Genomic DNA, 72089 nt, shown 5'->3' with positions numbered 1-72089 from the left:
TACTTAATTTTTCCATATGCCTCGTTTTCACTTGACTGCACATAATATTAAGCTGAATATTTACATAAAATGTGAGAATGATATATAACGCTAGGATTGACTGCATTACTTGTTTAAATGGAGTCGTTAGAGGGAAGGAATCATCACATTACCAGTGCACGATATGAAATGTGTTGTTGCCACGTGGATCCAAGTAGACAGAGAAAATTTTAACATCATAAGCAGACGAATGCGGGTTCTCTTGGCAAAGGTAATGTAGTGACTAGGCAGCCATGTATAGACTAGGCAGCCATGTATAGGGGACTACAAACAATCTCGGTCATTGCATAAAGGGCCGTAATTTGCAACGTTTTTATAATATTAAAAAATTATAACATTACCAAAGCGATTTTGTTTTTATGTTGTTGGATGAGAGAGTGGTTGAGTATCATAAATGCTCAGACATGGACAAAGTATGAGTAGCGCAAGTCGTCACGCGGTTCTAAACTGATCAGAGATAAAACTAGCTTCGTTTCAAGTAGACCAAATAATACGACCGAGAATTTACTCCCCCTCCTCCCTCTAACCATGACTTTGAAAGACAAACATATCACGTAGTAACGTAGCTGAATATGTGTGCAAGGCGTTGCTTAAGATAAGAACGTGTAACAGTCACATGCAGCAAGTATGAAACAGCATGCTGGAAACTGCAACCACATTTACATCCGACCCTTACAAAATTTATCCCCAGAGTTCCCTCCGCTTCTCGCCGCGCTATGAGCAAACAAAAAATTCATGGCAACCTGCCTGATCGGCTCACATTAGTGTAAGTGCCTGACGCGTGAAAGGTGAGTCATGTGTGCATCGTCCGGAGAATGCGACAAGCTGACAGAGAATGACAGCACGTCTGTAACTGCTTCTTTGGAACAAACGACGGAGCGACAAGTTATACACTCTTGAAATGGGTCGATAAGAATAGCAGATGCATTTCAGGTTTACATTTGTGCATCGTTTTGTCCGCAGATGCTGCTCACAATCCAAAGAGCTAAACGACACAGCGAGTTTCAGTTCGTTATACGTCACTGAAGCACAATCCGAGCTACGAACCGCAGCGAGTGACAGGTCATAGCCTCCGGGCCTACTGGTTCACGCGCAACCCAGAAGGCAGCCCTTGCAGCCTTATATGAAAGTTCGAGGATTACATCCGAATCAAATACGTCATTTTCCAGAACCTCTTGCATAATCTGTCAGCTCTCCAATCCGACACAAAATTCCGCCGAATAGGAACGCCAGCTTGGATTAAATCGCCGCGACCCGAAGTTGAAAGCCATGCCTACCGATCCGCAATCCCATAGCAAACCTACTTTAGTAATACTTTCTATGTTTGTGCTAAAATAAAGTTGCTCTACGAAACACCCCGCAACAGACCTGCTGCAACTGGCATATATGGTGTCTAGGAATCCTGGTAACTAGGTTCGCTAGACGAACATTCAAACAAATCATATCAATGATTTCCATTACAAAAAGAAAAGAGACAATACTTAACTTTGACAACTGCACAAGCAAAGAGCAAAATGCTAAATAGCCAGTCTTCTGTAATATATACAATTCCAAGTCTGTGCTATATAGAGTGTACAGGCAAAGTGTCTTGAGTTGATGCTGCTATTGAACTGGGGCGTCACCAGTCGGTTCCGGCGCTTACGTCCTCTTCACATAGGGGTTGCTGCTTTCACGTTGTCGTCCTGGAGGGAGATCCGGTCAGTGTACCGTTGGCTGATCCCATCTCACAGGCATCTCTTCTCAGTCTTTCCCGACTGCCGTGCCGGCACTTGACATTACACCGTAACACCGTATGCTGTCTGTGAGCACCCACGAACGACTCTCCAATTTCAGACATGATCGAAAGAACAGAGAGCACACATGTAAAATATATCCACTTTGACGGCAATTAATTATCATTCGGTGTGGTTGCGCTCTTCGTCCGAAGCCTTGAGGGAATCGGCGTGAGGATATGAACAATGAAGGTACTGTGCGACAAGTTAGGTTCAAAATGGCTCTGAGCACTATGGGACCTAACATCTGAGGTCATCAGTCCCCTATAACTTGGAGCTACTTAAACCTAACTAACCTAAGGACATCACACACATGCATGCCCGAGGCAGAATTCGAACCTGCGTCCGTAGCAGTAGCGCGGTCCCGGACTGAAGCGCCTAGAACCGCTCGGCCACCGCGGCCGGCGACAAGTTAGGAATTTAGGTTGTAGGGCAAGCGTACTCGGACGGCGGAAACGGTTAAGGTGACCGCTCGCGTAAAGCGGGAAATCCGGGTTTGAGTCCCGGCCCACCGCAGATTTTCACTTGTCCCCAATGAAATTATTTCAGTTCCCGATTGTGGCTGAGGTCGTAATTTCAGTTTCGTCACATAAGTCTCTGAAGTTGTCAAACAGTTTTTTTTTTTTTCAAGTCAGGGTTGCAAATGGACTTGTTTTCATCCACTGGTATTTACATCCGTTCATCCTACTCTCAGCCTTATGGGACTATGATACTCGGATTAAAATTTGGCACGATAACGACTGGAAACATTTCTGTGATGTTAAGTGAAACCCTTTCAGTTCTCCGTGCAATTAATCCACTCCTGAGTGACATAGGGCGATCAAATCTGAGTGAACTTCCTCTTCCCCCCCACACACACATATCACTTCTCCATCCCATCACAGTCATTTGAACTCAACATCTAACATGTACGCTTTCGACATTGAACACACATAAAACAAGTGGAAGATACATATAGATGTGAACAAGTAAAACCATTTTAATTAGGCTGCTGAACGTAACTCTTAGCGACTCCCAGTCAACAATGGCATAATACTTTGCTTTTACTTCTTAGCGTTTGAAACCTACAGTTTCTCCCATAAAATCATTTCACGTGTTGCGTCCATTGTTAAAGTTGTGAGTGACAATACAAGAAGACACCTTATAATATATAAAAAAAGAAATAGTTCTCGTATTACATCCCACCGCAGTGTCCCCTCATAGTAACTATGTCATGGTTACGGCGGAAATGTTATTGATTGTGCGCCTTTGTCGGCTGGACGTAATGTAGCAGCAAAAGAGCTACACTAAGTGAATTAACGCACCATGAAACGCTTTTATTACGATTCATTAGTAGTTAAATTGCCAAGCCAGAACTAAATTACCGGATAGGCATGCCAATTTATTGACGCTCTCTGATAGAAGACGCTTTGACTACCAATTACTGGTACTTAATCATTAGAAATCATTCCGCGAATGTGGCTCTGAATGGCTGGCGTTATTGTCCTGTGAAGCTAAAGATGGCTCGTATCCAAAGGATTCAAGTTTATTACTAGCTGCAAAATATATCACTGTTGCTACACACTTCTTTCCGTCTCTGCCTGTTGCTGCCGGCATGGGGTTTGTAGTTTCGTGACTCCTGATGAACGACCATGATAGTGCCACGAGGTGTAGCATTTAAAAACTGAAGAAGGGTATATGTGACTAAAATGAACTTCGTGTGTCCACCTTACGTCCTCATGATAGCTTCAGCTCTGCTTTGGACAACTTCAGTGATGTGTCTGAATGTCTGTGGAGGTAGCCCATTGTTCCTCTGGAGGCGAAGAGATGACGCTTGGGTCTGCAACGAAGTCGACGTTTTCACTCAGTACAAAGGTGTCCCATAGGGTTCCGTTAAGCGCAGTAGAGGGATCAAATCCTAATGGCGAGAAATGCCCTCACACCGTAACACCACCTCCTCTGTACTTCAGTACTGGCACTACGCACTGTGGCAAGTAGCGTTCTCTTGGCATTCGTCAAAACCAAAAGCTTCCATCGGGTTGGCACAGGTCTATAGCGTGATCCATTACCGCAAATCATAAATGGTTCAAATGGCTCTGAACACTATGGGACTTAACTTCTAAGGTCATCAGCCACCTAGAACTTAGAACTAATTGAATCTAACTAACCTAAGGACAGCACACACATCCATGCCCGAGGCAGGATTCGAACTTGCGACCGTAGCAGTCGCGCGGTTCCAGACTGTATCGCCTGGAACCGCTCGGCCACCCCAGCCGGCTCTCATGGGTGATTGCGAATCAGACACAACATTAAAAAGACTTCAATAGCTGGAGGACAAAAGGTTGAACATGGTCCGCCAAACTGTCTTTTCTTTAGCCACAGTGGCGCCAGTTATTTGTGTAACAATACAGCATGACAAACGTTAGTAAATCACTATAACACAGATTCCACAAAAGTACTGTTCGTATACATACAAAAATTAGAAAGTAGTCATCCCATGATTTGAGTAGCAGATGTGTCATTCACTTGCTTTAAGAACAATAACTGCAAAAAACTTACATATCTTTGATAGCGTCATAATGCAAAACAACATAAAATCGTAGTGTGTACCGACCATTGCCACTATTTCAGTTAGCATTACGACTGTAATCAGAGGTCTGCAGGCCATGCCTAGGTGAGCTTGTATATGGGTGGAATACTGATTTCTTCTGTCGTTTTCGCTGGTCGAGAAGTCAGGCTTTTCTATGTTTTTCTTAGAGGAGGATCTTTCCCCTTTTGTCCTGTGGTACTCAGATTTCTGCGTTTCCTTATCTGTTTGTTTAACTGGCCCTTAACCAGCACCCGTAACTGAGATCGCTAAGACATGCCTGTGTAGTCATGCTCGATTCAGAGCTGGCAAGGGGAGGAGAGGTGGTGGTGTAGTAAAGTTCCTGTGATCAACAGTCATTGCGCCAATGTCCTGGATTAAATTCCAAACCTCTCCGCAGTGTCGTATGAAGTGAGGGCATGTGGTACTCCAGCCGTCTGTCTGTCGGTTGAATACGTTGAACTCGGCTGTCAATATTGGTTATACTCGAGAGGAACGAGCTATGTGCCGATACCAGCTTTCACGTTCTCCCTTCCCTTCAGCCTTAAATACACGAACCTAACACTATAAGCACCCATCACAGTCATCAACACGATATACACTGGTGTCCAAAATTAAAGCAACAAACCGCTGTTTCCATGTCCTGTGTATAATTCACGATATAATCATACTGTCACTAGGTATCGGTACGATCGTGTTTGCACGGTAGATGGCATTTCGGTCAACGGAAAACCACGCCAACGATGACGTCAGGGCAGCTATCAAACGGAATAGTGTTTGAAAGGTAGTCCCACATCCACAATTGCTGTGTACATAGTCACAGACAGTGTCGTATGGCACAGAGAAGACACATACCAGATTCTCTGCTGTGGAGGGCCATAGGACGAATGGAAGCAAGACAGTCGCAAACTCATGTGGCCCGATGGCTTAACGTGAATCGTTCTACTGTTTCTCGGATGTGGCGACAGTGTATAGAGACCGAAACTGTATCACGAAGACCAGTTTAGACCACGTGTGACATCAGAAAGAGAGGCCCGTTATTTGGCTATGGGGGACAACGTACCGCCTTAGTATTGAGCAGTAACTGGCATCTGTCCTCGCAGCATCCACTGGAGGTGTTGTGACGAGAGCAAACGGCATAGAGAAGGCTTCGATCGAGTACCTGGGACGGTTGCTTCGAAGTGCTGTGCACCCAGACTTCGTATTGATGGACGATAATTTCCTTGAAAACTGAAACTACTACACTCATGTACCCATCGCTTGGCCTTCTTGTTCTTCCGATATGAATCCCATAGAGCATGTCTGAGGTGCACTGGGAAGACGGATTGCATCATGTCAGCTTCCATCAACCACTCTCCAAGACATGGGAGCCGCTCCGCACGAAGAATGGGCGTTGTTGCCTCAAAACGACACTGACGACATGCTCCGTTTTAGCCAGGCCTGTATTGCTGCCAGAGGTGGTCACACCCCATAGTGAGCACATTAATCAGTTGTCAGAATGTGTGTGCAAAAATCTGTTAAGTTGGAAAAAAGGAAGATTTTCGTCTACTGTTATGTATGTTGCAATTGTTACATGTTCTGCATTCTTGACATTGTTTCTAATTCGTACCACCTGTTTGCACTGTTTGTGGCAAAATAAACGCAACCTTGAAAAATTTCCGGTTTTTGCTTAAATTTTTGACACCAGCCCAAATACACACTTGCCTCTTACTAATGTGGGGGGAGAAGGCAACAGCAAACAACCTCCACAAGGAAGGCCATGCAGGATTCTTGCATCGCCTCCCCTACGCGCATTCACTGAGTATGTGACTACTTTGACCGGAATTAGCCTTTGGCGCTAGCCACTTAACTAGAGAAGTAAGTATAAATTGTTATTCAGTATGATTTATATATTAACTAGACAAATACGATTTTTTGTCCGCCTGCATGGCTGCCGGTGGAGGACCTGAGTTCGATTCCCGACACTGTCAAGGATTTTTCCTTGCTGGAAGGTAGGGTTGTTGACAGATTATCAATATATCGAAGGAGCTATGTTCTTCTAAAACTTGTCGATACGTGTCTAAGACATTCCCTCTCAGCACGTATCGCTACACCGATGTCGAAATGGCTATGCCGATTGCCGGTATTTTTATATTATATTATATTTTTTTAGCAATTTCCTGTAAATATTTGAAATTGTTCTTGTGAAATTATAGTAGAACATAATTTTACTTTCACTATGTGACGGAGTCTTACTGCTATTTCAGCTTTTATCAGGTCCAGTTTTTCTCTTTGACTGTATGAAGCAAGTACAGATGGCACAAAGAAGAATTCCGATTGCACTGGAGGGTGGCGGGGTAACTGGCATAACAAATCTCTGATTCGAAGAAATAGTACACTTGTTTAGTGTGCCATTCCTTCACATCGGCATTTTTTAAAAACAGTTGCTGAAAACGATGAACAAAAATTAAACGACAACTTCAGTCTTTGCAGAGGGCGGAAACGTGTGATGGTAAATCTGACGTAATCGCTACTCGGCGCTACCAACAGAAACTGCAACTTTTACTTCACCACGTAATTTTGACACTACAAGTTCTATGTCGCTGGCGTCTGCAGAAATTAAAAAAACAGGGAAGTCGACATGAAATGGTCCGGGCAACTCCTATATGTGACGAAACCGAACGACGGACCCATCGGACATCTTTTATTGTGCCAGTTACATGCAAAAATGGTTCAAACGGCTCTGAGCATGAGGTCATCAGTCCCCTAGAACTTAAAACTACTTAACCCCAACTAACCTAATGACATCAAACACATCCATGACCCAGGCAGGGTTCCCACCTGCGACCGTAGCTGTCGCGTGGTTCCAGACCGAAGCACGTAGAAACGCTCGGCCACAGCGGCCGGCAATTACAGGCAGTTACCATTGGTAGCAAACTGATTATCGCCAAACGTGAACATGCATCTTTTCCTTTCAGTTCTTGCTCTAAGTGGGATAAGCAGGCTAATAATAAATCGATACTTAAATATACAGCTCTAAAACTGGCAGTACATTTACAAATTGCAGCCGATATCTACACAGTCTAGTATGTCGATATTTTTCTGTAAACATATCGCTACCTTTCTTCTATATATCGATTGTGGACGATGATATATCTTTAAATATAGATATATCGGATAACCGATATTTTTAAAAGTATCAAGAGCCCTATTGGGAGAACTGGTATGTGGTGCACTGAGCCTCACGATGCCAACATAGGAGCTACTTGACCAGGCATACAGCCGTAACAGTGACGAATGAATGTTCACAGGGTCTGAAGACGGCCCACATAGTCAATATCTTGAACGTGTGAAGTCCCATGGACGCTGCAGGAATGGGTGGCTACTCATTCCACGAAACTTCCTGTGGTTGTGCCGGTCCCACCTGTGTACTAACGAATCTTGTTGGATTTGCTGCTGAAAATAGGTACAGTGAGCTTGTTCCTATTCCTGGCTGGAATGTTAGGTGACAGGCTGGGAACCCATCCACACAGGGCAGCACTCACCAAGCAGCTGAAAAAACGTATCCTTTGAGAAACATGTCTTGCATGTTCTAGAACTGTTTCACATTTTCGGGAATCTTAGGTTCCATTCTACAGCATTCTCTGAATGTTAGTGGAGAAACATGGAAATTTATTTGTGTAAAAATATAACAGTTTATATTATAAATTTTGGGGAGAGGGGTCATGACTCAACGATGTCCCTTTGAACACGTGCCTGTGGCTCGCGTAACACATGACCAGGTCGATGTTAACATCAGGGGGACTGTACTGGGTTGCACGGAAGCAGGAGTGAGTTTTACAGAAATGTTGGACAAGAATTCGACTCGCGGGCCGTGCCCTAGCACGATTGCCGTAGTGCTCAGCCAGGCTGGCACATTTCTCACACTGCCCCGTCACGCGGTCTGAGCATGAGCATGGGTGCCGCTAAGACTTCTTAAGTAATAGAACACAGTAAGTCGTCCTCGACAGCGAGTGCTAATCGGAGACAAAGGTATCGTCAGGAGTGCCCCAGGGAGTGTGACAGGACCACTGTTGTTCTCTATATACTTATACACTCCTGGAAATTGAAATAAGAACACCGTGAATTCATTGTCCCAGGAAGGGGAAACTTTATTGACACATTCCTGTGGTCAGATACATCACATGATCACACTGACAGAACCACAGGCACATAGATACAAGCAACAGAGCATGCACAATGTCGGCACTAGTACAGTGGATATCCACCTTTCGCAGCAATGCAGGCTGCTATTCTCCCATGGAGACGATCGTAGAGATGCTGGATGTAGTCCTGTGGAACGGCTTGCCATGCCATTTCCACCTGGCGCCTCAGTTGGACCAGCGTTAGTGCTGGACGTGCAGACTGCGTGAGACGACGCTTCATCCAGTCCCAAACATGCTCAATGGGGGACAGATCCGGAGATCTTGCTGGCCAGGGTAGTTGACTTACACCTTCTAGAGCACGTTGGGTGGCACGGGATACATGCGGACGTGCATTGTCCTGTTGGAATAGCAAGTTTCCTTGCCGGCCTAGGAATGATAGAACGATGGGTTCGATGACGGTTTGGATGTACCGTGCACTATTCAGTGTCCCCTCGACGATCACCAGAGGTGTACGGCCAGTGTAGGAGATCGCTCCCCACACCATGATGCCGGGTGTTGGCCCTGTGTGAATCGCTCGTATGCAGTCCTGATTGTGGCGCTCACCTGCACGGCGCCAAACACGCACACGACCATCATTGGCACCAAGGCAGAAGCGACTCTCATCGCTGAAGACGACACGTCTCCATTCGTCCCTCCATTCACGCCTGTCGCGACACCACTGGAGGCGGGCTGCACGATGTTGGGGTGTGAGCGGAAGACGGCCTAACTGTGTGCGGGACCGTAGCCCAGCTTCATGGAGACGGTTGCGAATGGTCCTCGCCGATACTCCAGGGGCAACAGTGTCCCTAATTTGCTGGGAAGTGGCGGTGCGGTCCCCTACGGCACTGCGTAGGATCCTACGGTCTTGGCGTGCATCCGTGCGTCGCTGCGGTCCGGTCCCAGGTCGACGGGCACGTGCACCTTCCGCCGACCACTGGCGACAACATCGATGTACTGTGGAGACCTCACGCCCCACGTGTTGAGCAATTCGGCGGTACGTCCACCCGGCCTCCCGCATGCCCACTATACGACCTCGCTCAAGGTCCGTCAGCTGCACATACGGTTCACGTCCACGCTGTCGCGGCATGCTACCAGTGTTAAAGACTGCAATGGAACTCCGTATGCCACGGCAAACTGGCTGACACTGACGGCGGCGGTGCACAAATGCTGCGCAGCTAGCGCCATTCGACGGCCAACACCGCGGTTCCTGGTGTGTCCGCTGTGCCGTGCGTGTGATCATTGCTTGTTCAGCCCTCTCGCAGTGTTCGGAGCGAGTATGGTGGATCTGACACACCGATGTCAATGTGTTCTTTTTTCCATTTCCAGGAGTGTATAAATGATTTGGCTGACAGTGTGGGTAGCAATCTGCGGTTGTTTGCTGATGATGCCATGGTGTACGGTAAGGTGTCGAAGTTTAGTGATTGCAGGAAGATACAAGAGGACTTAGATAAAATTTTTTGGAAAAACGTTAAGTTAATGTGGATGAGTAGGAAGATCAAGCCTGTAATGTTCGGATACAGAATTATTAGTGTCCTGCTTGACCCAGTGAATTCGATTAAATATCTGTCCGTAACGTTGCAAAGCGATCTGGGATCTAACGAGCATTTGGGAAGTGCGGTAAGGAACTTTGGTTTACTGGAAGAGGCTTAGGAAAGAGGGTTTCATCTTTAAAGGAGACCGCATATAGGACGCTGGTGCGACCTATTCTTGAGTACTGTTCGAGTGTTTACGACCCGTACACGGTCGCATTTGAAGGAAGACATAGAAGGAATTCAGTGGCGGGCTGCTAAATTTGTTATCGGTAGGTTAGAACAACACATAAGTGTTACGAAGATGCTTCGGGAACTCAAATGAGAATCCTTGGAAGGAATGCGCTGCTCTTTTCGAGAAACACTGTTGAGAAATTTGGAGAATCGGCATTTGAAACAGACTGCCGAACTATTCTACTACCATCAACATACATTATCCGTAAGGACAACCAAGATAATATACTAGTAACCAGCCCCCCCTCCCCCCATGTACAATGCAGCTTGCCGTTGGTGGGGAGGCTTGCGTGCCTCAACGACACATATAGCCGTACCGTAGGTGCAACCACAACGGAAGGGTATCTGTTGAGAGGCCAGACAAACGTGTGGTTCCTGAAGAGGGGCAGCAGACTTTTCAGTAGTTGCAGGGACAACAGTCTGGATGATTGATTGATCTGGCCTTGCAACATTAACCAAAACTGCCTTGCTGTTCTGGGACTGCGAACGGCTAAAAGCAAGGGGAAACTACACCCGTAATTTTTCCCGAGAGCATGCAGCGTTACTGTATGATTAAGTGATGATGGAGTCCTCTTGGGTAAAGTATTCCTGGGGTAAGATAGTCCCCCATTTGGATCTTCGGGGGGGGGGGGGGGGGGGGCTACTCAAGAGTACGTTGTTATCAGGAAAAACTGGCGTTCTACGGATCGGAGCGTGGAATGTCAGATCCCTTAATCGGGCAGGTAGGTAAGAAAATTTAAAAAGGGAAATGGATAGGTTAAAGTTAGATATAGTGGGATTTAGTGAAGTTCTGTGGCAGGAGGAACAAGACTTCTGGTCAGGTGAATACAGGGTTATAAATACAAATAGGGGTAATGCAGGAGTACGTTTAATAATGAATAAAAAAATAGGTGTACTGGTAAGCTACTACAAACAGCATAGTGAACGCATTATTGTGGCCAAGATAGACACGAAGCCCACGCCTGCTACTGTAGTACAAGTTTATATGCCAACTTGATCTGCAGATGACGAAGAAATTGATGAAATGTATGATGAGATAAAAGAAATTATTCAGGTAGTGAAGGGAGACGAAAATTTAATAGTCATGGGTGACTGGAATTCGAGAGTAGGAAAAGGAGACATAGTGGGTGAATATGGATTGGGGGAGAGAAATGAAAGAGGAAGCCGTCTGGTAGAATTTTGCACAGAGCATAACTTAATCATAGCTAACACTTGGTTCAAGAACCGTAAATGAAGGTTGTATACATGGAAGTATGCTGTAGATACTAGAAGGTATCAGATAGATTATATAATGGTAAGACAGAGATTTAGGAATCAGTTTTTAAATTGTAAGACATTTCCAGGGGTAGATGTGGACTCTGACCACAATCTATTGGTTATGACCTGTAGATTAAAACTGAAGAAACTGCAAAAAGGTGGGAATTTGAGGAGATGGGACCTAGATAAACTGAAAAAACCAGAGATTGTACAGAGTTTCAGGAAGAGCATAAGGGAACAATTGACAGGAGTGGGGGAAAGAAATACAGTAGAAGAAGAATGTGTAGGTTTGAGGGATGAAATAGTGAAGGCAGCAGAGGATAAAATAGGTAAAAAGACGAGGGCTAGTAGAAACCAGTGGGTAACAGAAGAAATATTGAATTTAACTGATGAAAGGAGAAAGTATAAAAATGCAGTAAATGAAGCAGGCAAAAAGGAATACAAACGTCTCAAAAATGAGATCGACAGGAAGTGCAAAATGGCTAAGCAGGGATGGCTAGAGGACAAATGTAAGGATGTAGAGGCTTATCTCACTAGGGGTAAGATAGATACTGCCTATAGGAAAATTAAAGAGACCTTTGGGGAAAGAAGAACCACTTGCATGAATATCAAGTGCTTTGATGTAAACCCAGTTCTAAGCAAAGAAGGGAAAGCAGAAAGGTGGAAGGAGTATATAGAGGGCCAATACATGGGCGATGTACTTGAGGACAATATTATGGAAATGGAAGAGGATGTAGATGAAGATGAAATGGGAGATATGATATTGCGTGAAGAGTTTGACAGAGCACTGTAAGACCTGAGTCGAAACAAGGCCCCAGGAGTAGACAATATTCCGTTAGAACTATTGACAACCTTCGGAGAGCCAGTCCTGACAAAACTCTACCATCTGGTGAGCAAGATGTATGAGACAGGCGAAATACCCTCAGACATCAAAAAGAATATAATAATCCCAATCCCAAAGAAAGCAGGTGTTGACAAATGTGAAAATTACCGAACTATCAGTTTAATATGTCACAGTTGCAAAATACTAACGCGAATTCTTTACAAACGAATGGAAAAAATGATAGAAGCCGACCTCGGGGAAGGTCAGTTTGGATTCCGTAGAAATGTTGGAATACGTGAGGCAATACTGAACCTACGACTTATCTTAGAAGAAAGATTAAGGAAAGGCAAACCTACTTTTCTAGCATTTGTAGACTTAGAGAAAGCTTTTGACAATGTTGACTGGAATACTCTCTTCCAAATTCTGAAGGCTGCAGGGGTAAAATACGGAGAGTGAAAGGCTATTTACTATTTGTACAGAAAGCAGACGGCAGTAATAAGAGTCGAGGGGTATGAAAGGGAAGCAGTGGTTGGGAAGGGAAAGAGACAGGGTTGTAGCCTATCCCCCACGTTCTTCAATTTGTATATTGAGCAAGCAATAAAGGAAACAAAAGAAAAGTTCGGAGTAGGTGTTAAAATCCATAGAGAAGAAATAAAAACTTTGAGGTTCGCCGATGACATTGTAATTCTGTCAGAGACAGCAAAGGACTTGGAAGAGCAGTTGAACGGAATGGACAGTGTCTTGAAAGGAGGGTATAAGATGAACATCAACAAAAGCAAAACGAGTATAATGGAATGTAGTCGAATTAAGTCGGGAGATGCTGAGAGAATTATATTATGAAATGAGACACTTAAAGTAGTAAACGGGTTTTGCTTTTTGGGGAGCAAAATAACTGATAATGCTCGAAGTAGACAGGACATAAAATGTAGACTGGCAATGGCAAGGAAAGCGTTTCTGAAGAAGAAAAATTTGTTAAAATCGAGTATAGATTTAAGTGTCAGGAAGTCGTTTTGGAAAGTGTTTGTATGGAGTGTAGCCATGTATGGAAGTGAAACGTGGACGATAAATAGTTTAGACAAGAAGAGAATAGACGCTTTCGAAATATGGTGCTACAGAAGGATGCTGAAGATTAGATGGGTAGATCATATAAGTATTGAGGAGGTATTGAATAGAATTGGGGAGAAGAGAAGCTTGTGGCACAACTTGACTAGAAGAAGGGATCGGTTGGTAGGACATGTTCTGAGATATCAAGGGATCACCAATTTAGTATTTGAGGGCAGCGTGGAGGGTAAAAATCGTAGGAGGAGACCAAGAGATGAATACACCAAGCAGATTCAGAAGGATGTACGGTGTAGTAGGTATGAGAGATGAAGAAGCTTACACAGGATAGAGTAGCATGGAGAGCTGCATCAAACCAGTCTCAGGACTGAAGACCACAACAACAACAACAACAACCAGGGCCCATACGGAGGCATATAGATAGTCGCTTTTGTGTCGCTCTATTTGAGAGTGGAACAGGAAGGGAAATGACTAGTAATGCCACAGGGTAGTAGGGTGCCACCGTATGGTGGCATGCGGAATATCTATGTAGATGCAGACATGAAGAGGAGTAAACAGCGAACGCGCCACTTTTGAGTGGGCCGAACTGCCGCGTTGCATATGACTTGGTTTTGTGTTTCACATTTCTCAACAACATACATAAAAAACAGGTTTTCAGTAGTGAATTATTTGTGGCGCACTGAAGACATAATTTTTATGTGATACAAACTGTCGGCGTAAAGACAGACACAGATTATTTTACTGATTTTCGTGCTCAGGTTGCAACGTAATAGTAATTTATTTAGTTTCATAATACAAAAAACTTCTTGCTCACACATATTTTGGTTGAAACATTGCAGCACCTTTGCAATCTCATTATGGAGACATCGAAACCAAGTAAGGATAGTGTTATAGACGTCCTGAACAGTTTCAACGGTAGAGGAATTTGTCTTTAAAACGGAAATTCCACTGCAGATCAGTCAGTTACATCTGCACATGCACAGAAGCATTTTCAGCTGAAACGACAAAAGATCTCGAAAACAGATGTTAGATCGGCAATGTCCTCAAGATTTTTAGGAAACCATCCTAGTAATTCTTTCAAGATCAGAATGAATTCTTCAAACCTCACGTCCACTTCAATGATAGTGAACATAGGGAACTGTACAGTTTTTGTTGGAATGTGTTCCTTCTACAATGTGATTTTCTTTTTAAATGCGTGCCCATCAAAACAGAAAGAGGCTGTACCTCACCTTGCAGTGCGCAGTGTGCGGTCAAATCCACTCAAAATGAAAGGGCTGCAGTCCATTCTACTTTTTGTTCCTGCACTGCTTTTTGCTTCACAAACTCAACAATATCGAGTTTTAAGTCGAACAACCGTTCCAGGCAGGCCCCTTAACTAAATCATTTACTTTCCAGTAATATGTAAAGTCTCCATACTCTTCGTTCTCTTCAATCGAAAACTGTTACAAATGACACACAGCGTGCAATTTAAAAAATTGTACTACTCGTAAAATCAATTTATTCACGTGCTCTCTGCTAGTATATTTATCACAACCTGCTTTTAATGTACAGAGCAATGAATCCCCCCTGTCGATCTTTGTAATTTTTGCTCTTTCATTGCCAACTAGATTTTTAAATTCGTTCTGCACCGTATTGTAATGTCGTTTCATAGCAAAGTTGAGTACCTGTCGCTTATGCGACTGCATATTATATTCGAGAATTAGCACCCCTCTCTTTTATCACTACCATTCATTTTTAGAAGATTATGACGATAATTTGCTAGGCTACATCTTTTTCTACTACCACTGGTCCTGTGGTTTTTTCTTTTTTTGGCTGTTCATCACTACAATTTTATTTGTTTAACCTGTGTGGAGCATTTATCTGAATCTTTCGCTAATGCTTTAGAGGTATATTACTGTCTTTTACTATTATTATTATCTGGACTGCATGGAGAGTCACCTACAAAAGACCTGTTGTTCATCAACACATAGTCATCTGCCTGGGTAGCAAGCTCTAGTACTGGCAAGGGGCAATCATAAAGTTTTAATTATTACCTGGAAAGAAGCTTTCAGATCAATGTTTGGTTTGTTTGCTGGCACACGTGTGTAGCCCTGGTACAAAACGAAATCCCCACACCAAATTGATGTATAACTCCGGTAGAGGAACCAAAAGAAGCATGGTTCATTTATAAAGTGGAAGTGTGCAGTAATTAATTGTATGTTTGCTAACGGGAACAAAATGGTAAAAATCCATCCTGAGTTAGTGGAAGTGTATAGCAACAGTACATCATTACATGACACAGTGGTTAGGTGGCACAGAGACTTCCACATTGGCCAAACATGTCTGAAAGATAAATACAAGGTGGTAGACCGTCTCTCTGTGAAGAATATAGAATCTAAACAAGCGAGGCCCTGTTCCAAAAAATTAGACTAATTCGAAGAAAGGTACAGCAAGGGATAGACTGTTCTTTTACAATGTCTCAACTGGAGCATTTCAGTTCTGTGTGAGGCTCATAGTAATCATACCTTATTTTTAGGCCTAGAGGTTACATAAAGAAGAGCATTAAGATCGTTCAGGAAAATGGTATTTACCTACCTTATCAAGTAGGACTGACGGAAGAGATGCAGGCCATTCAACAAAGAATGGTGCGTTTCATCACGGGATTGTTTAGTCAGTGCGAGAGCGTTATGGAACTGCTGAACAAATTCCAGTAACAGATGCAACAGGAGAGAGGCTGTGCATCATGGAGAGGTTGTAAGTAGGCTGTTTACGTTTTCTTATTGGTAACGCCACGTAGCGCTCTGTATGAAAAATCACTGGCTGTGCCGTGTGCAGTCTGTGGCTGGTTGGCATTGTTGTAATACTCGCCATTGTAGTGTCGGGCAGCGGCAGCTGGATGCTAACAGCGTGAAGCGTTGCGCAGTTGGAGGTGAGCCGCCAGCAGTGGTGGACGTGGGTAGAGAGATAGCGGAGTTTTGAAATTTCTAAGAATTGGTGTCACGAACTGATTTATATATTATGACTATTAAGGTAAATACATTGTCTGTTCTGTATTAAAATCTTTCATTTGCTAACTATGCCTGTCAGTAGTTAGTGCCTTCAGTAGTTTGAATATTTTATTTAGCTGGCAGTAGTGGCGCTCGCTGTATAGCAGTAGCTTGAATAACGAAGATTTTTGTGAGGTAAGTGATTTGTGAAACGTATAGGTTAATGTTAGTCAGGGCCATTCTTTCGTAGGGATTTTTGAAAGTCAGATTGCGTTGCGCTAAAAACTATTGTGTGTCAGTTTAAGCACAGTCGTGTAAAATTTTTCAAAGGGGACGTTTCAAGGTTTACTACCGAAATTTCTAAAAAGTGCTTTCGGGGAGAGTCAGACAGACAACGTATCCTGCTTCGGGCATGGATGGTGTGATGTCCTTAGGTTAGTTACTGTTAAGTAGTTCAAATGGTTCACATGGCTCTGAGCACTGTGGGACTTAACATCTGAGGTCATCATTCCCCTAGAACTTAGAACTACTTAAACCTAACTAACCTAAGGACGTCACACACATCCACGCCCAAGGCCGGATTCGAACCTGCGACCGTAGCGGTCGCGCGGTTCCAGACCGTAGCGCCTGGGACCGCTCCGCCGCATCGGCCGGCTTTCAGTAATCCTAAGTCTAGGGGACTGATGACCTCAGATGCTAAGTCCCTTAGTGCTTAGAGCCACTTGAACCATTTGAACAGACAACGTATTACTTCCTGTCAAATAACATCTCGTGAAATGACATCAATGAAAAAAATTGGAGAAATTAGAGCCAATGGGAAGGCTTAGTAACACTCATTCCTACACACCATACGTGAGGGATGAGTTGGAGATACCTGAAGTACCTTCCGCCAGACACCGTCAGGTGGCTTGCGGAGAACTGATGCACAAAGGGTACTAGGAAAGTTTTGAAATACAGTTTTATTTATTCAATATTTTCGAAGTAGTTTCGATCACATTTAATACACCTCTCCATCCTCCGAAACCAATCCCTAAACCAGTTCTCCCAAATTTCTGTTGGGAGTAAGGCAGACACGTTGTCCCAAGCCCTCGGGAGGACCTCATCACTTGAAAACTGCTCTCCTTTCAGCTTCATTTTCACATGCTGCAACAGTGCAAAGTCAGAATAAGCAATGCTTTGGTGCGCTGAGATGGACCATTTTCGTGACGGAGGAACCAAGTGTCCATTCTTGACTTCGGCCACACGTTCTTCAAAGACTGGATGCCTTTGGGCAGGCACTGCTCACTGCTCAGTGTGCCACATAGCTGTGACTGTCTTCTGTGTGTCCAAAACAACAAGCTGCACTATTCCACTCGATTTAAAAAAAATAGCTAACGTTTTCTTATTTACTGATTGGGATTTTCTGACAGCTACGGGTGTGTGGTCATCTTCGGAGGAACAAACTTTGTTTCCAGCCTTAGTCGACACGTCATTGTACAGCCAAGCCTCGTCGCCTGCCACGATGTCATTCACATACTGAGATCGTCCCTTAGAAAACATCTCCCAGCAACAAGTCTGCTCTTCCGTCACTCTATGCGGCACCCATAGAATTTTTTTTTTCCTTGTTTTTTACTTGCAAATGATCGTGCAGAATAGAACGAATTTCTGGTGCATTTAGACCTAAGGTATCCTCTATCTTCTTATAGGTTCAACAATGGTACACATGGCTCTAAGCACTATGGGACTTAAATTCTGTTCTAGGCGCTCAGTCCGGAACCGGGCGACCGCTACGGTCGCAGGTTGGAATGCTGCCATGGGCATGGATGTGTGTGATGTCATTATGTTAGTTAGGTTTAAGTAGTTCTAAGTTCTAGTGGACTGATGACCACAGATGTTGAGTCCCATAGTGCTCAGAGTAATTTGAACCATTTTGAACTTAAATTCTTAGGTCATCAGTCCTCTAGAACTACTTAAACATAACGAACCTAAGGACATCACAAACATCCATGCCCGAGGCAGGATTCGAACCTGCGACCGGAGCGGTCGCGAGGTTCCAGACTGTAACGCCTAGAACCGCTCGGCCACCCCGACCGGCTTCTATAGGTCACTAGCATGTCTTCGTCTAGCATTTCCCTCACAGCATCAATGTTTTCTTTTGTAACTGATGATCGTGGCCTTCCCGTCTTCCGAACGTCCTCCGGAGGGAAATTTCGTCTTTGGAATTTTCTGTATCACCTGAATATAGTTGTACGATGTGGACATACATTACTGAATGCTAGAGACATTTCTTAAAAGCACTGGAATATGTTTCAGCCGCGCACGAAGTAGTACCGCTTATCGCAAAACTGCCCAAATCTCACTTCTTAACCACGACGCACTTCAAACTAGCCCTTCAAGTGAACGACTGCCCTCATAGACGTGGTACAGCGGCTGTGATCCAAGTATGAAGTGTTCTCAGAACACAGAAACAATCATATTCCTGCGACCTACTGTTTTGTTATACTGCAAAAGTTCCCTAGTACCCCGCAGATGTAGATGTAGATATTTCGAACAAATATCGCGGGGTAAACATCGCCGACACCACCACTCTCCCGAAATAAAGATAGTTGTGCCGACAAAAAAATGCCACACTGCGACACTGAACTGAAGAGATACAGAAACTATTACACCGGCTTAATATCGTGTAGGGGCCCCGCGAGCATGCAGAAGTGTCGCAACACGACGTGGCACGGACTCGGCTAATGTCTGAAGTAGTGCTGGAGGGAACTGACACCATGAATCCTGCAGGGCTGTCCGTAAATTCGTAAGAGTACGAGGGACTGGATATATCTTCTGAACAGGACGTTGCTAATGTTCATGTCTGGGGTGTTTGGTGGCCAGCGGAAGCGTTTAAACTCAGAAGAATGTTCCTGGAGCCACTCTGTAGCAATTCTCGACGAGTGGGATCTCGCTTGTCCTGTTGGAATTGCCAAAGTCCGTCAGAATGCACAATGGACATGAATGGACGCAGGTGATCAGAGAGGGTGCTTACGTAGGTGTCACCTGTCAGAGTCGTATCTAGACGCATCAGCAGTTTCATATCACCCCAACTGCCACGCCCCACGCCGTTATAGAACCTCCACCAGCTTGAGCAGTCAATGGATTCATGAGGTTGTCTCCATACCCGTACGCGTCTATACGAATGAACGAACGATAAAATTTGAAGCGAGACTCGTCTTCGGCTCCTAAGGCCCATATGGATGATCTTTCATTGAATGGTTAGCACGCTGACACTTGTTGGCCCAGCACTGAAATCTGCAGCAGTTCGCGGAAGGGTTGCACTTCTGTCACATTGAACGATTCTCTTCAGTTGTCGTTGGTACCGTTCTTGCAGAATCTTTCTCCGGCCGCAGCGATGTCGGAGATTTGATGTATTACCGGATTCAACGGTATGCACGTGAAATGGTCGTACGGGAAAATTCCCGTTTCATCGCTACCTCGGAGATGCTGTGTCCCATCGGTCGTGCGCCGAATATAACACCACGTTCAAACTCACTTAAATCTTGACAACCTGCCATTGTAGCAGCAGTGACCGATCTAACAACTGGGCCAAACAGTTGTTTTCTTGTATAGGCGTTGCCGACCGCAGCACCGTATTCTGCCTGTTTACATATCTCTGTATTTGAATGTCATGAGGCCCTCCGAATCCTGATCCCAAGGGCAAGTGGAGGTCGAGCCACACAAGACACGTTGAGCATTGAAGTCTCCCAAGCGGAGAAATGGGCAGGGGAGTTGTTTCATAAGATCTGTGGGAGCCTCAGAGTCTTCTGAATCAGGCGGAGGTAAATATAGTGAGCAAACTGTGATCCTCCAACACTTGTGAACTGCAACTGCTTGCAGGTCAGTAGCCAGTGGAGAGCAGAGGAGGGTGTACGTTATTTACAGACACATCAACGCCTGGCTTGGCTCATTCCCGAGTCAAAAAATGGCTCTGAGCACTATGGGGTCAACTTCTGCGGTCAGCAATCCCCTAAAACTTAGAACTACTTAAACTTAACTAACCTAAGGACATCACACACATCCATGCCCGAGACAGGATTCGAACCTGCGACCGTAGCTGTCTCGCAGTTCCAAACTGTAGCGCCTAGAACCGCTAGGCCACCCCGGCCGGCATGCCCGAGTCAGTTCATCCTTGTGAGAGACTATAGCAGTGTAAGACTGGGGCTTCAGACGCTTTACAATTCGTTTCCTAGATGCACACTGAGCGTTCCTGTGCTAGGAGCTTCTGTTCCTCCACATGTGTCCTGAACCCACTAACCTTTCATTTACCATAGGAGATGCACTCTCTTCCTGTCTTTCTGCCTGGGAGTGGGGCTTACTTTATGAAGAGGATCAGCTTTGGGGCAAGATGATTACCCCAATCTGACATCAAGTTCCATGAGATCTGTTGAAGAATCACAAGATACACCAGAGAGGATGAGTTCGACATCATGGGACAGTAGCGGTCGCGCGGTTGCAGACTGAAGCGCCTAGAACTGCTCGACCACTCCCGCCGGCTTGTTTTAGGAACTGGCTGTTAAAGAACAAGTGCAAAGGAGGAAACCAATGTCGGCGTCTCCCTGGCCTTACAGATCTATTTGTCCTCTCCAAATGAGATATATTTAGTTGTTTTTATTTCCTGTACAGTCCTTTCTGTGGTGTCACCGCCAGACACCACACTTGCTAGGTGGTAGCCTTTAAATCGGCCGCGGTCCGGTAGTATACGTCGGACCCGCGTGTCACCACTATCTGCAGACCGAGCTCCGCCACACGGCAGGTCTAGAGAGACTTCCTAGCACTCGCCCCATTTGTACAACCGACTTTGCTAGCGATGGTTCACTGACAAAATACGCTCTCATTTGCCGAGACGATAGTTTAGCATAGCCTTCAGGTATGTCATTTGCTACGACCTAGCAAGGCGCCATATTCAGTTACTATTGATATTATGAATCATGTACCGTCAAGAGCGACGTTCATCATTAATGGATTAAAGTTAAGTATTCCACTAGCTACGTCCGGTTTTCTAAATTCTAATTTCCTTGTCGTGTTCCATACCTCAAGCCAGCCTGCTTGAGCTAAAACGCGTGCATTTCGGCCTCCTGTAGTAACACGGTGTTGACTGTCCTGTCAACCACAACACTTTCTTCAAGAAAGACACTGCAGTCCCTACTCCAGACATGGTGATCTCCAAAGCAGTTGACACACTTCACAGGAGATCAACAACCAACTCGTTCATGGGCGGCGTTCCCACTTTCACCACAGTGGCTTCTTCTTTACATTTGACAGTAGTGTGCTCGAAGTGCTGGCACTTAAAACAGGGCATTGGGGTTCGAGAAATTAGGCCACATCCAGAGGTGAAGGAAGCCAGCCTTAACATGCTAGGAACTTTTGTGCCACTAAATGTCACAATAAAGGAGTCGGATTTGACACGATCACCATCCACTCTTTTCACGATGTTTTGCACGTCGACTTTGTCTTCTGCAGACCACTTTCACTGCATCTCTTCCTTGAGAATGTCGACTGGTTCAAATGGTTCTGAGCACTATGGGACTTAACTCCTGAGGTCATCAGTCGCCTAGAACTTAGAACTACTTAAACCTAACTAACCTAAGGACAGCACACACATCCATGCCCGAGGCAGGATTCGAACCTGCGATCGTAGCGATCTTGCGGTTCCAGACTGTAGCGCCTAGAACCGCTCGGCCACCCCGGCCGGCAATGTCGACTGGATCCCTTGCATGTCACAACACCTTTGCTGTAATTTTCGTATATCGGTATTTGAATACACATGCCTATACCAGTTTCTTTGGTGCTACAGTGTAAATGAAATGTGGCGCTGTGTTCGGTACTTGCGGGAAGCAAGCTGAGAAAGGCCGAGTCTCGGTCCGCCCGCGGCCCTCACACAATGCTCGCGTTAAGTTTGGTACCCCGTGGCCGGCCCTGCTCGACAGCGTACACACAACCGTCGTTTCCGCATGCACGTTCCTTTCGCCTTCTATTCCTTGCGTAAGTAGTCAGCTGGTGTTTACTAAAAGAAAGCCTCGCCGTATGGCGACAACGGACAGCGCCGTGAGCCGGTGGCGACGCGAGACAGTTCTCGCTCCAGGCGGTGCCATAGCGGCTGTCGATTTCACCAGCCCAGACACAGCCACCTGCCGCGTCAGCCGGCCGCCGGGAAGTCCGTCCCATCCCAGTCGCGCACAGTGGAGGTCGCAGCGGTTCGTCCATCCCGACCGGGTAGCGGGCGCGAGTAATTGGAAGCGGCGGCAAACACAGAGCGGGGACACACGTGTGGGGGGCTTTCACCGGCGCCCACTAACGAGGCCGCCTCTTTTCGCGACACACTTGTCTCCAGTTCATGAAAAGTTATCCACAAATTGGCAGTTACATCAGACCAGCCCCGCGCCTTTGACAGCGCGCCGTAGCGGCGTTTACGCAGCGCTGCGGCCTGCACCGGCAGCGTGCCCAGTTCAAACGCGATCGTTATTCAAACAAACGAACCGGACAGCGACACGCAGACAGAGATTGAACGAGCATCACTGCCGCTGAAACACGGCGAAGTGGCCGCGAATTCGAAACAATTTCCTTTTCCATTGCCAATACTACATCAGTAGAAACATCTCTAAGAATGTGAAATAGAAATGAAAATAAAGAAGATGCCACAAGGTACTGACTAGGATCCATCTACCAAAGTTGGTTGGTTTCTCTCGGGGGACGGGACCAAATAGTGAGGTCATCGGCGCCATCGTACAAGAGAAGGATGAGGAAGGAAATCGGCAGTGCCTTTTCATAGGAACCATCCCTGCATTCGCCTGAATCGATTTAGGGAAATCACAAAAAACCTAAATCAGGACGGCCGGAGGTGGGTTGGAACCGTCGTCTTCCCGAATGCGAGTCCAGTGTGCTAAACACTGCACCACCTCGCTCGGTCGATCTAAGTACGAAATGATAGATTAATGACAAATATATTTGCCTTGATGGCAGGATGACCTGTTGTCTGGACTTTTTATTATTTCCTGTTTCCCAGGGTCGCTGGTCCAGCATCACAGCAGGAGAGCTCGGTACGACGTAAACGGGCGAGAAATTAAAACTGTGGTTCAGTCTCTGAACGCTAGTTTTGCTCTACCTCAGTAATTTAGTCATATGCCGAGTGATTTATTAACCAAACATATGGAACCGGTGTTGAGTAGAGTAATTTATCCACATGATTTATCTGGATAATAGTCAAGTACCTTTGCCTGCCCCAAATGTCTCAGCACTGGTGTCACTAACCAGGTATCAACACTGTTATGACCATACGAATCTACTACAATCGTCCGGCCATAAACTGTGGGTTCTTTGTTTGCTCTGGGACATGGCTTATCGTAAATACAACATATGAGGTAAAGGGATGTACGTACACCTCTTGTAGTTTTGAGAAAACTGAATTTCACAATGTTTCAGAATTATCTTGAGATTGCAAAACGGAATTACAGATTTTATTTCTGTGTATTATACATTGCCTACTCTGTTCACTTGTTGGAATAACAGGTTAATATAAATGATCACTGTTGGTAAGCTCTGTATCCTTTTGCTTCTTGTATATTGCGAATTAAGAAGAAAGTGATTTGTGTTATCTCTGTAATTCTTTTTTACTGGTTGTTATCAATTCTGTTATCGTAAAATTACTATCTAGATCTATAACGAAAGACATACGTAGTCTTACATGAACACCACACCTTTTTTCACTTACAATACTGAAACAAAATAAGAAAGAATACTGTTTAATGCATTAGCCCTTTATTGTAAGTACAGGGTGACTATAGTTAAAGTTAAACTACTGGTCAGAATGACGTCAAATTGCAACGAAATATTATCGAAGAAGGGGGAAACGTATGGCGGAAGAAGAAAAATAGTGTGAAAGTTGATCAATAGATGGCGCTGTATCAAAATGGTTCAAATGGCTCTGAGCACCATGGGACTCAACTGCTGTGGTCATCAGTCCCCTAGAACTTAGAACTACTTAAACCTAACTAACCTAAGGACATCACACACATCCATGCCCGAGGCAGGATTCGAACCTGCGACCGTAGCAGTCTCAGGGTTCCGGACTGCGCTCCTAGAACCGCGAGACCACCGCGGACAGCTGGCACTGTATCTGTAAGTACGTAAATGAAAACACTTGTCAGGCGCACGGCTCACAGAAGTTGGCATAAACAAGCCGGTACACGGCATTTCTTCCTGTCGCGTCTGCAACGATTGCCATGACTGTCTTAATGCAGGATCGCACTCTTCTTGTAAAGCTGTATTACAAGACACGTCGCTCTGCAGAAGTTCCGGGCACTGAAGGGTTTGAAACAAGGCATTGGTCCGACTACTGACGTGAGTCTGGAGAAACTGATTCGGAAATTCGAAAAGACAGGTTCGTTTGGTGTGCAACCTGGTAGAGGGAGGAAACGAATTGATTCGACGTCGGCGGAAGCATTAGTGTCAGCAATACAGGAGGAGACGAGTGGTGGTGTGCAAACGTGTAGTGCACGTAGAATAGCCCCAACATTGGACATACCCGTAAGCACGGTACGTAAAATCCTCCGAACAATCCTTCTTTGCTATCCATTCAAAATTACCCATGTGCACGAGTTGCTTCCTGTTGACCTGCCAAAAACAGAGACCTTTGTTTAGAATTTCTTGCTCACATGGAAGTGTACAATGATTGGCCGTCGAAGATTTTGTGGACAGACGAAGCCAACTTCCATGTGACAGGATATGTCAATACACAGAATTTTCGAATATGGGCAACGGAAAATCCACACGCAAGTCAACCAGTACCACTGGAAGGGTCACTGTGCGGTGTGGGCTTACGGCTCAGTTTTCATAGGGCCTTTTTTTTTTTATCGAAGGCAGAGGTTCCTCCTGTCCTGGTACCTGTACCATCACTGGTAAGAGCTATGAGTGTCTTTTGCGCAGCCACATCATTTCCCAACAGCGTGGATGTGTGGACCTCCCCAACAGCGTGGATGTGTGGATGGGATCTTTTTTATACAAGATGGCGCACCTCCGCACATTGAAAACCCAGTTAAGCAGCTGCCGTAGGGCCATTTTGGAAATGCCGCCATTTCCCTACATCCTGGCCGTCCCTATCACCTGATCTTAATCCGTGTGACTTCTGGCGTTGGGGCTATTTTAAAAATGTTGTGCTCAGTGTCCCGACTGCAAACTTAGCTGCATTGAAGGCATGCATTATGCAACACATTCTGGACGTGACCCCGGAAATACTTCGATCAGCGATCAGTTATGCAACATGCTGTTCCTCGATTTCAGCTTGTTGCAGAAAACGATGAACAGCATACAGTACTTGTTTTTAGCCAGTCACACGGAAATTAATGATGCGATTTGATTTTGATTGATGATTTTTATGCAGCTTGCCTCAGGACAATTAAAAACCGATGCGATTGATGCTTTTTATGAGGTTTTTGGTCTCAGAACAATTAAAAACCGATTTTTCCCATCCGATGTGATATGATCTTGCCGTGGTGGATGGGCTTATGTAACTAATAGTATCACACCTGTGCACCCATACACACTGAGTAGTACAGTTTGTTTAGTGTCAAACTACACTTTAGGCATTGTTGTATGATTCATTTCTCATTTATAGTTGACCACTATTAAATTATAATGCTTACAGCATTTTCTAACTATTTTTCTTCTGCCATACTTTCTCCCCATTCTTATTCCATTGCAATTCCACATCATTCTGACAAGTGGTGTTATTTCTAAAGCGGTTTGAAAGTTTAGCTTTAATTCTTATCACCCCATATTTCACACAACATGGGTCAGGTCTCTCTTTCCCATACAAAGGTGATTTAGATAATATACTGAAACGCCTGGCTTAATCCGCAGGACACGACAGGTAGCTTAAATTACGGAAAGGAGCCAAAGTAAAGGACTGTCAGTTACACTCGAACATACAACTTTATTATTTGATCAAACATTACAAGAGCCCAAAAAAATGTTTTTTGAAACACACAGCTTTACTCTTTGGGACTTAATTACCAGCTGAAAGCCACTTTAATTTAAAAACAGCTGAAGGCCAATACCTCAAAATGCAAGCATTATCAGAAATTTGAAAGGCAAGCCTTATCTTACAACAGTTCTGTATTTAGGCTGAAGACCCAAAGAATCTGAGATTTTCAGAGCAAACAATTTGAATTCAAAATCGGCTGAAAGCCCAACACTTAAGGTCAAACAACTTTAAAATTAAAAAAAAAAAACAAAGGATTTACGTAAAACAGTTTTTTAGTTAGTCTGAAGGCCCAAAGAATCAGACACTTCAAATCCAAACAATTCAAATCGGCTGAAGGCCTAACACTTAAAACTCCATAATATGATTAATTTTTATATACCAAAGGCCTTACGTGAAACATTTCTTTAATTTAGGCTGAAGGCCTTAAGAGCAAAACAACTCAAACTCAAAATCGGCCCAACACTTAAAATTCAACAACATTAAAACCTTTAAAATGCCAAGGTCTTACGAGAAACAGTTGTTTAAGGCCTAAAGAATCTTACACCTTAAGGGAAAAACAACTTTAATTTCTTTTTAAATCGGCTAGAAGCCATACAAGTGCAAACAACAAGAACAAAATAAAAAAAGGCAGTACACCCCAGGGTGCCCAGATGTCCGAGGGTTGGCCTGTAATTCAAACACTAACGCTCGCTTAGGTGAGACAGGCAGTCGGGCCAACCATTCATGATCCGACAAGAACCCAACCTACCGGTAGTCAACGGACCTACCGACAAGATAACTTCCACTTCACCCGACCAGGGCACAACAGGGAGTTCACAGAACAACGTAGAAGATATTGACTGTCAAACTACACACCTTGTTGGACAGCAACAATACGATGAGGAAAGTACACTGTCTGAAATTAACGTCAACGGCCAGGGCACGTAACCGGAACGTTAACGGCCACAAGGCAGAAGATTCCGCTGGTGCACTTCAATTCAAATAACTAAACACAGTGAAACTCCACCGGAAGGTGGCTAGAATTTTCCAACTTGAAAACCACGCTGTTGCTCACGGGAATATCCCAACAGCCGACAACGAACTACAGACGTCACACTGTGAAAAGTCTTAGCTTGCTGGTAGATTAAATCAAAACTCAACTTTCGTGTTCAGGGTCGGTGAGCCACGGACCCCGTAGCAATGGGAACAGCCCCACAAAGTCCGACACCGCGTAGAGACCGCCAGCAGCCCCACCCAAACTACATCACGCGGAGAATTCCTCGCTGCTCCACTCCAACCGACCGACTGCCCAGGCCCGGAAACGGTGAAAGGACCAAGTATACGTCGACCGATGAGACGAGCAACCAAACGACCAACCAACGGTCGTCCCGCTCCATTCTCCCTCCGTCGGACAGTTTATGTGTGCCACCAGCGGTCGGCGAGCACTGTCTGTCGGCCCTGACCCCGACTTCACTGCTGCTGCGTCCCGACTGCACTGCTGGTCCGTCCCGAACTGACTGCCAGACACACGACGATCTGTAAATACTATCGGTCGCTCCAGAGATGGTACACCAATGCACTTATCGATGAGCGCTGCTGTTGCCACTAGTTGGTGGTGGTGGTGGTTAGTGTTTAACGTCCCGTCGACAACGAGGTCATTAGAGACGGAGCGCAAGCAAGGGTTAGGGAAGGATTGGAAAGGAAATCGGCCGTGCCCTTTCAAAGGAACCATCCCGGCAGCCACTAGTTAGTGACGCCAGTAAATGGAATAAGAAAACGAGGCGGCAGTATCGTAATAGAAGATGACAAACAATAAATGGCATGAACACGAGCTGTGCACGGCTCATATACGACATGAAAGATCAGTATAACCCTACATGAACGTGACTGTTCTGTGACATCTTGTAACTAATTTTACTCTCGGTCACCATGGACCAGCACAGAGTGCGATTTCTCTTGGATACCTTTGCCACAACAGTTTTACATGCTTTACCATCCTCCAGATGCGCTTATCTCATTTTTCTGGGAAATGTCACTTTTACTTCTTTGCTTCTGACACCTCAATTTGAAATACTAGTTCAACTTATTACATGAAGAGTAGAAAGGTTTACTTAACTTGATACAATCCTTTGCCACAGGAGTTCTTGTTAATTTACAACTGTCGTTGACTATTAAAACATCAGTTGATGCACTGAAGAACTATTCTCTTGAAGTACGATGTTCAAAATTTACGAAAGTTCATTTCCATTTGAGACTTTGTAAGTAGGCTGTTTAGGTTTTTTTATTTGTAACACCACCTCTGTATGAAAATCACTGGCTGTGCTGTGGGCAGTCTGTGGCTGGTTGGTATTGTTGTAATACTCGCCATTGTAGTGTTGGGCAGCTGGACGTTAACAGCGCGTAGCGTTGTGCAGTTGGAGGTGAGCCGCCAGCAGTGGTGGATGTGCGGAGAGAGATGGAGGAGTTTTGAAATTTGTAAGAACGGATGTCATGAACTGCTATATATATTATGATTATTAAGGTAAATACATTGTTTGTTCTCTATTAAAATCTTTCATTTGCTAACTATACCTATCAGTAGTTAGTGCCTTCCGTAGTTTGAATCTTTTCTTTAGCTGGCAGTAGTGGTGCTTGCTGTATTGCAGTAGTTCGAGTAACGAAGATTTTTGGTGAGGTAAGTGATTTGTGAAACGTATAGGTTAATGTTAGTCAGGGCCATTCTTTTGTAGGGATTTTTGAAAGTCAGATTGCGTTGCGCTAAAAAATATTGTGTGTCAGTTTAAGCACAGTCTTGTATAATTTTTCTAAGGGGACGTTTCAACTTCACTAACTCTGGCCGTATTTGATAATGTTAACTGCTTCAGCTGAGGTCACGAACTGTTGCAGAGCGCCTCCATGCTCGGTTTTACAGTGTGAGTCACTAACTATTGCCGTCTAGAATAACTTCGAAAGTATGATAGTAGCTGAAACGTTTATGGGACAAAAGTTGCATGGGACAACGGGGGCCATAATACAACGTTGGGTTTTTGTTGCCAGGTGGGGGTCACGTATGAAGGTCAACTTCGGTTTTTTTTTTTTTTAAATGGGATGCTATAGTTTGGTACTTATTTTCTGATAGCGGCTGTCGATACGAATCCAATGATGTCTAACAGTGAGGTCTTTGAAGGTCAACGAAGCTAAAAAAAGGTGGCATGTTCACTTATGGAAGGTATTCGAAGGGATGGTCATTGGTATCAATGCAGTGCTGTAATCCTCTTATATGGATTGAGTGGCATTCCTTATCACTTCGGCACTTACCGAAGCACATGCGCTGACAATTCTCTCTCGTATATCGTGCAAATAGTAAATACTCGCCGAATACGGCGTGTCCGTCTAACGTACCAGTGACATGTAAAAACCATTCGACGGTTTCGCAATACAACACAAATAAGAACGGTAAGACTAGTATCGTCGAATCAAGCGCATGTGAATGAGGTATTCCTTCGAAGAACAAGTCGATATGCTTCTCATTTACGGAGAATACCAACGAAATACAGTGAGAGCTAGAGGCTTACACGCTGAATTATATGCTCAACGTACTCACCCTACACGTCGTACATTTTAATATGTGTTTGATAAATTGAGAATAACTGAATCTTTAATGCATATCCGGCAAAGGAAAGTTACTAACGAGGAAACGGAAATGGGTACTCTAGCCACTGTGGTTCAAGACCTTTGTGTTGGTTCGCCTTAAATCGCAAGGGAATCTGGCATGAGCCAGAGTAGCGTAGTTCGTTTTCTGCTTCATCATAAATATCATCTTTACCATATCAGTCTCCACCAAGAAGTAACGGGTCGCACTGAATTCTGTCGATGGGCTCAACTTCAGATTCAGATGGATGACACTTTTATTAACTTCATTTTATTTACTGACGAGTCAACTTTCTCGAACCATATAAATGTTAATTTGCATAACATGCATTATTGTGCTACTGAAAACCGACGTTGGCTGTAGCAAGTTGCACATTAAAAACCGTGTTCGGGGAATATATGGTGTGGGATTCTGGAGGACAGAATTGTTGTTGTTGCTGTTGTTGTCTTCAGTCCTGAGACTGGTTTGATGCAGCTCTCCATGCTACTCTATCCTGTGCAAGCTTCTTCATCTCCCAGTACTTACTGCAACCTACATCCGTCTGAATCTGCTTAGTGTATTCATCTCTTGGTCTCCCTCTACGATTTTTACCCTCCACGCTGCCCTCCAATGCTAAATTTGTGATCCCTTGATGCCTCAGAACATGTCCTACCAACCGGTCCATTATTCTTGTCAAGTTGTGCCACAAACTCCTCTTCTCCCCATTTCTATTCAATACATCCTCATTAGTTATGTGATCTACCCACCTAATCTTCAGCATTCTTCTGTAGCACCACATTTCGAAAGCTTCTATTCTCTTCTTGTCCAAACTATTTATCGTCCATGTTTCACTTCCATACATGGCTACACTCCATACAAATACTTTCAGAAACGACTTCCTGGCACTTAAATCTATACTCTATGTTAACAAATTTCTCTTCTTCAGAAACGCTTTCCTTGCCATTGCCAGACTACATTTTATATCCTCTCTACTTCGACCATCATCGGTTATTCTGCTCCCCAAATAGCAAAACCTCTTTACTACTCTAAGTGTCTCATTTCCTAATCTAATTCCCTCGCATCTCCCGACTTAATTCGACTACATTCCATGATCCTCGTTTTGCTTTTGTTGATGTTCATCTTATACCCTCCTTTCACGACACTGCCCATTCCGTTCAACTGTTCTTCCAAGTCCTTTGCTGTCCCTGACAGAATTACAATGTCATCGGCGAACCTCAACGTTTTATTTCTTCTCCATGGACTTTAATACGTACTCCGGATTTTTCTTTTGCTTCCTTTACTGCTTGCTCAATATACAGATTGAATAACGTCGGGGATAGTCTACAACTCTGTCTCACTCCCTTCCCAATCGCTGCTTCCCTTTCATGCCCCTCGACTCTTATAACTGCCATCTGGTCTCTGTACAAATTGTAAATAGCCTTTCGCTCCCTGTATTTTACCCCTGCCACCTTTAGAATTGTCAAAAGCTTTCTCTAAGTCTACAAATGCTAGAAATGTAAGTTTGCCTTTCCTTAATCTATTTTCTAAGATAAGTCCTAGGGTCTGTATTGCCTCACGTGTTCCAACATTTCTGCGGACTCCAAGCTGATCTTCGCCGAGGTCGGCTTCTACCAGTTTTTCCATTCGTCTGTAAAGAATTTGCGTTATTCGCGTTAGTATTTTGCAGCTGTGACTAATTAAACTGACAGTTCGGTAATTTTCACATCTGTCAACACCTGCTTTCTTTGGGATTGGAATTATTATGTTCTTCTTAAAGTCAGGATATTTCGCCAGTCTCATACATCTTGCTCATCAGATGGTAGAGTTTTGTGAGGACTGGCTCTCCCAAGGCCGTCATTAGTTCCAATGGAATGTAGTCTACTCCTGGGGCCTTGTTTCGACTCAGGTCTTTCAATGGTCTGTCAAACTCTTCAAACCATATCGTATCTCCCACTTCATCTTCACCTACATTCTCTTCCATTTCCATATTGTCCTCAAGTACATCGCCCTTGTATAGACCCTCTATATACTCCTTCCACCTTTCTGCTTTCCCTTCTTTGCTTACAACTGGGTTTCCATCTGGGCTCTTGATATTCATACAAGTGGCTCTCTTTTCTGCAAAGGTCTCTTTAATTTTCCTGTAGGCAGTATCTATCTTACCCCTAGTGAGATAAGCCTCAACAGCCTTACATTTGTCCTCTAGCCATCCCTGCTTAGCCATTTTTCACTTCCTGTCGATCTCATTTTTGAGACCTTTGTATTTCCTTTTGCGTGCTTCATTTACTGCGTTTTTATATTTTCTCCTTTCATCAATTAAATTCAATATTTCTTCTGTTACTCAAGGATTTCTACTAGCCGTCGTCTTTTTACCTACTTGATCCTCTGCTGCCTTCATCCCTCAGAGCTAGCCATTCTTCTTCTACTGTATTCCATACCCCCATTCCTGTGAATTGCTCCCTTATGCTCTCCCTGTAACACTGTACAACGTCTGGTTTAGTCAGTTTATCCAGGTCCCATCTCCCATATCCAGAATTATAGGCCCCTATTTCATCGGAGAAATCTTAATGGTAGGAAGTACACCACATCCTGAAAGAAACATTATTGGAAGAAATATCTTTAGGAACAAAGAATAGAATGTGGTATTAACACAATTGGTGTCCGGCACATTTTTCGCTGATGGCTAGAAATAAGTTGCAGAGACAATTCCCAAATCGTCGGATTGACGCGGAGGAGATGTGTTGTGGTCGGCTCGTTCGCCAGACTTGACCCCTGTGGACTTTTTATTGTGGGGATTCGTATAAGACATTGTTTATAAAGACATTCCAATTGCACCTGAAGATATGCAAGAGAGAATTGCCAAAGCATGTGCTTCGATAAGTGCCGATGCGATAAGGAATACCACTCAATGCATGATAAGATTGCACCACAACATTAATACCAATGGTCATCACTTCGAACACCTTCCATAAATGGACGTTTATGTCATCTTTTTGACCTTCGTTGAAATTCAAAATTCTAACTTTTACACATCATTGGATTCGTCTCGATAGCCGCTATCAGAAACTAAGTACCAAACTATAGCTCCCATTAAAAAAAAATTGACCTTCATATCTCTGACGCGACCCCACCGAACAACAAGAAACCAACGTCATATTATCGCCCCCATTGAACCATGCAGCTTTTGTCCCACAAACTTTTCAGCTAGTATCATACTTTCGGAGTTATTCTAGGTGGCAATAGTTAGTGACTCACCCTGTATATTGACCTTCGTGCGAGGGTGCTATTGTGCTGAGAGAGAGGGTCCGCCTTTTTCAGTCTCTCCCATTCGTCGTTACAGGGATAACAGCGAGATCTCGCTAATGTCTCTGGTGTCGATGTACGTTGCCGTCTTTAGTGTGACGCCGTTATCTTTGGACGATACCACAAATACCATCTCATTTGTAGTGTGTATTAGCAGTTTGTTTTCGTGTAGCTTTCTCGCTTCATTTATGAGTATTTTGGTGGTTCGGACAGATAGCCTATTCGAATGGGGACACGACGGACATGATTGTTATTACTTATTTGTTCAAAAAATGTTCAAATGTCTGTGAAATATTACGGTACTTAACTGCTAAGGTCACCAATCCCTAAGCTTACACACTACTTAACCTAAATTATCCTAAGGACAAACACACACACCCATGCCCGAGGGAGGACTCGAACATCCAGCCACACAGTCCATGACTGGACCGCCTCAGACCGCTTGGCTAATCCAGCGCGGCTATTACTTATTTGAGAATGCTTGTGAATCGTGGGTTTTCCCTATAGAGAAATAAAGCGGCCAAGACAGCTGCTCCCCAGGAACTGGAAAAATTGGTGGGATTAACGCTGTTTACAGAGAAGGAGGTTTGAAGTATCAGATTAAGAAAACAAATACAATTGACTTCCACAGTGGAATGAAGTGTCAGGGTCGTTCAAATGCATCCAGTAACAGTGTCACTAATTTTGTTTCTTGAGGTATAGTGTCCCTAAGTCCTAGTGCATTGACGTCTAGTAGAAAACTGAATTAAGAATTACACACGTTTGTATCTTCAGTTTAGAGCTCTTTAGAAACATATTTGGAGCTCCACGCTTCATGCCATGTCATTCCCGTACCGAACGAGGCGGCGCATTGGCTAGCACACTGGACTCGCATTCGGGAGGACGACAGTTCGAACCCTCGTCCGAAAATCCTGATTGAGATTTTCCGTGATTTCCCTAAATCACTTCAGGCTAATGTCAGGATTCTTCCTTTGAGAGGGAAAGTATGACTTCCTTCCCCATCCTTCCCTAATACGATGGGACCGATGATCTCGCTGTTTGTTTCCCTCCCACATATCAACCAACCACTCATTTCCGCAACCATTTCCTCTTCTCCACATTTTTAATCTCTGCTGCCATCTCCTCCTGGATAAGTTTTCTTGCAAGGTGTTTCGCTAAATTCAGCCTTGTTGTACGTATCAAGCGCAGTCTGCAGCGGTCGACATTGACCACCAACTCACTTGTTCATTTACTCGTTTACTAGAGTTATTAAATCGCTCGCCTCGACTAAATCGTTGACTCATGTGTACTAGTCTTAACGTGTCCATGGACAAAGGAAATGATAGAGCACCGTCTGTAGGGATCTCGAGTCCTAGTTTCGAGCCTTCGTCCACTACAGTCCGCCCCGATAGCTCAATGGTCAGCGTGACCGACTGCCGTCCTAAGGGGCCCGGGTTCGATTCCCGGCTGAGTCGGGGATTCTAGCCGCTCAGGGACTGGGTGTTGTCTTCATTATCATTTCCTCCCCATCCGGCGCGCAGGTCGCCCAATGTGGCGTCGAATGTAAAAAGACCTGCACCAACGGCGGCCAGACCTGGCCAGTAAGGGGCCTTCTGGCCAATGACGCCAAACACTCATTTCCATTTCGTCCGCTAAAATATTTCGGCTGCCACGGTATATGCAACCGACGATTAGGAAATGACATTAATGATAGATCACAGGAGTGACTCTCTTCGGAACACTTTTCGACAAGCTCACATTCTTCATTGTCGTGTGAATAACTACTGGTGTTTCTCCTTCGGCAGCCGACAAAATAACAGCCCGTTGGTCTTGTTTGTACGCATATGGCAATAACATTTCCATAGTTGACGTTTCCGCATTTATCTCACACAGTCGGAAAGACACTGATGCCACATTAATCCCTTGCCTACAGGTCTGTGCTCGTATACCCGTATCGGCACTCAAACGGAAGCTCTCGGATCGCTCTTGTTGAAACGTCCCCTTTGAAAAGTTATAAATGATTGGGCTTAAATTGACACACAATATTTTTAGCGCAACGCAATCTGACTTTGAAAAATTCCTAGAAAAGAATGGCCCTGACTAACAATAACCTAAACCTTTCATGACTCACTTACCTCACAAAAATATTCGTTACTCGAACTACAGCAATACAGTGGGCGCCACTACTGCCAGCTAAATAAAAAACTCTAAATACTGAAGGGACTAACTACTGATAGGCGTAGTTAGCAAAATGAAAGATTTTGATAAAGAACAAACAATGTATTTACCTTAATAGTGTTCAAAAGTCATTATATATATATCAGCTCATGACATCTAGTCTTACAAATTTACTGACTCTGATAGACACACGCCCAGATCATCCGCTCTCAAAACTCCGCCATCTCTCTCCCCACATCCACCACTGCTGGCGGCTCACCTCCAACTGCGCAACGCTACGCGCTGTTAACAGCCAACTGCCCAACACTACAATAGCAAATTCCAACAATGCCACCCAGCCACAGCCTGCACACAGCACAGCCAGTGCTTTTCATACAGAGCGCTACGTCGCGGTGGCATTACCAATATAAGAACCTCAACAGCCTACTCACATTGTTAGTTCAACATCAGTCTGCTCTCCTAAACAACAAATATCAGAAACATATTCACTAGAAGCGTGGAAATTATTGACCAGATGCGAATACAATATTTTCTTAAGAATCGAAAATATACTGCAATGTTAACTTAAGGACGGAAATAACTTCGGCATGATATGTCACTGTCTAGTTACATTGTTTGATGAAGATATGACCATATACAGAAAGAAATGCTGCGGTATAGTATGGAAGGGAATTGACGAAAGTACGCAGTGAAAATGACAGAAATGATGCTTTCATTCGAAGAGAATGATTACGCTGAAGTCATAGCAAACAATATGAAAAATGGACAGAAAAGTTTTTCGAAATAGAAAAAGATGCTTACCTTTCCTAAATAGAGCGGTAGTACGACCTTCATCATGCGACAAGATGAGAGGAAACGCAGATGCCAACTAAAATCGTGAAGAGCTGTAAATAATGACTTATTTACCCAAAAGGCGAATAATATGTATCAAAACAAAAGTTTATCACAACTGTATCATTATACACTCCTGGAAATTGAAATAAGAACACCGTGAATTCATTGTCCCAGGAAGGGGAAACTTTATTGACACATTCCTGGGGTCAGATACATCACATGATCACACTGACAGACCACAGGCACATAGACACAGGTAACAGAGCATGCACAATGTCGGCACTAGTACAGTGTATATCCACCTTTCGCAGCAATGCAGGCTCCTATTCTCCCATGGAGACGATCGTAGAGATGCTGGATGTAGTCCTGTGGAACGGCTTGCCATGCCATTTCCACCTGGCGCCTCAGTTGGACCAGATTTCGTGCTGGACGTGCACACCGCGTGAGACGACGCTTCATCCAGTCCCAAACATGATCAATGGGGGACAGATCCGGAGATCTTGCTGGCCAGGGTAGTTGACTTACACCTTCTGGAGCACGTTGGGTGGCACGGGATATGTGCGGACGTGCATTGTCCTGTTGGAAGAGCAAGTTCCCTTGCCGGTCTAGGAATGGTAGAACGATGGGTTCGATGACGGTTTGGATGTACCGTGCACTATTCAGTGTCCCCTCGACGATCACCAGAGGTGTACAACCAGTGTAGGAGATCGCTCCCCACACCATGATGCAGGGTGTTGGCCCTATGTGCCTCCGTCGTATGCAGTCCTGATTGTGGCGCTCACCTGCACGGCGCCAAACACGCATACGACCATCATTGGCACCAAGGCAGTAGCGACTCTCATCGCTGAAGACGACACGTCTCCATTCGTCCCTCCATTCACGCCTGTCGCGACACCACTGGAGGCCGGCTGCACGATGTTGGGGCGTGAGCGGAAGACGGCCTAACGGTGTGCGGGACCGTAGCCCAGCTTCATGGAGACGGTTGCGAATGGTCCTCGCCGATACCCCAGAAGCAACAGTGTCCCTAATTTGCTGGGAAGTGGCGGTGAGGTCCCCGACGGCACTGCGTAGGATCCTACGGTCTTGGCGTGCATCCGTGCGTCGCTGCGGTCCGGTCCCAGGTCGACGGGCACGTGCACCTTCCGACGACCACTGGCGACAACATCGATGTACTGTGGAGACCTCACGCCCCACGTGTTGAGCAATTCGGCGGTACGTCCACCCGGCCTCCCGCATGCCCACTATACGCCCTCGCTCAAAGTCCGACAAGTGCACATACGGTTCACGTCGACGCAACGCGGCATGCTACCAGTGTTAAAGACTGCGATGGAGCTCCGTATGCCACGGCAAACTGGCTGACACTGACGGCGCCGGTGCACAAATGCTGCGCAGCTAGCGCCATTCGACGGCCAACACCGCGGTTCCTGGAGTGTCCGCTGTGCCGTGCGTGTGATCATTGCTTGTACAGCCCTCTCGCAGTGTCCGGAGCAAGTATGGTGGGTCTGACACACCGGTGTCAATGTGTTCTTTTTTCCCTTTCTAGGAGTGTATATCCCACTGATGATGCCTTAAAGTGAAAGAAAGAGAAGCGTGCCTGGGAGAATGAAATATTGTGCAACAAGAGGAGCCGTTTCTTATTTAGAGAACAAATATTACTGTGCTTGCTGCGGAGGATGACCACGCAAACAAACTCGTTGGTGAGGACTACTAGTGGCAAGGCCCTCCGTTCCTCCTTAAGCGTGCTTGTCGACTTTTGAGCAATCGTTGGTGCATACGTATAGACGTGCCCGACTGTACTTAATTCGCATAAACGGGCAAGGGCAGACCAACCGCCGATTATCCTCTCGCTCCAAGAGTTCCTCCAGCTGATTAGTTCGCTGCGGTCGCGCGTTGTCAACCACAATAATGCAGTAAGAGCCAGAACAGATGCAAATGAGGGAGGAGCATAATGTCACAATAACACTGGTCGGTTAGTGTATCGTGTTCAAAGATTTTAAGGTCAGTACGCCTATGCAACATTATGTCTATCCACACCAAAACACCAGAACCACCAAAATGATCATGTTCGACAGTGTTGGACGTGCCCTCATACGTCGAGACGTGGGAAAGCATAGTGCATCCTGAAACAGCGACGAACATGATCGTTTTGATGGTACTGGTGTTACGTTCGTCATTAAGTTTTGCACCCCAGTGTATCTTATCAAACATATGCAGCTAGCGCCTAGTTTTTCCCTGAGCGCCAAGCAGAAAGGTCATACTGCGTCCCTCATATCACGTCACCGTTGGCCTCAGAGACAGCGGGTATGAGGTAAGACGTGCAGTTCGTCAGGATACACGGTATGTTGATCTCGTGTCCCACGTCAGCTGTGTTATCGGCTATCAACATTACAGTAATTTGGAGGGTAAAGTTTCATTTTATGGACGTAATGTAGAGCCTATAGCCGTATGCAACTTCGGTGAACTTTCTCCGACATCATCCCACCAATGTAATTATGAAAATGAGTAAGTGTAACCACACGTAAAGGGCGCAGTGCAGCCAACCATATACCTATACTTAAAGGAAGAATATATAACGCCTAGAAAGAGCCGTGAGAAGAAACACGACAGCAGGGAAGCCGTAATCTGCAAACTGCTCTCTCCAGACCGAGCGTAACGGATTATGCTAACGGTAGGAGACACCTAATGTCCATCATAAACATGTGCTATAGAAACTTTCCCAGTCATCTTCACAGTTTAAATACCAGAGACTTCCCAACTTGTTTGTGCGACTCATCTTCGGAAATTTATCAGACTGTTTGGTCTTTTAGTGTGAGAGGAGTGGCTTAATACAAGAGTCACTTAATACAAGATACTGAGCAAGTTCAAACACAAATTTCCACTAGTGTCACCACTATGTCCGCACAATAATAAAACTGCTTACAGCATCATGATGGAATGTTGAAGAGACTGTATCCTGCACATACAATATGTGTCTGTTCCCAGGCAAGTTGACGTTCTACATATCATAGTGTTATTTGCTTAGTTCATTGCAGTTAACAATAGGTGATGCTTCGTCAGTACGATAGTGAAATGAAGGTACGCAGTGTAACAAAGGGAAGAAAAACGTATACTCTGTTGCAAGACTGCTTAGCGGGTAGACGACCAGTCAAGCTGTCAAGGCAACGAGCCTAAGCGTCATGCAGCGACCTGTTGTTAGCCCAGGTGGTGAGGAGAGGGGCATGAGTACCATACCGGACTGTCAGATGATCTATCTGCGTACTGCTTGATGCAACGTTTTTTCCAAACACGATGCAGACGTTGTCTTCGACGGTATCCGGGAACCACAGCAATTGATCGCCAAATGACGCTTTGGATCGTCCCCCTAACGATTTGACAGGTGGCATATTGTTAAGCCTCATTTACCTTCAATCCAAGTATACGTTTTCCTTCCCGTTGTTATTGTGCGTAGCTTCAGTTCACTATCGTAATCACCAAGCATTACCGATTGCTTATTGCACTGAACTAAGCAAATAACGCTATCAAATGTAGAATGCCAACTTGCCCCAGTACGAAATTTTCAGTGTGTTTATAACGAGGAGAGGTTGATCCTGAAATCCTCTTCCCTTCTGGTGAACTCACTTAACAGTACACGTTGCAACTCTGAAACTATTCATCGGGTACGTAAAGAAGACCCTGTGCATATCAAAACAATGGTGTGGTGTGCAGTTAGTCGAACACGAATTATTGGACTAGCAAGCCAGAACTTCTGATAATTCTGTGAACAATATACTGCAACCTTTCTGAGGACAACTAGCGAATATCTACACTGCGTGACAAAAAAGGTGAAACACACAAAAGGTTAGGAGGAAATATCTGCACATATACATCTACATGACTACTACGCAGTTCTCACTAAGTGCCTGCCAGAGGGTTATTGGACCACCTTCAGAGTATTTCTCTACCGTTCCACTCTCTCAGTAGCTGGTGGGAAAAATAAACTATTAAATCTTAGTGTACGAGCTCTCTTATTTTATTATAACCCCCATTTTTCCCTATGTAGGTTGGCGACAGTAAAATATTTTCACATTCAGAGGAGAAAGCTGGTTATTGAAATTTCGCGAAGAGCTCTCACAGCAACGAAAAACTCCATTGTTTTAATGATTGCCATCACAACTCTCTTATCATATCTGTGGCGCTCTCTCCCCCTTTTCGCGATAGTACAAAACGAGCTGCCTTTCTCTGAACCTTTTCAATGTCCTCCGTCAATCCTATCTCGTAAGGATCCGGAACAGCACAGCAATACTCTAGGAGATGACGATCAAGCGTAGCGTAGGCAATCTCTTTAGTAGACCTGTTGTGTCTTCTAAGTGTTCTACCAATAAAACGAAGTGAAACCTCACGAACTGAAAGAGTATGTCATGTTATTTCAGTGATTACAAAATCAAGTCAAATTTATCTAGAACTCGAATATATGAGCCGACTAATCAATATGAAGTGTCAACACCTCTGGCGTTGATGCATGTAGTAATCGATAGGGAAGGGTGTCACAGAGACTTTGAATCCTTTCCTGAGGCAAGATTGCCCATAATTGTTACAACTGGTTCTTGATATCCTGAATACTGTGGTATAGAGTTGATGCATGTGCGTGAGTAATAACACGAGAGGACGTATGATGGCCGTGATGTACCACTGTGCCATCGTAGTTCTCTCAAACACTACGAACCGTGACCTAAAGTCATGCCTGATGCCTCCCCACATCATGACGATGGGAGTAGGACCGCTGTGGCTCTCCATAACGTTGAAAGTCCCAGTTCGCCGCCATAGTCGTCGACGATGGCGTTCTAGGGTAGTGCTGAACCACGATTCATCCCTAAGCACAACGCGACGCCATTCGTCAGCAGTCCATGCTCCCCACGAAGGAAATATCAAAATGAGACGAAAATGTACTGTACAGACGAACATATGACTGCAGTTTCAGAAAAACTGGATGATTTATTTAAGAGTAAGAGCTTCACAAAATGAGCAAGTCAATGAAGCCCTTGTGCAGTTATTCGGCTCGGCATTGATTGACAGAGTTTTTGGATGTCCTCCTGAGGCAAATCGTCCACATGCTGTCTGGTTGGTGCTTTAGTTCATCAAAATCCCGAGCTGGTTGGAGGGCGTTGCCCATAATGCTCTAAATGTTCTCAATATCCAGCGACCTTATTGGCTAAGCTAGGGTTTGGCAAGCATGAAGAGAAGCAGCAGACACTCACGCCCTGCCTGGACGGGCATTGTCATGCCTACATGTAAGCCCAGGAGGACATGCCACGAAAGACAACAAAGCGGACCGTAGAATATCTCCGACGTACCGCTGTGCTGTAAGGATGTTGCGGATGATACCCAAAGGGAACCTGCTGTGAAAAGAAGTGGCGCCTCAAACAATCATTCCTGGTAGTCGGACCATATGGCGGGCAACAGTGAGGTTGGTATCCCATCACTATGTGGGCATCTACAGACTTACATTTGGCTTGGAATCTCATTGACTGGAGCAGGATTGACCCACTTTGAACTGAGCCACTGACGGCCAGCGAAGACAGTGACTGGAGTAGAATCGTCCTATTTACAACTGAGCCCCTATGACCAGAAAACAGGTATCTGGAGGCGCCCCAGAGAGCTGTGGGATACCAATCTGACTGTCGTCCTCCAAGAGGCCCAAGATGCAGGAGTAATGATCAGGGGTGCCGTTTCTTTTCACAGCAGGATCCACCTTGATTGTCATTCGCGGCGCCCTTACAGCATAGTGGTACGTCGATGATGTTCTACGCTCCATTTTCTTGCCCTTCATCCCAAGTCGTCGTTGACTTACAATTCAGAAAGATAATGCCCATTCACACAAAGCGAAAGTTTCTTCAGTTTGTCTTCGTACTTTCGAAAATCCTACCATGGCCAGCAAGACTGTCGAATCTCAACCCAGTTGGGAACGTTTGGAGCATTACGGGCAGGGCCCTCCAACAAAATCGGCCTTTTGACGATCTAAAGTGCCAGTTAAATAGCATTTTGTGTGATATCCCTCAGAAGGTTATCGAACAACTCTATCAATCAATGCCAAGCCGAATAACTGATTGCATAAGGGCTACAGATGGACCAACGCGTTACTGACTTGTTCAGTTTGTGAAGCTCTTTCCGCTGAATATATCAACCAAATTTTCTGAAATTGTAATCCCTTCTTTATGTGTGCATGTACGTCACGTCTAGTGATTTTTGTCTCATTCTGATGATTCCTTCACGGTGTGTCTTTTTTCTGTCTTAGACTGTATGTCTTTGGACAGTAGGCGCAGGGGCGAAGTGGTTAAAAAGTGTTTGGTGGACAAAACGACGCTCCTCAAGTGTGTTGGTCAGACGTGGTTGACTAGAAGCTTGAAAACAAGTAAACAAGGATGACTGGCCTCAGGTTCCCAGACCACCATCGCGTCAATGTCATTACCAAATGCCCAACAAATCTCGATATTACACGACTCGACGAGCCTGTAAAGTGGACCCACAACGAAGCCTCTTTCAAACTATCAGGTGTTGATAACACTGTCTCACAAGAGCATGCAGCATTTCCATGTCCTTCGCATTCATCATTCAACACCTGAGGCTCTTCACATCCCTTATACAGTGTATATCATAATTACAGGCGTAAACACATATAGTTGAAAGTACGTGGTACTAGAACCAAAAAAGTTTCAGTTAACTTGGGCTTTCAAACGCATAGCTTAAGAATTTTGACCACTTCTTCATTTTCGGTACTGTGAAACAAATCTCTTCTTTCAATAACACTGCTTTCCACATTTTGGGTTGGGTAGTATGGACCAAAACAAAAGAAAAAAATAACCATCAAACATGGGCTCCACAGCACAGCTAAGAGAACTTTATGAGTAGACGAGATGTGTTCCACACTAGCGAAGATGAAAAAATGGTCGTAGCTCTTAAAGTATGCACTTTAGAGCCCATATTTACTGGTGTTTTCTTGTCATTGTTTTGGCCGCTACTCCACCTCACAAAACATGAAAAGCAGCGATCTCACATTAGAAGAGGTTTGTTCCACAGTATCGAATATGAAGAAGTGATCATAGCTCTTGAGACACGCGTTTTAGAGCCCATTCTTACTGAGACTTTTTTTGCTTCTGGTATTGCATACTTTCAACTGTATGTGTTTACACCATTAATTATGAAACAACCTGTGTATTTTACCAGGTCTGGTGACAACACTAAGGTACTGGGTTGGCCATTCTGCCTGTCAGAGAGAATTACAAGTCCAACCATTTACACATTCTTTGATGGTATGTAAATGTAAGAAGTTACGTTGACATCGAACCATGCCTTCTGGGTGCTTTACTTTTTTGTCAGGCAGTGTAAAAGTTTATGATTATTTCCAGCAAGACAATGCAATAAAACACACTGACAGATCGTCTATGACGATATTATGAGCAAGGACGCACCGAGCGAGGTAAGCGGTGGGGGAGGGGGGGCAGAAACCCTCTAGAAAAGTAGTCTTAGCAAAAGAAACTCGATCCTCTGGAACAGATGTGATTAATACTTTGAAGAAAACCAGAATGTGTAATCGATACTGAGTAGTGGCAAGTGAGCCGAGAAGTGTGAAAACTATTCCGTCATTCAGCGCAAAACTAACATGAATTGCTGCCTTAGTCCTTCCCCTCGACCGCTCCTCCCCACCCCTCCACTCCCCCCCCCCCCTCCCCCACACATACCTTAGGCACTTTGTACGTTCTTCAGTATGAAAAGTTTGTGATGATGGAACAGTAGATTGGCCTACTCATCTGGCAGCTCTAAACTGTAAATACTCTCCATAGACTAAAATCATTATTAAGACAGAAATGGGGTGCGGATTTCGAGAGTACCTTCAACTGATATTCGACGAGTGTCTGACATTGTGTACGGAATACGTCAGATTGGTCTTGGCGCAGAGGAACGTCATTCTGAGCAGCTGCTGCAAATAAATCCAAGCTTCTTTTAGCGACAATACGTCTTAGTTTATGTTCTACACGTGGGCGACATACCAAGCCGTTTTGCGTGAGCGGGAAAGTTGTTCACGGGTGGCGGTAGAAATTTAACGATGAGGAGCAAGATTCTAAAATATCCGTTTCTGAAATAATTGATTAAGTGAGCTTGAGAACGTGTACTAAAGCAAAAGCTAAATTTTTGTACTCGTATCTCAGACGACTGGCAGGTAAGCATTTAGTGTTTCTTTTTCGTACATTACTTTGATACCATAATGGTAATAATATTTCATTATTAATAATTTGTAACAATTTCGTTTTGCATTTGGGTATTCGGGCTTCTACGGATTTATTTATACTTGGCATTTTTTATTTATAGTTCACAATTGCTTCATGAGTTTACATATTGTCTTTTGTCATTTGCAGATAGTGAACGGAACTCTGGAAGCTATGAAATAAAGAGGAGAAATCGGAACATTATAGCATATCCTTACGTTTGAGTACAGTTGGAGGCTGACAGTGTCGGAGGCAGCCAGAATTACACTGAAGCGCCAAAGAAACAGATATAGGCATGCGTATTCCAATACAGAGACATGTAAACAGGCAGAATAAGCTGCTACGGTCGGCAACGCTTATACAGGGTAAGTCACCTAACGTTACCGCTGGATATATTTCGTAAACCACATCAAATACTGACGAATCGATTCCACAGACCGAACGTGAGGAGAGGGGCTAGTGTAATTGGTTAATACAAAGTATAAAAAAATGCACGGAAGTATGTTTTTTAACACAAATCTACTTTTTTTTAAATGGAACCCCTTTAGTTTTGTTAGCTCATCTGAACATATAAACAAATACGTAATCAGTGCCGTTTGTTGCATTGTGAAGTGTTAATTACATCCGGAGATACTGTAACCTAAAGTTGATGCTTGAGTACCACTCCTCCGCTGTTCGATCGTGTGTATCGGAGAGCACCGAATTACGTAGGGATCCAAAGGGAACGGTGATCGACCTTAGGGACAGAAGAGACTGGAACAGCACATTACGTCCACATGCTAACACCTTTTTATTGGTCTTTTACACTGACGCACATGTACATTACCATGAGGGGTGAGGTACACCCCACACGTGGTTTCCGTTTTCAATTACGGAGTGGAATTGAGTGTGTCCCGACATGTTAGGCCAATAGATGTTCAATGTGGTGGCCATCGTTTGCTGCACACAATTGCAATCTCTGGCGTAATGAATGTCGCACACGCCGCAGTACATCTGGTGTAATGTCGCCGCAGGCTGCCACAATACGTTGTTTCATATCCTCTGGGGTTGTAGGCACATCACGGTACACATTCTCCTTTAACGTACCCCACAGAAAGAAGTCCAGAGGTGTAAGATCAGGAGAACGGGCTGGCCAATTTATGCATCCTCCACCTCCTATGAAACGCCCGTCGAACGTGTACCTCACCCTTCATGGTAATGTACATGTGCGTCAGTGAAAAAGACCAATAAAAAGGTGTTAGCATATGAAAGTAATGTGCTGTTCCAGTCTCTTCTGTACCCAAGGTCCATCACCGTTCCCTTTGGATCCCTACGTAATTCGGTGCTCTCCGATATACACGATCGAACAGCGGAGGAGTGGTACTCAAGCGTCAACTTTAGGTTACAATATCTCCGAATGTAATTAACATTTTACAATTCAACAAACGGCACTGATTACGTATTTTTTTATATGTTCAGATGTGCTAAGAAAACTAACGGGGTTCCATTTAAAACATGTAGGTTTGTGTTAAAAAACATACTTCCGTGCATTTTTTTAATAGTTTTTATTAACCAATTACACATCCCCTCTCCTCACGTTCGGTCTGTGGAATCGTTTCGTCAGTATTTGATGTTTACGAAATATATCTAGCGGTAATGTTAGGTGACTCGCCATGAATAACGTCTGGCGCAGTTGTTAGACAGGGTACTGCTGCTGCAATGGCAGGTTATCAAGATTTAAGTGAATTTGAACGTGATGTTTTAGTCGGCGCACGAGCGATGGGACACAGAATTTCTGAGGTAGCGATGAAGTGGGGATTTTCCCGTACGACCAGTTTCACGAGTGTACTATGAATATGAGGAATCTGGTAAAACATCAAATCTCCGAAATCACTGCGGCGGAAAAAGATCCTACAAGAAGGGGACCAATGATGTCTGAAAAGAATCGTTCGACGTAACAGAAGTGCAATCCTTCCACAAACTGCTGCAGATTTGAATGCTCGGCTATCAACAAGTGTCAGCTTGCGAACCATTCCAAGAAACTTCACCGATATGAGTTTTCAGAGCTGGTGGAGGCTCTGTAACGGTATGAAACGTGTGCAATTGGAGTAATATGGGACTTCTGATACGTCTAGATACGACTCCGACAGGTGATACCTACGTAAGTATCCTATCTGATTACCTGTATCCATTCATGTCCATAGTGCATTCTGATCGACGTGGGCAATTCCAGCAGGACAATGCGAAACTCCACACGTCAAGAATTGCTACAGAGTAGCTCCAGGAACACTCTTCTGAGTTTGAACACTTCCGATGGCCACCAGACTCCCCAGACACGAACGCTACTGAGCATATCTGGAATGCCCTGTAGCGTGCTGTTCAGAAGAGACCTCCACCTCCTCGTACTGTTGTGGATTTATGGACAGCCCTGCAGGACTGATTGTGTACATTCCCTCCACCACTACTCCAGACACGACATGCCACGTCGTGTTGCGGCACTTCTGTGTGCATGCGGGGACTCTACGCGATATTAGGCAGGTGTACCAGTTGTTTTGGCTCTTCAGTGTATGGGGAAAACGCCATTGTATTGAGCACGCAACAAAATGGTTTCCCGTTTTAAGTGGGATCGCTTTGACATCAGTGACTTTCCACGTTCAGAAGACCTTCTGTAATTGATGAAGGTGGTTTAAACGTATTAATCCACAATGATCCACATCAGGGTACTCTAGAACTATAGAACGTGATGAACAGTGATCATTCCGCATGCTCTAAGCCATAATCACAAAAATCAGGATCATCTCTATCTTACATCGTGACTGATGGCGAGATACTGTGTCTTTGTAAGGTATGGATGTCTTTGCGCTAACGTAACGAACAGAGAGGAATGGTTGAGCCCACAGAAAACAAAAACTATCTGTATAAATACCTGAGAGCATCAACAAAAGATAATGTTAAGCATTTGGTGGAACAGCGGCGGTATGCTGTACTACGAATTGCTTCCCCGAGGTGTAAGAATCGCTGCTGACATATACTGTCAACAACTGAGACGTCTTGGCAACGCATTCCTGGAATAATGGCCAAGAAAACCGCCTGAAGTGATGTTACTCCATGATAACAACCACTCATGCCAGAGTGACGAAAACCTCTGTAAAGCAGTTGTGGTAAGTATGAAGTCCACACTCTGAGATTCCAGGAGGGGGCAAGATACAGACCTTCTCATATCAGAGTGCACGTCTGTCGAAACACCAGAGGCTGATGAAGACGTCATCCTGCTGCGTTCCCGTAAGTTTTGGGAACATTTTCTGAACCGGCAAAACTCAAGTTTCACATTGTACGCTCGGTTTGTACTTACACACCACGTTGCGCTGATGACTGGGGAGAACATGCTGTAACACGAAGATGGTTGTCTAGCCCACAGTGCACAATATGCCATAACTCGTCGTCACAGACTGTTTGTGCTTCTTTACAAATGCAAAGAATTCTGATTTTCATACAAATAACATAACAGATTGTCACGTAGAGGAAGGTGTAAGTATCTAAAAAATGGTTCAAATGGCTCTGAGCACTATGGGACTTAACAGCTACGGCATCAGTCCCCTAGAACTTAGAACTACTTAAACCTAACTAACCTAAGGACAGCACACAACACCCAGTCATCACGAGGCAGAGAAAATCCCTGACCCCACCGGGATGTAAGTATCTGAATGACGAGCACTAACTTCACTTAACGAAGGTGCATTGAGCACTTGCACATGCAAGCGCGCGGAGCGAACTGCCTCCGGCCAGAACACATACAATTATATACAACTACAGAACATGGCAGGACAATGATTAATGCCATTTGTGGATACTTCTAGAATTTACTGGAACCGAATATAGAAATTAAAGTTCTACAGGCCAGATGAGTTTTGAACTCACGACCCTCTGTGCAACAGTTAGTAACATAACCACTACACCACGGTGCTACTCAGTTTCTTCTGCGACATTGCGCCCTCCTTAAGAGAACAGTGTCTCAATGTTACGTCCTCCTAGTCCGGGACCGAGTCATCAGTCCTGCATTCTCCGACTCCCGATGACTGATGCCCGCCCTGGCGGTGATCTTCTTAGGGCTTCTTTTGCCGCTACGCTCTTCGTCACCTTTCCGCTTGTTGCCTCTCGCTGGAGCTTAGAATTTACCCTGAGTTGCAGGATCCTTATAGGGCTTAATTCAAAGGACGTGGACCTTATATCTGATCGTCATCTTGTGTCGGGTCGAAATCTTCAACTTCATAAGTAACATCAGACAACGGTCTTACAACCTTATAAGGTCCAAAGTACAGCCTGAGGAACTTCTCAGACAGACCAACCTTCCGAAGAGAAGTGACGATCGAGACGAGGTCACCAGGTTGGTAGACAACAGGGCGGTGGATCGCGTCATACCTTCGGCGATCGTTTTCTTGAGAGACAGTCGGCATCTTGGTGTTTTCTTCCAATTTTGTACACTATGGTAATGTCATACTCTTGAAGACGTAGTGCCCACCTGGTGAGTCGTTCTGTTTATTCCTTAAGACCTGTCAACCAACAAAGTGAATGATGGTCTGTAACAACTGTGAATGGCCTTCCATAGAGATACTGTCGAAATTTACACATAGCCCAGATAACAGAAAGACATTCTCTTTCTGTAGTTGAGTAGTTTCTCTCGGCTTTTGCAAGTGTCCTAGAAGCATGGGCTATAACCTTCTCTTTTCTATCCGAAATTTGCACCAGAAGAGCACCGAGCCCATACTCACTGGTATCTGTGTGTAGTTCTGTAGGTGCTCTCTCATCATACGGACCGGGATTAGCCAAGTGGCCTAAGGCGCTGCAGTCATGGACTGTGCGGCTGGTCCCGGCGGAGGTTCGAGTCCTCCCTCGGGCATGTGTGTGTATGTTTGTCCTTAGGATAATTTAGGCTAAGTAGTGTGTAAGTTTAGGGACTGATGACCTTAGCAGTTAAGTCTCATAAGATTTCACACACATTTGGTTTGAACATCATACAGACCAAGTACAGGATCAGTCGTCAGAACTTTTCGCAGCACATCGAAATAATTTTGTTGAGCACCACTCCACATAAATTTAGTATCAGCTTTTAACAACTCTTGGAGTGGTTTGGCTTTTATACAAAAGTCTTTAGCAAAACGACGGTAATAATAACATAATCCGAAAAAGCTTCTCACGTCTCTAATACCTTTAGGAATAGGAAATTCCTTTATAGATCTCACCTTTTCCGGGTCTGGCCGCACACCTTCGCTTGGCACAAGGTGTCCAAGTATTTTGATTTCTTTTGCTCCAAAGAGACACTTTCTTGGATTAAGTTTCAGTCCGCCTTGTTGGAGACACTTAAGAACGGCCCTCAGTCTTTTTATATGTTCATCAAATGTCTCTGAGAACATTATAATGTAATCTAAATAACAAAGACACACTTCAGGTGATGTAGAAGATTATCCATCATCCGTTCAAAATTTGCTGGTGCCTTACACAAACCAAACGGCATTACCTTAAACTCATACAGGCCCGCAGGGGTGATGAATGCAGTTTTCTCACCATCAGTCTCATCTACTCCGATTTTCCAGTATCCCGAGTACATGTCCATGACTGACAAAAACTTATCCCCCTTCAGACAATCTAGTGTATCGTCAATTCGTGGAAGAGAGTAAACGTCCTTTTTAGTTATCTTATTAATCTTCCTGTAATCAATACAAAAGCGCCAACTGCCATCCTTCTTCCTGACGAGGACCACTGGTGACGACCATGGGCTCTGTGAAGGCTGAATGATGTCATTCTTCATTAATCTCTGTACCTCGTCGCGAATTATTCGACGTTCCATTGCTGACACACGGTATGTTCTCTGGCTTATTGGTTCATGGTCTCCGATGCTAATCCGGTGCTTCACCGTCGATTTGTCTAATTTGCTCTTCACCTGTGGATTGAAGCATTCACAGAACTCTATAAGAATGGCAAGTAGCTTCTTCTGTTGTTCCTTAGTGAGATCTGGTGATAGTCGAACTAGAAGATTTTGCAGCGCTAATTTTTCCTACAGACTCGGCATGGGAGGTTTCTATGACGCTCAGCTGTTCTGCAGTTAACGGCTCAGTTTTTGCTACGCACACGCGTCTTGGAAGCATCTGCAGCTCTCGGCGACAGTTAACTATCCACAGTTCACCGAATCCGTTCTTAAACGAGACGAAAGACGTTAGGATGACTAAGTAATTCTCCAGTGGTATGCTTCTCTTACATTCCACTACAAGATCCATGGGTTGATGCATGGCATGAAACATGACAGCTACCTTTCTAGCGCTGACCGCAGGATCGATCACTTGATCCAGCACACGTGGTCCCCACCCACTCTGATGCGCATCTTCCTGTCCACAGTATCTCATATCGTCTAGCATAATCTTCGAGCGACCACAATCTATAATTGCCTGAGAAGCTTTCAAAAAGTGCCATCCGAGAATGCCGTCATGACTACACTCTTGTAAGACGATGAATTCTAAGGGCTGTGTTTGGCCACTTATATCCACACAAATGGTACATCTTCCTGTAGGTTTTACATATTTCCCATTAGCCACCTTCAGCAGAGATGTTTTGCTGTCGACGAATACGGTTTTCTACAACTGGCGTCGGTACTTCTCCGAAATGGCTGAATATGATGCTCCAGACGGCGGAGGATTTTTCTGTTCGACGGCCTCAACTCCAAGGAAGGTCGCACCCTTTAGTTTTCCAGGTTGCGGCGGCTAGGGTATCGGCTGGAGCTCCTAAACACCGATGGAGACCTTGATCGGCGTGTTGGGGAGCGTCCTCTACAGCGGCTAGCTTGCGGCTATGGTGACCTACGTCGTCCTGCGCCCACATCTTCTTGTTCATCTTCGTCGTCCCGGAGTTGGCGTCGGCTAAGATCGGTCTGCTGTCTTCTGGCGCGGGCATCAACAAATATCCGCCACCTTTCTCGACAATTGCTCACCACATATCCCAGTTGTCCGCAGTGGAAACATACTAGTCTGTTATCCTGGGTCCTCCAGACGTCCGTCTTCCTTGATGCCCAAACAGGTTCCTCATGCGGCATTGTAGGAACGTAACTCCGCCTGGGTCTCGACTTTTTCACCGTTTATAGGGAAATGAGGACGAGAGATTGGGTTCAATGTCTGTTCCACTTCCGCCCTTATAACCTCCTAAAGCGACTCGATTTTTTGCTCGCCGTGCAATCCAAGTACCTTCTGAGCTTCCTCTCTTACTATCTAATGAGAACACTTGTGAAATCAGTTGCTTCCTCCATCACAGACATCGATACAACGTTTGGAAGCCGTTCAAAATTCTTGCGTGTAATTCTTTTTTGATATACTGGCACAATTTTATGAAGTCGTCCATAATGTTAGCTATCACAAGGTCCAATACCCAGCGTCTCCACCAGAATAATCTCACGTACAAGAAGGTGAAGGTAGCTGAATGGCGAACACTAACTTCACTTAACGAAGGTTTGTTCAGCACTGGCACATACAAGAGCGCGGAGCCAACTGCCTCCGGCCAGAACTCATACAGTATATATACAGCTACAGAACATTCCAGTACAATGAGTTTTGACATTTGTGGATACTTGTAGGATGTATTCGAACCGAGTATAGAAATTAAAGTTCTACAGTCCAGGTGGGTTTTGAACTCACGACCCTCTGTGCAGTAGTTTAGTATCATAACTAGTACACCAGGTTCTACTCAGCTTCTTCTGCGACAAGATAAAAGTTGTAACCTTAAATGCAAAATGAAAACTAGGAGACGCAGTTATGTGCACACTGGTGTTAATATCTCAAAAGCAGAGATACTATGCTCTTACGTACTTTGCCGCAATTTCTTGCGTAATATTATCAGTCTTCAATTAAATTCCGTTAAATCCGGTGTTTCTGAAATTGTCACACAAAGTACATTTTATCGTTATAGCCAAATGACTTGCATTTGGTCTGGTGCCACAAATTCTTGTGTCTTGTCATATTGCGGTGCAGTACTCAGTAGTGAAGTAAGGGATGGTTGTGTCAATTTCCAGATTTCAAGTGCGTGTTGATATGTGAGTACGAACTGTTGGAGTCAGATCGTTTTAACTTGGCTGATATTCCGAAATTTTTAAATTTTGATAGGTCGGTAATGCCTTTCGTGATTGTGAATTACTTTTTCAGAGTTCCAGTATCTATACTCGACGTTCATAATCCTGTAATACACTCCTGGAAATTGAAATAAGAACACCGTGAATTCATTTTCCCAGGAAGGGGAAATTTTATTGACACATTCCAGGGGTCAGATACATCACATGATCACACTGACAGAACCACAGGCACATAGACACAGGCAACAGAGCATGCACAATGTCGGCACTAGTACAGTGTATATCCACCTTTCGCAGCAATGCAGGCTGCTATTCTCCCATGGAGACGATCGTAGAGATGCTGGATGTAGTCCTGTGGAACGGCTTGCCATGCCATTTCCACCTGGCGCCTCAGTTGGACCAGCGTTCGTGCTGGACGTGCAGACCGCGCGCTGGACGTGCAGACCGCGTGAGACGACGCTTCATCCAGTCCCAAACATGCTCAATGGGGGACAGATCCGGAGATCTTGCTGGCCAGGGTAGTTGACATACACCTTGTAGAGCATGTTGGGTGGCACGGGATACATGCGGACGTGCATTGTCCTGTTGGAACAGCAAGTTCCCTTGCCGGTCTAGGAATGGTAGAACGATGGGTTCGATGACAGTTTGGATGTACCGTGCACTATTCAGTGTCCGCTCGACGATCACCAGAGGTGTACGGCCAGTGTAGGAGATCGCTCCCCACACCATGATGCCGGGTGTTGGCCCTGTGTGCCTCAGTCGTATGCATTTCTCGTTGTGGCGCTCACCTGCACGGCGCCAAACACGCATACGACCATCATTGGCACCAAGGCAGAAGCGACTCTCATCGCTGAAGACGACACGTCTCCATTCGTCCCTCCATTCACGCCTGTCGCGACACCACTGGAGGCGGGCTGCACAATGTTGGGGCGTGAGCGGAAGACGGCCTAACGGTGTGCGGGACCGTAGCCCAGCTTCATGGAGACGGTTGCGAGTGGTCCTCGACGATACCCCAGGAGCAACAGTGTCCCTAATTTTCTGGGAAGTGGCGGTGCGGTCCCCTACGGCACTGCGTAGGATCCCACGGTCTTGGCGTGCATCCGTGCGTCGCTGCGGTCCGGTCCCAGGTCGACGGGCACGTTCACCTTCCGCCGACCACTGGCGACAACATCGATGTACTGTGGAGACCTCACGCCCCACGTGTTGAGCAATTCGGCGGTACGTCCACCCGGCCTCCCGCATGCCCACTATACGCTCTCGCTCAAAGTCCGTCAACTGCACATACGGTTCACGTCCACGCTATCGCGGCATGCTACCAGTGTTAAAGACTGCGATGGAACTCAGTATGCCACGGAAGACTGGCTGACACTGACGGCGGCGGTGCACAAATGCTGCGCAGCTAGCGCCATTCGACGGCCAACACCGCGGTTCCTCGTGTGTCCGCTGTGCCGTGCGTGTGATCATTGCTTGTACAGCCCTCTCGCAGTGTCCGGAGCAAGTATGGTGGGTCTGACACACCGGTGTCAATGTGTTCTTTTTCCCATTTCCGGGAGTGTAGGTCTTCATTTTGGAGTGACATTAGGCTTCGTGTGTTTTTCCTATATTTCCGCTTGTTTGTATTTGACATAACAGTCCACAACTTCTGTACTTTCTTTCCTCCCTTACGATTGTTCGCCGACAGTTGGTGTTCGTCAAGGGAGATCGCTTCTGGGTCAGACAGATACCTCGAAACTCGATTTCCAATAGGTCGCTGTTGGAAGTTGGTGGGGGATCTTAATTTACATCGTTTTTTCTGTCTTCGTTACTACTCACAGAAATTTTCCTCTTGGACTTTTTAGTCGACTCTTGACAGCTTCTATGAGCCATCAGACTCAGCTGTGTCTATCTGTTAAGCCTCTATGATTACTTCTGATGAATCTGTAGGTGCTTCCATTGGTTCTGTTATCGGCCCAGTGTCCGGAGCACTGCCCGTCACGTCACCCCAAACGAGCTCCATGTCGAACATTACTAGGTTGTTTGTGGCAAACTGTCGGACAGCAATTGCAATGTCTCTTTGACATACAATTTCTTCACCCTTTGTTACCTCCTCATAGCTACTATTAGCTGTGCTCTCATCAGCAGCTATACTATTAGCCTGGGCTTGACTGATTAGTAATAGGTCAGTATTCCCACTTACTAGGTCTTCCTGACTCTTACTATTTTCGTTCGGAACATTTTAAACATCGCCACCGTCTTACGGCGTATTGTTTACAGTCTCGGGGTCATTAACAGCACGTGAATTACTTTCACCTGATGTGGCACTGTTACCTATCGGTTCTCTACTTATTCCCGCTACGATGTCGAAAAACAGATATTTTCATTTACTTAGGCTGTGTTCAAGACTGAATTTTCGTCTGCTTGATAGTCGGTAATACTCACTACAGACGGGATCAGTTTTTAAGTTCCATTTTTCCACTTCTTATTCCATTAGGAACAGGGATCGGATAAAAATCTGCCCATACCTTGTTCAGCATTGCACGAAAGTTTCCATAAGCATGCAATCCGAGATTTCATTACTTCGTTTGGAACCTCCACGGCGATGTTAAAGATAAGCACATTTGTCAAGTTGCCTTCGACTGAACTAACGGTAAACTTAGAGAGAGAGAGCCTGTTGTTAACTTGAACTCAACTTTATCAGTACACTCACGGGTTACTCGCTCGTATATTAAGTTAGAACATAGTTTGAAATAGTAGATGGAATCGTGAGTATTACGTTGCACACTGTCTACTTGATGTGTTGTTAGTTTCGTGTAGGCAGGATTCCAGTTCCGGATTCTCGAGGTGTATCAGCTCGTCGTTCTTGGCGAATTCAAGTTTCACGGTTTATTCAGAGAGTGAGATTGCGGTTATAACTATTCATACTCTTAGGAAAGTGCAAGGACTCTCATTTTCCGCGTACCGCAGTTGCGTAATAGAAGCTTCAAGAGACGGTACTAGTAGCACGCCACTTGAAAAAACACTGCGTGACTGACCGTTGAGGCCACCAGACCGAAACCGTTTACTGGACTTTCACGCTATGCACTCTGTTTCCAGCTATTGCGTCGTTCTGTCGTGCGAAACATATGTCCAAGTACTGACCTTCATGGCCCGTCAGAACGAAGGAAATCGAGGAGGCCCAGTCTCGAAGGTCCTGTTATTAGTCAGGGTGGACATTATAAAATTACAGTACCAGGCTGATAAGATTATCTACCGACATAACATCAAAACATGAATTATGTAATTTTACTAATCAGATTAATTATATGCTCCAGAGACATATTAGGTCTCAACTTTATCTATGATAATGAATTCGGGACAAAGGAATGGAGTTTGTATTAGGGAGTGAGACGTAGCAGGGTAATCCATGCAACTATATTAGCCACATAAGTTATATGCTCTACAGACATATTATGTGTCACCTTTATCTATGAAAATGAATTCGGGACAAAGCAATGGAGTTTGTATTAGAGAGGGAGACGTAGTAGGGTAATGCATGCAGCTATATTAGCCACAGTGGCAGGTGTCACCTTTATCTATGAAAATGAATTCGGGACAAAGCAATGGAGTTTGTATTAGAGAGGGAGACGTAGTAGGGTAATCCATGCAGCTGTATTTGCCACAGTAGCAGGATGGCGCAGTGATAAGGGCCCCTGCATAGTGAGCAGGAGGCCTGGGTTCGAATACTGGCCTTTGTGCAAATTTTAATTCATTGTCTCGGCCTGTATTCATTATCATACATACTTTTACGTTACTTCAAATGTTACTTTTGTCTGGATATCTTTCGTTGTCTGATCTTCTTTCATATGTTCCTCTTACAATTATACGAATCCTTTGCCTCAGTGTAACATTAGCGCCTTGATGTGCCATTTCGTCTTATCTACGCAAATGGTGGTCAAGAAGTGAACTTCGTGTTTTTTGTCTCCTTCTCCGTGAAAGAGAAGACAATGTAAAAAGTGTAGAGTGCCTGGTTAGACGTAAGAGAGGACATGATGGCTCTCATCTTGCCGTGTAACTAAATAAATAAACTGAACTGAAAATATAGCAGGAGAAATTTCTTCGAATATAATATACGGTTCGCTAAATATTTACACAGAAATGTCCATTTTAATAAGATATAATTATTAAATTCTAAGACACAATCATGGGTCCTCGCCCACGGCTTTCAGTTTTCAGCCGCCAAGACTTCTGTCATCGTCGTACTGTACACCTGCATCCAGAGCTTCACCTTGTTGGCCAACTGCTTAGTGTAATGGAAACTTGCCGCTTTTTAGGACTGGCCTTCGACGCAAGCTTAATTTGGCTTCCCCCTCTTCGTCAGTTTAAGGAAAAGTGCTGGAGGCATGTTAACATTCTTCGGTGCCTGAGTCAAATTGACAGGGGTGCAGATCGTTCTACACTGCTGCAGCTGTACAAAGCCCTTGTACAGTCCCGTCTTGACTTGGGAGCGTATGGTTCAGCATCGCCCTCAGCATTGCGGGTGCTGGACCCTATACACCACTGCGGAGTTCGGCGTGCGACGGGGGCTTTCCGAAGGTTCAAAAAATGTTCAGATGTGTTTGAATTCCCAAGGCACCAAACTGCTTAGATCATCGGTCCCTAGACTTACATACTATTTACACTAACTTATGCCCGAGGGAAGACTCGAACCTCCGCGCAGTCCGTGACATGGCGCCTCAAACCGCGCGGCCACTCCGCGCGGCGGCTTTCCGAAAGAACCCAGTGGACAGCCTCCACGTGAGAGCTGGGCTTCCTCCACTGCGGATCAGGCGACAACAACTGCTTGCAAATTATACCGCACACACTCACAGCTCGCCTCAACGTTCCAATTACTGACTCCTTTTCCCTAGAGGCGGCCCCGATCGGTGATTCCAATTCCCTTTCTCTCTGAACTCGAGGCTTTCCCTCTACCATCTTTCTTGCGAGTCCACTCCCGTACCCCTTTACGGTGCACACTTATGCCACAGCTTCGTCTTGACCTATCACAAGGCTCAAAAGGGTCAGTTGCACTTGCGGCTCTCCACCAGCAATTTTTCTCTATTCTCGACGAGTTCCAGGGCTCAGAAATAGTTAACACCGATGGCTTGGTTGATGGCCATGATGGCTTCGCTTCTCTCACGCTGGACATACTGAACAGCGCTCCTTGCCAGATAGCTGCAGTATTTTCACTGCCGAGTTGGTTGGCATGTCTTGCGCTAGCGGAGGTGAGTCATTCTGTAGTGACTCATTAAGCAGCCTACAAGCTCTTGACCAGTATTTTCCTCTCCATCCTTTAGTAATGACTATCCAAGAGTCTCTTTATGCCCTCTTAAACAATGGACGTTCAGTATCCTCCATTTGGACCCCAGGCTATGCAGGGGTTATCAGGCAATGAATTTACTGGTACGCTGGCCAAAGACGCTACCGGTCAACCGACCCTATTGATCAGCACACCGGTGACTGATCTCCGATCGGTCTTACGCCGTAAAGCTTTATGGGATCTGGGGCACTGAATGGCACACCTTCAGTGCACCAAATAAACTACGTGTTATCAAGGAGACAACGAATGTGTGCCGGCCGCGGTGGTCTAGCGATTCTAGGCGCTCAGTCCGGAACCGCGCGACCGCTACGGTCGCAGGTTCGAATCCTACCTTGGGCATGGATGTGTGTGATGTCAGGTTAGTTAGGTTTAAGTAGTTGTAAGTTCTAGGGGGCTGATGAGCACAGACGTTAAGTCCCATAGTGCTCAGAGCCATTTGAACCATTTTGAACAAGGAATGTGTGGAAGTCATCCATGCGAGCCACTCGCAGGGACTCCGTTCTCCTTTGCCGGCTCCGCACTTGGCTGACTCATTGTCACCTACGTAGCGAGGACCCACCACAGTGTCGCTGTAGTTCCCACCTGACTGTGGTGTCACATCCTGTTGATCTGCGCAATTTTAGCCTCACTGAGACGGGCTTTTAACCATCCCAACACACTGTCTACGGTGTTGCAATGCATCAACGGCTGATCTAGTTTTACGTTTTCATCGAGGGGGAGGTTTTTATCGCTCAATGTAAGGGTGGGCGTCTGGCCTTCTCTCCCGGGCCTCCACCCAACCTCTTTTTTACCTCCTCCTCGCTCTTTCTTTGATGTTTGTTCGCCTTGATGATCATCTTTTCCCTATTTGTGTTTTTCTATATTTAATCTTTTCGGCTGGAGATTTTGGTGTGTTACAGGGTGGCTGGTTCTAGGCGCCTGAGACCTCAGATGTTAAGTCCCATGGTGCCCAGAGCCATTTGAACCATTTTTCAATTACGTGCCGACCGAAACTGTAGGCCATTGATTATACTTAATTTTCGTGAACACTAAATGTATATTTATTACGAGTTAATCGTCGAATTTCACTAAATTTCTCAAACATTTTGCCTCTGTTTAATAATAAAAGCTGTTTTTATGAGTAACCTTTTGGACATCGGTTGTCTTTGCAGAACCATACTTTTTCGAACTGCGTTATCACAGGGCGAAAGTTACTTTATTTGTATTTGAATATGTAGTAAATTTCAACTGTGCCTTCCAGAGTGTACTAAGATCAACAAAAAGGATTGATTTTGTAAATAAACACGCCCCTGGGGCGAGCTCAAAAGCCTTCTGAGACAGTATTCCTGTGAGTAGCCTCTGTAACTGGTGTGAAGCGCCGGCCGAGGTGGCCAAGCGGTTAAAGGCGCTACAGTCTGGAACCGCGCGACCGCTACGGTCGCAGGTTCGAATCCTGCATCGGCCATGGATGCATGTGATGTCCTTAGGTTAGTTAGGTTTAAGTAGTTCTAAGTTCTACGGGACTGATGACCTTAGAAGTTAAGTTCCATAGTGCTCAGAGCCATTTGAACCATTTTTTGGTGTGAAGCATTGAGCTAGACAATAAGGAGTCCTCTCTCGATCGGCCGAGTCAACCTTTTAACACTCGCATCCTCATACATCAAAAGTCGAATTCAGTGTCTTTCTCTGAGAGTGAGCGTCGGCGGCTGCTGGGGGGGGGGGGGGGGGGATCCAGCATTACCGCGCTGTGCAGCGTCCTGGTACAGGTGGCCTGCCGGTGCCCTCCTCCGGCCTGTTACGAAGTGCCACGTGTGTAGCTGTGTCGTGTGGGCTGTGGTGAGTTCATGTACAGCGTAGCGTGTGTTAGCGTTGCTGTGGATGAATGGTAAAGAAGAGGTGGCAGCCAGTGGCTTACTCCTCTTAACAGCACCGCAGAGCTTAACGTCTTCATCCTTCTGATAGGTCACCAAAGGAATGTCTCAAGCTCCCATTACATGAGAGCCTGCCGACAGGTTCGGAATTTAATTCGTGACACTGGTGCTAAATCTGACGATCAGGAACTGTAGGTCACTACCTCACCGTCTCTTATATGAAAGACATTCGCAGTTTCCAATATGGACAACTTATCAGCTGCAGAATGGAATGACGACAGTGAAAATCTGTGCTGCAATGGGCTGGAACCTCGGTTCCAACTGATCGAGACCAATCACCTTACCATTCAGTTATCCGAGCCGACTCACGGACAGACCCGAACTTCCATACATCGTCAACCTAGTGTCTATACCACGACCTGTACTGGTACATTCATTATCTACAGTACGTTCCCGTATAGGTTAGACATTGTACTTGGATGCCGCTTGTCCGTTATCGGCAGATAAATACGATATTGCAGTGTCCTTGCTATTCTGATTACGATGCAAAGTTCCATTGGACATGCATGCATGCGTGCGGTCTGGTACAAATTTTCATTGTCGTCATACCATTCTATAGCTGATGGTTGTCCTTGTTTGCAACTGCGAATTCATTTGACGTATCCAATTGAGATGTCCTCCCATTTACGGTAATTAAATAATGTGTGTACGAGTACAATAGGCTGTGAGGCAGGAATGACCACATATGGAATTTCTGGTATGCCCTTGAATCGTGCACAGGTAGTTATAGGGGTTAAGGCGATCAGCACAAAATGCGGGTTCGAGTCTCGGTCCGATACAGATTTAGTGTCGTCACTCCATTACACAGCTGATGGTTGTCCATATTCGCAAGTGTGAATACATTTCACGTATACGTAACTGCTGTAGTCACGACAGTGCCTGTTCCTTCGCACATGTCTGTCTCAGTGCTCGAAACCAGTTACAGAGACTGTCCAAAGGAATTATTGTCAGGGTACGTTTTTGAGCTGGCCCGAGGGCAGTGTTTATTACAAAGTAACTCTTTTTAATTTTTTCACGTTTTCGTGATTTTAGTGTCCTCTGGAAGCCACTTACTTACTCAAATACAGCTAAAGTAACTCTTCATCTGAGATAATGGAGTTCGAAAATAGTGTTGTTCTCCAAAGACAACGAATGTCCAAACGGTTTCTCATAATAAGCTGCCTCTGTCATTAGACAGAGGCGAACGTTTAAGAAATTTAGTCGGATGTATTTTTTCTTCATCTCCCTTGTTATTGTTGTGTTTTGTGCAGCTTGTTGTTATCCTGCACCTTATTAGTCAAAAGTGCTTGACAACCTTAGGGGTGGAACACGATGGACGGAACTTCGATATAATTGAATATGACGATAGGGGCCTGAATTTGTTTCACCAGCAAGATTAGAACCAGCTTGCAAGATCCTCTCGCTTCTAAATTGATACTGTTATTACTCAGCTGAGCCGAGAGTCCGTAGAGGGTGGTATATGTGAAGCACAGTATGACTGGTCAGCATTTCCACCCGGAATTTGCGAGTGTAAGTCGGACCTTCCTTGATTCCCCTTGGTGGGTCGTTTCGTCGGATTTCCTCCTACCTGTGCGCGGTGCAGCTCTCGTAAATGTCGTCCCGTGCAGATTCTTCATTGGCCCATTGGATGTCTCTGTCGGTGGAAGCTAATTATCTGAAATTGCTGTCGATCAACTTTGGGGTATCTATTTACTCGAAATTAACGTTCAGAATGCCGTAATATCACTTTATTGCTATTAGATCAATAATGAAACACTCATGTCACAAACTAGTAGTAACCGAGAGCATGGCTACCATTGAACAAGACAGGAAGAGCTGTTAACGCCGACTGCCGACTTTAGCGCGCAGTCCGTATCTCTTAGTACTTTCGTCACAGTCTGTCGATTTCTGATCAAGTCCGTACTTGCTAATATATGCATTTGTTAATGGATTGCTGTGAATTTTAACGAGGCAAAATTATGATAAATAGTTTTAAACATCCAGTGGCTCCTCCTAGTATCCATGTTGTCATAAATGACTTTAATTATTAAATATAAATAAACAAATTCGCTGACTTTGGTGCCAAGATGGCGGTACTTCCCGTCAAGTATATTTCCCAGGCTAACGCTTGTTGCTACGGTCCAGCGCCGAGCCCCACCCCACTACGCGCGACATATGGTCGCTTCGTCGCCTATCCAGCCAGCGTGGGAAATGCTCTCCGATTCATGGCCGGCTACGGACTACATCACTTGCTAACTATCGTGAATACATCAGTAAGAGACAATAATTTATTAAAACTGGTAAAATTGTTTTCCTCACGTAAGAGGCACCTTACAAGCTGTCTCCGATACGATAGCCAGGACACAAGAATGCGCCAGCGATCTTGATTACGGCGATGGGGGCTCCTCTTACACACACTTTCTCACGTTAACAACAAAAACAAAAAATGAGTGTGATTAAACTCCGGCTACTTTTGTGAGGCTCCACCAACTGCAGGAGAAAGTAATGTGTCGGTCACACGTGACGACCAGACCGGTGCTCCCTCGCCGGTAAGGTAAGCTATACAGCGCCGGCGTGGGCCGCGACGCGTGACTGGGCAGTCCTTTCTCCCGCCGCGCCGCGTCTCCCTTTCTTCTGGTTACGGTTAATCTCGGAGCTTTCCTCGTGCGCCGGCCGCCGCTCGTTACGCTGACCAGCCGGACCTGCGGCAGTTTCTCGCCCGGCAGCCGCCGCCTGCCGCGCAGCCTTGACACGGTACGCCACGGTGCGCCGAGCGCCTCCACAGAAAGCGACAGGTGGCGCGCCCGGTGGGAGATGGACCGGCAGCCGGCCGCCCCTGCTTTCACTGTGCGCGCATCTCGCCAGCCCCATTGCGGTCGGTCGCCCCCGGCGTCGGACTGCTGGCGGTCACGACGCGACGCTTTCCACGCGAGCAGACGCGCCACTGGCACACATACACGTACGCACACCGAGATACGGCCGCGGAGGCTGCGCGGCCGGCGGTAGTCCAGCCTTGCGCCCGTCTTACGTCTATACCCATCCTTCCTGCGATCATTATCCCTCATCCGTTTCACATCTCTGATAATACACTCAACAGAGGCTCGCACTTGACAGGACATTGGGATCAACAGAAATTAGCATTCCTATTTTTAAAACAAATTACGCTGATACCATCAACGCCCGCACTGATAAAGGTGACAGATGACCTGAAACTTGCCATGGACAGACAAGAAGCGACTATCATTTGCTTCTTAGATTTCAGCAAAGCACTTGATACTGTCGACTTCGACATCTTACTAGCCAAACTTAGCGGTCTAAATTTCTCACCAAGTTCAGTGCAATGGTTTCGTTCATACATGACGTCTCGTCAGCAACGCGTCCTGTCCGGGAATATAAAATCACAATGGCGGCAGGTAGTGTCAGGCTTTCCCCAAGGCTCAGTATTAGGTTCTAAACTCTTCTCTCTGTATGTCAATGATGTGTCATCAGTTCTGACCTACTGCAAATATCATATGTATGCTGATGACCTTCAGTTGTATCTAAGTGCGAAACCAAGCAATCTTAAGAAAGCTATTGAAAATTTCAATACTGACCTCGATGCACTATCAAAATGGACAAAGGACATAGAACTAAAACTAAACCCATCTAAAACCCAAGCTCATTAGACCAAAACATCGGGAATCCGTTCCATCTCTTATCCTAAGTGGAACAAATATTAACTTATCTCCCTCAGCAAAGAGTTTTGGAGTAATAATAAATGAAAATCTAAATTGGACAGAGCATGTAACTGCACTGTGCATAAAAGCATCAGCATCCCGTAATGTCCTACAAAAATATAAAAAAAACTCTTCCCTTTCGATCTGAAAAAGAAATTAGTACAAACGCTTATACCCCAATCATTAACTACAGCGATATTATCCTACAAGGCCTCTCTCAGAAAATTCGCAAATGTCTAGAACTGGTCATGAATGCCTGTGTCCGATGTATCTGTGACGTTCGACTTTTTGATCACATTTCACCAGCATATGCAACATTGTCCTGGCTGCGTGCAGACAAACGCAGAGATTTTCATACACTCTGCCTCATCTACTGCTTCATAAATGTACACTGTCCCTCATATCTCTCCTCGTCCTTAACGCTTATGTCGGAAAAACATGACAGAAACACAAGTTCCCATCATAACAAAATCTTCTCTGTTCCACTGCATCGCTCAGTCACCTTCTCCAAGTCCTTTACAGTTGCGGGAACCCGACTCTGGAACAACCTCCCTCGTTATGTTGGAGAACTTAAAAACATGTCCGGCTTCAAAAAACAGTTAATGACGTATCTACTTAAGCAACACTATTACCTTGCTCTGTACGTGAATGCACTTCAGCTCATTACTTCCCTCTTTCCCCCTCCTTCAATCTCCCTTCCCCAAAACACTCTATACTAGTAAACATCTACTTTACACACCAAGATATTAATGTACATCTGCACAAATCTTCATTACTATTGCCAATTTTTCTCATGTTTATCATTCTTATTTGATTTTCTTTTTCACTGTTGTTATTATTGCTTTTATCATGATTTGTATGTATAGCACCTGTTATAAAAATACTGCCAGCATTTACTTCATTAGGTCTTAGTCATTACTCTTTATTCATTTTGTCACTAGACTAATCTAATTTTCTTATTTAAACTATTGTCATGATGTAACTTTGATGTGTGAAATGCTGGATGTGTGGAACACTGGTCCGATGTAAGAGAGGGCATGATGGAACTCATCTGATCAGGTTAAATAAATAAATAAAAAATAAAAATAGTAATGGAGAGTAATAAAGTCTCGGGAATTTATTTGTCAAGCTAACATACGCTGAAGAGCCAAGGGAACTGGTACAACTTCTTCATCATGTAGAGACCCCGCGAACACGCAGAACAGCCACAACCAGACGTCGTATGGACTCCACTAATGTCTGACACCATGAATACTGCAGGGCTGTCAATAAATAAGTAAGACTACAAGGGGAAGGAGATCTCTTCTGAACAGCAAGTTGCAAGGCATCCCTGATATGCTCAATAATGTTTGTGGCCAGTGGAAGTGTTTAAACTCATAAGACTGTTCCTGGAGACACTCTGTAGCAATTATGGACGTGTGGGGCGTCGTATAGTCCTGCTAGAATTTCCCCAAATCGGAATGGGCAGTAGGCATGGACGGATGCGGTGATCAGACACGATGCTTACGTACGTGTCACCTGTCAGAGTCTTATCTAGGCGTGTCAGAGGTCCCATATTACTCCAACTGCACACACCCCACACCATTACAGAGCCTCCACCAGCTTGAACAGACCCCTGGTGACATGCAGGGTCCATGGATCCATCAGGTTGTCTCCATACCCGTACAAGTCCATCCGCTCTATGCAGTTTGAAGAGAGACTCGTCCGACCACGCAACGTGTTTACAGTCCATTGTAGGTGTTGACGGCCCCGGCGAGAAGTAAAGCTTTGTGTCGTACAGTCATCAAGGATACACGTCCGCCTCGATAGCTGAATGGTCAGCATGACGGACTGCCGTCCTAAGGGGCCCGGGTTCTATTCCCGGCTGGGTCGGGGATTTTCTCCGGTCAAGGACTGGGTGTTGTCTTCATTATCATTTCATCCCCAACCGGTGCGCATGTTGACCAATGTGGCGTTGAATGTAATAAGACCTGCACCAAGGTGGCCGGACCTGCCCTGTAAGGGGCCTCCCGGCCAATGACGCCAAACGCTCATTTCCGTCAAGGATACATGAGTGGGCCTTCGGCTCCGAAAGCCCATTTCGATTATGTTTCGTCGAATGGTTCGCACGCTGACGCCCAGCGATGTAAGACATTTGATGTTTTACCGGATTCCTGATATTCACGGTACACTCGTGAAATGGTTGTACGGGAAAATCCCCTCTTCATCGCTACCTCGGAGATACTGTGTCTCACCGCTCGTGCGCCGACTATAACACCAAGCTCAAACTCACTTAAATATTGATAACCTGCCATTGTAGCAGCAGTAACCGGTCTAACAACTGCGCCAGACACTTGTTGCCTTATGTATGTGTTGCCGACCGCAGCTCCATATTCTGCTTGTTTACACATCCCTGTATTTGAGTAACTCTTCAATGTATGTAACTGATTAACAACGCAAAATAGTAGGCATTTCTAAGCGCGAGGTACATCATTGCCAATGTGAAGTTCCGGAACATAAATAACTGCCAGAATGTTGAAGGCAACCATGCAGACGTGAATGCATTGTGCCATACTTGTGCCTGGTGTCAGTTTGTGGGATGCAGCTCCATGCCTGTCGCATTGGTCGGTCAGTACAGGGACGATCAATGCTGGTTGTTGATGACGATGGCGTTGCCGTCCGATGAAGTCCCATAGCTGATCGATTGGACACTAATTTGGTGATCGAGCAAGCCAAGGCAAGATGTTGACATTCTGTAGAGAACGTTAGGTTACAACAGCGATGTGTCGACGAACCTTATCCTGTTGGAAAAAACAAACGAGGAATCTTGTTCATGAATGTCAGCACAACAGATCGAATCACCGGCTTGACGTACAGATTTGCAGTCAAGGAGCGTGGGACAACCGCGAGAGTGCTTCTGCAGTCATACGAAACCTCTCCCCAGACCGTAACTCCAGGTGTAGGCCCAGTTTTCTAGCACGCAGAAACTTTTGCTGCAAGCCCTCAAATGGCGCCCTTACAACCAACACTCACTTTCGCTGACACTGAGGCAGACCCAGCTTTCACCAGAAAACACAACAGACCCCAGCCTGCCCTCATTGAGCTCTCCCTTGACACTCCTGAAGTCCCAAACGGCGGTGGTATAGGGTCAGTGGAATGCACACTACAGAGCGGGTACTTCGGAGCTGTCATTGAAGGTGCCAATTGCTGTTCAAATTGCTGCTGCAGCTGCAGTGCGAAGCGCCAGAGCCATGCTCTGAACGCTAGGGTCTTCCCTCTCGGTAATGCCAGGTGACCGACAGGACCCCACTCTTCTTACGACCGAGTATTCTCGTCACATTCGCGTCGCCACTGCCAGCAATCATGTACAGTGACTATACTCCTCTCAATTATTTCTACAATATCACAGAAGGAACATGGAGCTTCTCGTATCCCTACTATACGATATCGTTTAAACTCAGTGGGGCGTTAATAGTGGCGCATTTGTCACCTGAAAGGTATTCTTGACTAACATGAGCCCACCAAATGCAACATGGAAAGCAACTAACTTACAGCGTGTATTTAAAGTAAATCTAACTTGCGTCCTCATAGTGCCGCTACCAACACCACTGCCATGCGACGGCCGCAAAACTGGAAGACAACACCTTTCACACGTAGAAACACGCCTAGCAACTTTGCTTCATGCCACACAACTCCTTCTTGGTGTTGCGATTTTTTTTCCGTCAGTGCAAAAGAGGCGATGAAAAAGTTCTGTTTGAGGGCGTTGCTGCAGCGTCATTTATCACTGCCCGACTCCGATGCGGGTATATAAACATCAACATGTAGCCAAGAGGTTAGTGCCGCTTTAGAACAGAAATTTTTTGATCGCTCCTAAGATGTTAGTAGCGTTAACCGCGTTAGCTATTTTAGAAAAGTGGTACCTAATAACATATGGTGAACAGAGAGCGATTGACTATAGACGCTATAAATATGCACTCTTTTAACCCCACGAGGCCAACAGAACCAAGAAAGCTGAAGTATTTTCGTAATATGATAATAAAAAAAGTTGTACGTTTATTTAACCGCACTGGGGCTGAATTACAGAAAGTATAATTTTGGTAATAAAAAATGTAACCTCGGACAAATATCACAGCATCAGAATTGTGTAAAATGTTTGTGACTACTTTGGTTGAAACTCGTATAGAATTTAGGGAAGTGTGTTCGTTACTTGTGGAACATTAGAAAACATACCATTTAACAATGCAATGTAGTGAAATTACAGGCTTTGTGCGGAAGCGATGTGACGTGTGGCTGTACTGTGAATCAATGCAGAATTGAGTTTTTTTAATAGAGGTGAAGCCCTTCTACGTCCACACCGGCATGATGGTCAGCTCAAAAGGTCTACTGCCATCTCTGCATAAGGGTTAGTATTCACTAAAGTGAAGTGTCGCATGATGTAGGTACTGCGATGTTTGCGTACGTCTGGTTAAGGTTAACCATTAATACGCGTTCATCTGGAGATAGATTGGGTCGAAGTTGAACGAAGGGTAGCGGTTTGAAGGGCAGAGGAAAAAAAGTGCCAAGGCAAGAGCAAAGGGAAAAAACCTCTGCGACAGTTAGGTCAGTAGAGGATGTCTTGCTGCCTGCGATAGGTCGTGCAAGTGTAGGCTTTGTTAGTAGTGGTTATCATGCATGTCGATACCTTTGACGTTGTGCGGTGGTGTTGCTCGGCGGCTGCCGCTGGGTGCCGGTGTTGAGCTCTTGTTCAGCTTCAGCAACCTGCAACAGTTAGGTTTATTATCGTTTTTGTGTTCAAAAAATGGTTCAAATGGCTCTGAGCACTATGTGACTCAACTGCTGTGGTCATCAGTCCCCTAGAACTTAGAACTACTTAAACCTAACTAACCTAAGGACATCACACACATCCATGCCCGAGGCAGGATTCGAACCTGCTACCGTAGCAGTCGCACGGTTCCGGACTGCGCGCCTAGAATCGCGAGATCACCGCGGCCGGCATCGTTTTTGTGTCCGATAGGTCATATATCGTATGCACAGTGTAGGGTAATGTTGGTGGTTTGTTTGTGCGTCAGTGGGCGATCTAATCGGTGTCCCTGCTGTGGCCTGTTGGTCGGCTCTAATAGCAGCTGGTAATTACCAGTCAGTGTTGCTGATATGCAGGGGCTTGCCGGCGTTTGCCGGTTGTTGGTGTGCGTTAGTTTACCATAGGTGGCTATGCCCTAGCTAGTAGTGTCTTTGGCCGCCTGTGCTTCCACCTATGTTGGAACTGGGCAGCTTTAATGAATTGTTTTATACTAACCTTCTCACCATCTCGAAATTCTGTAGCTCCACGAATTTTATTTTTAACCAGCGAGCCACCTCGGCTTCGCACAGATAACGCTAAATATGTAGGGGTAGACGACTTGGTTTTATAATGTGTATGCTGGTCCTGTGTGACACTGGTGCTAATGGGTGTTTCTCCTTATTATACAAGTTATATCTTCTCTCAAGATTCACATACGATTTGTAAATGAGAAACCACCTATACAATATTTCCTTATACACGGCTCTTACTTCATGCGGCTGCACTCAGATTCTAAACTTTTGCGTATCAGTGCATGTAGTACACGTCGTACCGTTTTGAAGTTTGTTGCCACGCGGTCTGAGGCGACATGTCACGGTTCGCGCGGCTCCTCCCGTCGGAGGCTCGAGTCCTCCCTCGGGCAGAGGAGTGTGTGTTGTCCTTATCTTAAGTTAGTTTAAGTTAGAGTAAAATTTGTGTAAGCTTAGGGACCGATGACATCAGCAGTTTGGTCTCATAAGGCCTCACCACAAATTTTCAAATTTAAAGTTTGTTACATGCCACCTTCGTGGAGTTTCGAATTCAGTGACCATCAACGATTTAGATTAACGAAACAGTGACAACCGATAACACTTTTTAAAAATAACTATTTACTAACCTTTTTTTTCACTCATCAGAAAATTTCATTTCACTATCAAATTAGAATCCACTGGTCTAGACTGTGAGTCCTACTAACGTGTCAAAGTCCACAAGCCCTATCAGATCGGTGGAATTAAAGTAAACTATAAAACAGTTGAAGCTATTCAAAGCCATCGACATACAAAAAAATGGCTCTGAGCACTATGGGACTTAACATCTGTGGTCATCAATCCCCTAGAACTTAGAACTACTTAAACCTAACTAACCTAAGGACATCACACACATCCATGCCCGAGGCAGGATTCGAACCTGCGACTGTAGCAATCCCGCGGTTCCGGACTGAGCGCCGCTAGACCACCGCGGCCGGCATGGACAAGGGCCAGAATTCGCGAACGTAGCAGTTCAAATCTCCGTACATATGCATCTGTGCCGCGGTTTCCACAGATCTCTTCCCGTAAATGCCCGGATGTTTCTTTTGAAAAGCATGAGGCCGATATCCTACCCCATATTTCCTTGCTTCCTAGTTTTTGCTCCGTCTGTAATGACTCTGCCGTCGACGGACTATTTACTAATCAGAGGTTCTGCAAAGCTGTCCAAGTTGCAGCTTATGACGAAATAGCAATCTGAGTGAACAGTAAATACAGTGTGGAGTACAGCATTTCCACAGCTCACCATGCGTCGACAAGTACAGACCGACGTCGCTAGTAAGAGCGTAGGTAATTACCGTCTATAAATGAGTCACGGAAAGGTGCAAAAAGGTTTAGAGCGATATCCGTCTGTTAAAAGTTCCTAGAGTGTAACGTATCGTCGAGTATTATGGTGCCTGTTGTGTACTGATGCAGGGGGTATTGGCCGCTGTCCAGGGCCAGTTGGAAGAAGCGTTGCCTACGATCGGCTTGAGCTGCGGCACATCTGGATCCTCTGGCGGCGCCTGGGAGACTCTAGACGCCTCACCTCGCCGCTTCTCTTCATCAGCGAGTGAATGGCGAACTGTAAGAGAGTTGCGGATTTCATGGACTAAGGAGAACGTGGGCTCAGACGATACCGCGACGCTCTTGCATGCGGATTTCTCTACATCTGCTGTCAGACGTGGAGTTATAGGACTCCCCTCGATAGGCCAAGCGAACACTGCGCGATGGAAGCGACTACTAGTGTAGCAAACTACGTGTGCCGTACAAATATTGTTTTCTTCAATTGAACAGGGATCCCCAAACTTTTCTGTCGGTAATCCCATCGCACAGGTGCATTTTTTTCCGACTACACTCACTGTAATAAACGTAACTGGCCTGGTGCTTGGGCAGAACGAAAACAAGATTCCCTATAAGTTTCACAATTGGTCTTTGTCCGAATTTTCACAATTAAACGACGAATTGGAAATAGCGACGTGGTTTATCAAATTGCTCATTGTGCGGCCTAGTTTTGCAAGAAAGGGTTTTTTTGCTCTAAAGTTCTATGGGTAATTAAGAAAAACTAAATTAGTGTTTTGAGAGAAACTTTTTGAGCGAATTTTCAAAGTCAAACGAAGTGTTGGTAAAGGACAAATAGTTACCAGATTGACGAAAGTGAAGTCTAGTGTCCCAAAGAAATTTAATTGCTTTAAACTAATAAAGAAAATTAAGAAAAACTTAATTAGTGCCTCATTTAATTTTTGTCTGAATTTCCATAGCCGTATCAAAAGTGCAAAGCAGATGAATGACGTTTCAAACTGAACTGGCAGAGGTCTCGTATTGCATAAAAAAAATGTTGAATTACTTGAAGGTAATCGGGGTAGTTAAGGAAATCTTAATTAATGAAATATTTCACGGACAGCTACTGCTGAGTAAATGAATTGGTTTCAAGGCTTGGTACTTCTGCATGAAAATGTTGCACTACTGTGATATTTGATTGTTTCCTATGAATCAAGAACTAAATCTATGAGATTTCGAGAGCAGTAAAATTAGGGAGACAAATGAGGAGTTGGAAAGTTTATCTTTCCAGGCATGGCTATTTTACGAATGAAAACATACATTGGCTTGATATTTAACTGTCAAAATGGTTTGCTTCGAGTCAGGTACTAAACTGTGGACCTTTCGTAAACAGAAGACGACAGAAAAACAAAGGAGATGCCAATAAGATCCTCGTTTCTGAACAAAACTTGGAAACAAAAACAAAATAAAAAATATACAATAAAAAAATTAATACAATAAAAAAACAAAAATGTCGGTCAAATGTTTTGTGAATGATTTGCCTAAAAATGGGAAATAAAGTCGATTAGAGAAATATGTGATAGTGCTTTCAGTAAAGCTGGAAATCATGCACACCAAATGAGGTGTGTCAAACGTTTCTCTACTCTATTGTGTATCTTCTTTTAGAGAAATCATTTCGCAAAACATTTAACTGTTTTTTTTGTTCATTCCTTTAGCATTGTCAGTTTATACAAACAACCGATATATTAATTTCTTCGTGTGTTTTTCTACATGGGCACTATCCCAACGACCTTCTATGACCGAGGCAATTCTTACGGCCACCAAAATTTGAGAACAAAACCATGGACTGGGTAAACACGTTTTTAAATAACTGTGATTAAAAAATTCGACTAGAAAAAATAAATGGAAATTAAAGAAATAGGTGTGAAATTTAAAATAGGCTATTAATTAATTTATTCCATAAAATAAGAATTT

The sequence above is a fragment of the Schistocerca gregaria genome, chromosome 5 (genome assembly GCF_023897955.1).
Source record: "Schistocerca gregaria isolate iqSchGreg1 chromosome 5, iqSchGreg1.2, whole genome shotgun sequence".
Taxonomy (NCBI): Eukaryota; Metazoa; Arthropoda; class Insecta; order Orthoptera; family Acrididae; genus Schistocerca; species Schistocerca gregaria.
This window is presented reverse-complemented; position numbering follows the sequence as displayed.